This window comes from Cnephaeus nilssonii (assembly GCF_951640355.1).
Source record: "Cnephaeus nilssonii genome assembly, chromosome: 15".
Classification (NCBI taxonomy): Eukaryota; Metazoa; Chordata; class Mammalia; order Chiroptera; family Vespertilionidae; genus Cnephaeus; species Cnephaeus nilssonii.
The window spans coordinates 50,317,349-50,389,437 of NC_137086.1; positions in this window are offsets into that span (position 1 = coordinate 50,317,349).

A 72,089-nucleotide genomic window follows, 5' to 3' on the forward strand; every position below is an offset into this window, starting at 1 on the left:
CTCTGACCCTGGAGATTGAGGGTAAGTCTCTCCTGAATCTGAGCTAGATTCTGTTTGAGTTTTGAACTCTCTGGCTTTATTCAGAATCTGTTTCTGTGTTTTTACGAAGGCACCAACCTTCCTGGTAAGTACTCTTTTGTTTGTTGAAGCTTCTTAGTAAGTCACGCATCCTGTTAGAAGAGGAGAAAACACAATTTCTGGTGTTTTGTAACAGCTGTTGGAAAACAGGGCCCCTCATAGATAAGGCATTTCAAGGAATCCTAGTGCAAGATAGGTTCCACCTGGTCCATGGAACAGGGGCTCTTGGGCCTTTCTCCAAAACAGGGTAAAAACTTTTGGAGAATTTGGACTTGTAGTGGTCATTCTGGGGAAACTTTGTTTTAGATAAGTCCACCTCTTAATGGTCACTCTTAAAAGAGAGGAATCCAAATCTTTCAGAGTCAATGGAATGCATTCTTTGATTGGTGTGTAAGAGATGAAAAAAACAACAAAATGACTTCAAAAACATCTTTAAAGGGATCCTTACAGCATGCAAATATAAATCTTTAGGAGACAAACAAACAAAACACTGGCCTTCTGAGTGACTAACCTTAACTAATTCCAGCTTCCAGAAACACAGTTTGGATCTAACAATGCCTTTGAGTTATTTTTACTTGAGAAACAGCTAAAATTTTTTCAATAAAAGCTATAAGATTTCTATATCTAGCTGTACATATATGTATGTATGTATGTATGTATGTGATATTTTTCTACTTTCAAGCGGTATTGCCAAAGTAAATTTGTAAAGAGCTCTACATAAATGGTTTCAAGAATATTAAGTGTAAAGGTATACTCTCAGAAATATACAAACTAAAATAAACGTTTTTTTGAGTTCACATAATCTTAGATGAGATAATATTTATTAATGAAAGCTAGTTTAATAAAAAGCAGGCAATTTTTGAAACATGTCAATAAGAAAAAAATATCTTAAAGGATGGTTAAATGTTTCATGTTTAATTCTAGCATAATTGTTACAAAACAAGTAATTGAAATAAATATAAATGTCAAAAGTTTATACTGAGTTAAACCAAATAATTGATATTCATTGAATATCTAAGTCATTTCCAAATGAGATAAACATTAAATGGTAAAAAAAAAATAATTATCTACGTTTGGCTTTTTATTTTGTATAAAAATAGAAAAATAATTGGGTTTACTAATAAATACTTTGCATGGCACATTTAAAAATTTATTATGAGGAAGAATATGCTTCTAAAAATTTAGAAATGTATTTATAAGTTTGCTAATCTACTGCTGGATGCTAATATATGATAGACAGTTCACAATGGCTGCTTCCTATTTTCCACTGGAAGCCCAAGCTTGCAAATTGTTAAAGAGATTGGAAAAAGAGATGATAATACAAAATGAACCAAAGATAAAATGTCAAGACACTTAGACACTTAGAGTAATAAGCATAAATTAACTTTTTGCAAACTGTGTGCATTGATGCTGAGAGAATGCAGGCATTGCAGCAGGCACCGCTTTGGAAGATCAAAAGCAATGAAACACCCCTGAGAGCTTTTTCCCATTTTAAAAGCATTTGCTGTAACTTCTTGTTTTTTCAAACTGCAGTCACCGAGTATTGGTGAATTATGATTAACATTTATTTAAATAGAAAATATACATGGTATCTACATATTTCAATATAGAAAGATAATATAGACCTTTACTTTTATCTATAACTTATAGATGTTTATTATAAATTTATTATGTACCTATATAATTGAAAACAAGTAACTCTGTAAAATGCAAAATAGAATATATGCATGGCATAGACTAAAAATTAAGAAAAGGTTCATGTCTGCCATGGTTCTTGTTCCAGCATTAAGAAGGGTTCAGCAATCTGGAGAAAGGCTGTGTGTAACTTAAGTAAGAGTCCAGAGATGAAATATAATTTTGAAAGGCATATTGGAGGAGGCAGGGGAACTTGGGCTGAAGAAACCAAGTTCTCCTTGTCTCAGGACCCCTTGGTTTTTATTAGCACAAATTGTCCTAAGGCAAGGTGGAGATATACACTTCAAAGGGTATGGTTTTGTACAGAAGCATTATTAGATTTGGGAATTCCCTGTGGCTGTTCAGGTGTTTGGCCAGTAGGAGGCAATAACATGTAGATTAAGATGCCCTGAGCTGTCTGGCAGCAAACAATCAATTTAATGCATCTTTTTCAGATTTGGGAAAATGCCTTTAGCCATTCCTGCAGGCAATAACATATGGGACTCAGCCCTTGTTGAGTCCCCAAATTCCATCAACCTTTTGATGAAACTCTTGCAATTATGACATGCTGGAACTGGCTTCTGGCACACGTCAGCTTATTAAACTCTTATTCAGTTACTTATACAGTTTTATGTGTAGTTATGTGTGGGCTATAATATACACTGTATTCCTTGCTTTGAAATGATCCAACTTGTTTGAAAACCACTGCTCTTATACCACAATGGGCAACAAAATAGTCTAGACAGCCAACTGAAAGGACCAATACAAAAACAACCATCCTTCTGATTTATACATACACAGTGACACAGTGACAACTCTTCAAAGCCAGACTATATCAGAATAATACTCTCTTGCCTTATCTTTTCAGATTGAAGCCAGATAGCAATCTTTGTTTAAAAGAACTTCACCCATTTTTTATAATTACTTACAATGCTGGGAAGTAATAGCTTCCCAAATACTTATAGCTCTGCGTCAGTATAGTCGTTGTCCCATATACCAGTCTCTTTTATCATTCTCAATCTAGCAAAGCAATATCAGGACAAACCTGTAGACATGAGTGAATATCATATTGTAATTTCCAAAAGGCTTATTATTTATTTTAATTATATTAAGTAGAAGGGGTTTATATTCATTTAATGTGATGCACAGGCAATTATGTTATCCTTTAAGAGTAAATCTGTAATCATTCTTTAGCAACTGCCTTGTTTTCTTCATATAGTTTGTAAGTTTTTAAGATTGAAAAAATAATATTTGAACTAATAAAGTTCAAATTATCTGCAAAAAAGTTTTTTTTAACAAAACTACTACTATTACTAAAATGATAATAATAACATAATAATAAAAATAATTGTATATGAAAAGTAGACTATATATTTTTGGTAAAAGATAATAGGAGGAATGGTGATACATATTTTTTTTGTGGTTGTTGAGGAAAAATAAAATTATTTTGTCCTACAATAAAATAATAGACAGAATAAAAAGAAAAAAGGATAGGACAAGGCTGAATAATGATAATAAGTTACAAAAGGTTTAGGATAAAAAAGAATCTTTGAAAAGGAATTTTAATGTTTTGTTAAGCTCACTAAAAGTAAAATAAATTTACTTAAAATGAATTTTAATATTAAAAGTTCAATGGTACAAAATTAGAATTTCTTCTTTCTCTCTGTAAAAAGAATAAAGGTGTTTTTTTTTCTCCATACTTTAATATAATCTGCCTAAAAAACAAAGATTTTGTGTTTTCTCTTTATTAAGTATTTTATGCTGACTCTTCCAAATATTAAAAAAGAGTGAACTAAGTTTTCTTGCAGCTATGTAACTTTCTATATTTGCCTCCAGAATATCTCTTGTCACTTTGGCTAAATGGATAATTAAGCATTGTTTTATAATGATCTGTGATTCTGTTTAGTCAAGTGTCCAAACCTTTAAATATTTTGGACAAACTTTTCCATAATCAAATCCTAAATGAAGTTTTTCTGACCTTGTAAAAACTGAGATTTTGCCTGAAGACCCCTCTTTCTCTCTCCTTATAAAAAGGGATATATTAAACTAATTATGCTCATTTTATATATTAAATTACATGGAAAGTACTTTAAAAAGTAAGTAATACTAAGACTTACAGTTGGCTATTGTATTAAAATGTTAGCTGTCACAGAAATAACCCAATTCTCTTGTCAATTGCATTATAATGAACTCTCATCAAATCTTTAACCTTTGCTATTTTAAAGCTTTTATCATTTATTATTTTAAAGTTATTATTTTATTCTGATGCTTTACAGAAATGTTTCTATAAAAATGCTATATCTTCAAAGAGATTCATGGAAAGGATCCTGACAAATATTTAATTAATTAATTAATTAATTAACAATTATTTTAATGCTCAATCCATTGAGCCACACTGGCCGAGACTGACAAATCTTTTTAAAATTCAGGTTTCAGATACATTTAGGATAATAACACTGAATGAGGTAAAATTTTTAAAACTTTAATGGCAAACTGATTAATTCCTAAAACTCTTAATCCAAGATAATGATCAACAGTAATTAATCACAAGAGACTAAATGAACTAATGAGGATGATTATAATTTTTATGAATTCTTATGCTGGTTCTCTAATGTTTTAATTTTCCAGATTTAAGGAAACTTTATCTTTTAAGCATCTATGAGTTATAGCAATTTTATAAGATATACCTTTGTAAACATCAATAAATTATTTGTATTTTTCTGCCTACTTGATTCCTCCAGAATTTGGAAACTCTTATTAAATATTCTTATTTTTAATGACAATATATGCTTTTGTATAAGTTCAATACAAATAAATTCTCTGATTAAAGGATCCAAGATGGTGACATAGCAAGACCCTGACCTCACTTGTTCCATGGGACACCAAATGTGCACCTACATAGAGAGCAATTCTTCCTGAGGAACAACTGGGGGCTACTTGAACAGCGTCTGTGAAACAAACAAGAGAAGGACCACATAGAGAAATATAGAAGAGATAGATATGTGGTAACAATGGGGTGCCTCCCCCAATGAGAACACCTTCTGTTAGGAGTGATATCACTAAGGACCCATGCACAGCATTGTCTGCTCTGGGAAAAAGCAATAAAATAGTGGTTAAAAGGGCACCTACATTATATTTTTTTTAAAAATACACTTACTAACCCTAAGACACTTGTCAAATGGGTGGGGCCTGGCAAGATCTCTTCAGAATCTGAGGGAACTCTCTAGAATAAAAAATGCTGAAAGCACAATTGTTTATGTTCTTTCTCCATTAAGTTAGAATGGACAGGAGCATCCCAAGTATGCTGGCTGGCCTGAAAGGCAGCCACAGTATGTCCTGGACCACCTTGGGGAGCATCTGCCCCAGCCCTGGCCAGCCAGACCTCCAGGGTACTCCAGTAGTCACATGTCCTGTGACACTTCAGTTTTTCTGCACCACACCTTTGCTCTGCCAGCCTTCCAGAGTATCCCTGGTGCCACAAATGGCCATTTCAGCTCCAACTGAGTGTGCCAGGTCCACCAAAGCCACCTGTCACACTCAGGATATACAGAGGTTTCTCCTACCAAAGGATACCCCTTAAGATAAGGCAAGTCAGCTATTTCATCTAATTCATAGAAATAGAGATAGAAAGTCAAATAGAATGAGACCAAAGGAATATATTCCAAATGAAAGAAGGTAGAAAAACCCTAATGAAATAGAGATAAGTAATTTGCATGATAAAAGATTAAAAGTAATGATCATAAGGATGATCACTGAACTTGGAAGATGAATAGGGGAACACAGTGAAAACTTTATCAAAGTTTTAGAAAGTAATAAAACAATCAGATATACAGAATACAATATCTGAAATAAAAATACACTAGGGGAAATCAACAGCAGATTAGATAGTACAGAACAAATTAGTAGTGTGGAAGACAGAATATTGGAAATCATGCAATCAGGACAACAAAAGAAAAATAATTTTAAAAATCACTCACAAAGGCAAGGATAGCTTAAGGAACCTCTTGGTACAACATCAAACATACTAACATTCGCATTATAGGAGTCCCCAAAGGATAAGAGAGACAAAAAGAGGCAGAAAAGTTATTTGAGGAAATAATGGCTGACTTTTTTTTTTTTTTTAACCTAGGAAAGGAAAGAGACATCCAGCTCCAGGAAGCACAGAGAATCCTAAATAAGAAGAACTCAAAGAGATCCACACCAAAACATGTTATGATTAAAATGGCAGAAATTAAAGATAAAGAGAGATTTCTGAAGACAAAAACAAAAATAACTATTCAAATACAAGAGAAGCTCCATATGGTTACCAGCTGATTTCTCAGCAGAAACTTTGCAGGCCAGAAGGGTGTGGCGGTATATATTTAAAGGAAATAACCTACAACCAGCATTGTTATCTTCAAAAATGAAGAAGAGATAAGAGTTCCCCAGACAAGCAAAAACTAAAAAAAGTTCATATCACTAAACTTGTTTGTCCAGAATCGCAATATCTGCTATTCCAGAATAAAACCATTTTGCTGGTAACATAAGTGGCTGTTATATTTTTAAAGTCAACAAAGTCATAACTTAACATTATTTAATAGTCTTCACTTGAAGAAGTTGATTCTACCTTCCCTCTCCTTGATTCTCCTTCCCATGCCTTGTGACTGTTCCAATGTATAGAGCTCAGTGAACATAGTCTGTGTTCAAAAAGGCCATGTGGCTTCTGCTAATTTATCTTGGAATATTCACACCTGGAGCCTTCAACAACCACTTAAGAAGTCTGACTATACTGAGGAAATTATGGGAAAAGCCTAGAAGGTGAAGCAACAGAGAAACCGATAATATGACTCAGGTGATTGTGCCCCAGCTGTTAGACTACCCAGCCCAGGCTCTAGAACATGGAAAGATGATGTCAGCCACAGGTAACATCAAACTGCCCCAGTGCTTGAGAGTTTCAAAGTAAGACCTGGCTGCTGAGCTTAGTAAACTCCCAGGTCTTGAGGAAAATAATTGTGTTTTTATTTTACACCACAGTTCTAGAATAATTTGTTGCACAGCTATAGATAACTGAAACATAAGGTGTGCTGAGTACCAGTTCACAAGCCTGTCCTCAGATGAGATGGGGCCGAAGATGTGCATTCAGCACTTTTTTTTTTTTTCATTTGTTTCTCCCTTATTCTTGGAAACTTATTCTTTGAAACTCCAGGCCTAATATCCAAATATGACATTAATTTCCAGTAATTACCATTTTCCACACTTATAAAATAGGCATAATAATATCGACTCTATGTAGCTATTCTTTCCTAAAATATATTTTTTATTGATTTCATAGAGGAAAGGAGAGGGAGAGAGAGCTAGAAACATCAATGATGAGAGAATTATTGATTGGCTGCCTCCTGCACGCCCCCCACTGGGGATAGAGCCCGAAGTCTGGGCATGTGCCCTGATGGGGAATCGAATCATGATCTCTTGGTTCATAGGTCAATGCTCAACTACTGAGGCATACTAGTTGGGCTGTAGCTAATATTTTTGAAGGGGCTCAAATGAAATAAAATATTTGAATTTTTTATTTGTTCAACAAGAAAGCACTATGTAAACATATTATTATTAACAGTAATAACAATAGCTAACATATATTAAATACTGAATATATTACAGAGACTCTTATAAGTGCTTTATTCATTATAACAGTCAGCCTCTAAGATGACCCCTATAAACTCCAGGGACTGGTATTTATACCTTTGTATGATACCCTCTCCTTGAGTGTGGACTAGACTTACTGACTTGACTTCCAAAGTAAAACACATGGCTAAAGTCATGAGATATCACTTCAATTATTAGGTTATGGCTGTGACTTCAGTCTTGCTTGATGATTTTTTTCTCTTTCTGCCTTTGATGAAGCAAGCTGCTATGTGGAAGAGCCTCAAATGGCAAGGAATTGAGGTCAAACTCCAAGTAATATTCAGAAATGTACTGAGGACTTCAACCAAAAACCCAGGAGGAATTGAATTCTGCAACAACTACGTAAATAAAATTGGAAGCAGATTCTTCCCCAGTTGAAAATTTATTGCAACCTTTGAGAAATCATAAAGCTAAAGATCCAGTTTAAGCCATGCTCAGATTCCTGACCTATAGGAATGGAGATAATATGTGTTGGTCTAAGCCAGCAAGTTTTAGGGTAATTTTTAATGTAACAACAGAGAACTGATATGCCTGAACTGAGGAAACTGTGACACATACATGATTATTAACTTAGGGCCCCACAGGTAATAATCATCATATTTTAGTGCTAGGGAAATCATTTCATTAATCAAAAGTATTCCTTTCTGCTCAGCCATTGGGAGAAACTGAGGAAATTGTAACATTATAATGTAATTTAACAGGAACTTTAAATTGTCTAAGTTAGGAAAATAAATAAGGAATAAAAATGTAAAATTTAAAGTGAAGCTAGAGTCTAAGAGAATTAAAATATATTCTGTCCCTATACCAAGCACCAGGTTGATGTTTTACGCATTCAGTTCCTAAATCAGTGCTTTTGTTAAGTGAATGTTCCCAGCTAATTAATTTTATGGCTCATTTCTGGATAGCATAATCCTCCCTTTGTATCATCCTTAGAAATATCTGCAATATAGGCACTTTTACCACAAAGTTAAATTAAAACGTAATCAATAGTAAAATCCATACACCACGGTCCAGATCTTAATGTTGTGGTTTGTTACAGCAGAGAATTACTGAGATAGCGTGGTCAGAAAAATCTGCTCACATGAATGGCAGCTTGCACAGTCTATTCCTTTCCCTCAAATATTACAGTGTGCTTTCTCCTGGGTTCAATTCAGCAGATTCCCAGGAGCTTCACTGTCCACAGTTGCATTTACACCTTCAAAATTCTACAGTGGATGTTGCTTGCATGGGCTAAGTAACAGCGTCATTACTTCACAAAATCCAGCCCACGCTCAAAATATGCCTCAAATAAAGGGCTGGATCAGAAAAACCTCCCTATTCATTCTAAATTTCTCTCGTACCATCCTTTTTTTTTTTTTCTTAAATCCACGTGTTATGTAGCCAACACTGCCCAACTTCCTTACTCCCACTAGCTTTGTAGAAATGTAGGCTAATCCCACCAGGAAAATGGGCCTCAGAAAATTATGTTCCAGTTACTAATTTTTAGCTCAGTAAGCTTTCAGAAATCATGTCTATTGAGTGTTATTAACCTTATTATCAAAATCTTACTATGGTTGATATTTATAAGAAGAAAATAAAGTGTACCTTTTGGACTATGAGATTAACATTATCATGTGGATTTGAATAAATGAGCATTTTTGTTCATTATTTCCCCTAGATGAGTGAGATCATAAACTGATGAACAAAAACAGACCCGGAGACAGGGAAGCATTGATCAGACTGTCAAACTTCAGAGGGAAGGTGGGGGAGGGTGGGGGTAAGGGGGAGAGATCAACCAGGGGACTTGTGTGCATGCATATAGGCCTAACCAGTGGTCATGGACAGGGGGTGGTGGGGGCATGCGTGGAGAGGGGTTTGGGATGGGATTTGGGGGATGAGGACAAATATGTGATACCTTAATCGATAAAGAAATTTTTTAAAAAAGAAGGTATTATCAATGTGTGATGGTCTTCAGGGACCTAGAGGAACCTTAAAAGGACTAAGGCATATTTTGGGATCAATTGAAAACGAATTCATTAAATAAAGGTCCCTTATCACAGAAAAAAATGAGCATTTTTATTTGTCTAGAATAAAGACCTGACAAATTATCTATTGCACACTAGGAATAGGTGCTGAGCAACTATCATTACAGAAATGATTTCTCCAGATCAAAATAGAGTGCATGAAAGTAATTCAAGAAAACATTAGAAGAGTTGTGCTGTTCTTGGCAAATAACAGAGGACTGGAAGAGATCTTAAGTTAGTGAGAGGGATGCTATTTAATCTAGTAGGTGGGCTCTAGGCAAGGTAGTTCTGTGTTTAATTTCCAGCTCAACTGCATATTATCTGTGAGTCCTAATAGCTAATTTAAGCAGTCTAAATCTCAGTTTCCTTTTCTGAAATTAAAATGTATACACATTTTAATTATGTGAGATTAAAATGTATACACAAAGAAAATCAACTTCAGAATTACTCTGAGGGTTCAATATGACAACGGTGTAAAACATTTAGTGCATTATTACACACAAAGTGGTTAATAAATGACATAATTTTTTCTCAACCACCCAAAGTGAGTTTTCTCTGTATAATTCAATCTTCTGTACATAGGAAATTCCAGAAAAAAAAAAGTCAATTAATTATAGTCAATGACATCACCCTGGAAATAGATTGTTTCTAACATAACTAGCAAATACTTGATATCAATCATTTGCGACAATACACAAATGAACAAATAAGGGTTAGAATACTGAACTCATTTTTACTCCCTTGCATCTAAACACAAGTCATGAACCTTTACAAATATACATTGTCCCATCAAGGCATAAGAATTAAATATATGTCATATACATCATTAGTTGCACTACAAAAACACATGATTGACTTTCAATTATTAGAATCAACATATAGACAAAGCACAGAACATATAGTTAATTATGGAGTGAACTGTAAGTGCTATAACTTGGCAATAAAAATCACATGAAAGGGGTTCAGAGGTGATAGACATATTGAAAGTAATAATTGGTAGATTGCTCATCTTATAAAGTGAGTTATGTAGACACAGCTTGGTGGCTTGACAAAACAAGAGCTAAAGGAATAATGAAATGATAAGGTGACAAAACTAACAAATTGCAGAAATATAAAAAAAGTGATTTAATTGTTTGGAGAAGGGAAGGATATTCAGAAATAGAATAGTCAACTTTATCACGTTAGGAGGTAAATATGGATAACTAAAATTAATAATAAAAATAGATATACCAACATATATAGACAGATGTAATTAATAAACATAAGAAATGGATTTTTTGTATAATAATATACTACATAATTGTTTAAGTATGTAAATATTTACTTTGTACATACACATATACATGCAGATGTGCACACATATAACATGCATATAAGTATGTGTACTTATTGGTGGGTGTATATGTACATACATATATATCTACATACACACATATATATAAGGTTCGAAAAATAAAGGAAAAAATAAGGCTTAAAAATGGATAGAAAAAAGACTCAAATTTTTATATAATTCTTCTTAGGAGATAGAGAACCTGATATCAAAATATAATAATTTATAATAATACTGAGAATATTTATAATTATTTTAGTTTCAGAAATGCTTGTTATTTTTTTTAATTAACTGGTATTCATACTCTATATCCAAAAGTGAACTTATGATTATAAATTAATTTCCATGTAGGTCAGAAAACAGAGAGAAAATATGTGACTTATATTAAAAAATAAAAAAGCCCAGCCCATGTGACTCAGTGGTTGAGAGTCCAATGAAGCAAGGTAAGAGGGGAGATAACCAAGGAGCAGAATAATTACCTTTTTATGTTAAATAGCAAACATTCAAAATGATACAAGATTAGCATTAATATTGGATCCCATAGCCAAAATAACCAGATACAATTTGATTTGTTAATTACATTAAAATAAAAATGTTAATTGCTTCTTTAAATCTGAAAGGAAGATTTACAGTCTTGTAAATAAAACTCTTAGTGTGTCTGGATCTGGAAGCACATGCATTAAAGTTTTATAAAATAGTTGAGCACATAGTGGAGAAATGATGATTGAGCCTAGGTTTTGTCACAAGTGATATGAATTGTGGTTTTATTACCAGAGGAAGACCTGTCTGGAAATAGGTTCTCCCATGGTTGCAAGAAAGGAATTTCAGGGACACAAGTAGGAGGATTTTAAGCAATAGTGGCAAGATTTATTAGAGCACCCTTGAAAAAGCTGCTGCACTAAATGAGGTACTTTCCAAGGACCCAACGGGTAGATCATGTTCACGGGTGTATCACCCCAATGTCTCACCCACAACTAGGTGTTCAGCTCTGTCTTGCTGTGAAGCATCCATCTTATATAAAAACTGCTGTTTGAAATTTTAATCCTGCTATTTTGGCTTCTGTAAATGCTTGCTTGCTTAAATAATAAGGAAAATAAGACTACTCCAGAGAGGCCATAAACATTCCCCAGACAAAGTTATCAGTGCTGGCGCCAGGCCAAGACTTTGGTTGAGGTCTCAAAGCCCCAGCCTATAGGGATCTTTAAGAACTTGCAAAGGGGACCAGAAACACCCCATGTTTGGGAGACAAAGAAGGTAAAAACATATAAATAGGGAAAGTTCCTCCATGTTGGGGTCAGAATTTGAAATACAGTTTCTCCCGGTCCGCGCGTAATAATAAAGTGTAACTCCATCTCTCTAAGCATTGCTTGGTTCTTCTCCGGTCTTCTGTAACAGCTGCAGAAGAAGTATAGCTTCCAGGGCCACAGGCCCAGACTTGGATTCACTAGGCCCAGGAGGGTCAACAGGGCCCAGTGCTACATCACCGCACCACCTGAGGCTGGCCTTGGACCAGTTACTTAACATCCCTGTGCCTCATTCCTGTCAGAACATCCACTGCCAAGGTTCAGTGGTGTCTGGGCAATGATTGGCACTGGCCCATATGTCTGCTAAAGAGACCGGGGCCTTTGTTAAGCTTCCCTATATTTCCTTATGCTTGGGAGAGAGCAGGCTTTTTTTTTTTTTTTTTTCAAACTATCCAATCTCCAATCTCTTTCCTGGCTTTTCCCAGGTTTGGGTCCTTATCTTATCCTATCTTTTCCCCAGATTTTCTAGGTTTGTCTCCTCCTTTTTTATGCTCACCATGTTGGCATCTACTGTGCATACACCCAGTAAAGGGACTTCCCCTTGCACCATCTCTCCCTGACCCCCTTCGTGGGGTGGGCTTCCGTGAGTGACTGTAAGCATCTTTCCTGCATACTCAGTGAAACTGTTTTTTCCTAGTTAATCAGGCTGGTTCCATTTGCCCCCTTCCTTTTTGATATATCTCACTAACTAACTAACTAACTAACTAATTAACTAACTACCTACCTTAACAGTTTAAAACTGTGATTTAAATTGCTTTAGTTTAAATCAAATCCACCCTAGATCTTGCTGCTCATGCCTGCACACTTATATAATGGTTCTTGTAAAATAGGTAGAAATACCCAGCATTAGCAGTCGTAACTAGGGAACAGAGTGCTATAAATCAACCCCCACGATGAGAAGCAGAGTATTTCCCCAGTGACTATGAAAATGGATGTGTTGGTTGCAAGAATAATAAAATAGCAATATGAATATTTTATATATCTAAATGATGCCTTCAACCTAAAACCTCAGAAAACATGTGACCCAGCTTCCTCTCACAAACCACAGCTTGATTTTCAGGATGAGAGCCTGAACATTGTCCACTGTACTTGTTCTTTTTCCTTTTTTTTTTTTTTAACATTACTTCAACAAATTTGTATTGAAAAAATTACTTTAAAATGTTACTCAGGAATACCCAGCTTAATAAATGTGCTCAAGGAGGAGAAGAGACACATGTGCTGACATTTACTGCAAAGATAGGATCCTGTCTTTAGAATCAGGGAAGCACAGAACAGCACCTTGCCTGACCTGAGGTAGCCCAGGAAGCTTCCTAGAGAAGCTGGTAATTGAATTGAGGCTTTAAGATACATAAAAGTTAGACAGCTGAGAAGTCAGGGAAGTGTGTTCTTGGCAGAGGAAAGAGGAACAAATGTACAAATTTAAGACACAGATTAATGCATGGAAGCAATAATTTATTATTAGGGTCACCAGAGTATTGTGTAGCTTACAGGAAACAAGGTGGTAAAGGTCACAAAATAGCCTCATAGGTTATACCGAGGCATTATCTTAGACAAATGGAATCCAAACTTTTAGAAAATATTTTAATAACTTTATAGAGTTATAATTAACAAACTGTACATATTTGAATTGTCTAATTTCACAAGTTCTGACATATTGTATGCTCATTAAATAGTAATCACAACGAAGCTGATGAACATAGCCAATACCTACAACATTTCTTTCGTGTTCTTTAGTTAAATCTCTTTCCCACCTGCCCCTCCCACTCCCATCTTCAAGCAACTACTGATCTGTTTTCTTTGACTGTTAATTAAATTCCTATTTTCTGGAGTTCTATAGAAATGGAAGTATACAGTATGTACTACTCTTTGCCTGGCAACTTTTATTTAATGTAATTATTGAAATTCATCTGTGTTGTTATGGGTATTAAGCTCATTTTTTAAAAGATATATATATATATATATATATATCTTTTATATATATATATATATATATTGATTTTTGAGAGAACAGAAAGGAGAGGGAGAGATAAAAATATCGATGAGAGTGAAACATCAACATGGATCAGCCACCTCTTGCATGCCCCCTGCTGGGGTTACAGCACACAACTAGGTGCCCTGACTGGGAATCAAACTGGTGACATCTTAGCACATAGATTGACGTTCAACTACTGAGCAACACCGGCCGGTAAGCACATTCCTTTTTATTCCTGAAAAGTATTTCATTAAATGGATATACTAGATTACTTTGTCCATTTACTTGGTGATAGAAATTTGAGTGGTTTTCACTTTCTGGCTATTACAATTAAAGCTGCTATAAACACACATGGACATACATGTTCTCTTTTCTTGAGTGAATACCTAGGGAATGAATGCCTGGATCATGTGGTGAATTGTGTGTTTACCTGTTTATAGAGAACTGCCCTCCTGTTATCAAATCTTGTTGTACCATTTTTTTATACCCTTTAGCAACATGAGAAATCCAGTTCCTCAACTTCCTTACTGTGGGAGCTAAAAGTTATTAATTTTTGTCCTCACACTCTCTAAATTCTTCTGGCTGGGCTGATAATCACATTAACAGAGACAGATTAACAGAAGAAAACAAAATTTTAATAAATGCTTATGGAGAATTCACATAGTCAGGACATTTCTAAAGACAGTGAGGCTGTTGCAAGTAGAAATGGGGTCCTTTCATGGAGATGCAAGGAAAGCATTCGGGGAGACCCATGTATGGGAGGATGTGAATTCATGGTAAGATTCACTGTAGAAGCAAAATCTAAAGACTGCCCCTGAGTTCTCAGTATCTCATCTCCAACCATCCTGCCATAGAAAAAGTCTAATTTGTCTTCATCAAGCCCAGTACAAAGGCCAATTTCTGAAAGTTCTGTACCATTGTTTCAGTCCAGTCCAGGCTTTGTCACCATCCAGCTAGCTTGGTCTCTGTTCCTAGCTGCTCTTCAGCTGGCTGTGCACAGGCCCACACTTGGAGTGTGCAGGGCCGCTGGCCACGTGGCTGCTAGACCCGCATAGCTGCCAATGAAGAGAAAATGCATAAGCAAGCAGGGTGAGTGCGTTTACTGAGAGAGAGAGAGAGAGAGAGAGAGAGAGAGAGAGAGAGAGATTCTTTGTTAAGTTGGGATTTCATTACCTTGGGTTTGGGAAGGACTAGGTGCTTCTTCAAATTAACCAATCAATTTCTCAAGCTTAAGTGACTTCTAGTTCTAATCTATTTCCTGGATCTTCCAGAGTTCCTTGTCCCTTATCCAATCAGATTCTTTTTCCAGGCTAGACAGATGGGCCTTGATGTTGCTATTTTAGTTTCTACTGCATGCCTATAGAAGCATCTCCACCCTGTGCCATCTTGGCTTCTAATGGGCCTGTGCCCAGCAGAGGAATTCCCCTGTATTTTTCTTTTCTTTTTATTTTCTTAATCCTCACCCAAGGATATTTTTTCCATTGATTTTTACGGACAGTGGAAGAGAGATGGAAAGACAGAATTATTGATGTGAGAGAAACACATCGATTTGTTGCCTCCTGCACTAGCCCCAACCTGGGCCTGGGCCGGGGAGGAGCCTAACACCAAGGTATGTGCCCTTGACCTCTATCCACTGAGCCAAAACTGCGAGGGCCCCCTGTATTTTTCTATCCCTCCCAACAGTAATCTGCAGGGAATGACGGGTGGTTTCCTGGGGAATGCATGAAGCTTTAACTTTCTAGTGAAACGAGCAGGCTTATTGTCCTATTTAGCTCCCTGGCTTATCAAGATTGCTGTCTGATTCCCTTTGCTCCCTTCATTTATTAATATCTAGCTACCTACACTAAAAAGGCAACATTAGGTATAAAAGTCATTTTTAGACAAAGAAGAAAAGGGGGAGTACGGTATTAGATTTCAGATGTGAGAATGAACGGTTTATAGGTGATTGAGGAAGAGCTGAACATACATGTCAGAAAACTCTTTGCTAGGCAACTCAAAAACAATGGGACAAGGGGTTATTTAGCTAAGGCATTGCCCCAAGTTCTTTTATTTACCATACTTAATTCAAATTAGGCTAAGGGGAACAAACATCCTAAAATCTCCTTCTTTATGCAGGCTTCTCTGAAACTCTTGGGCAGGAAAGGGGTGATGGTCAAAGTTTCTTTTTGAGTATTTTGTCTCTTCATAAACTGCTTAAATTCACCATTCCAAAAAGGCATTTCATGGTGGCAAAATATTCGTTACCAAAGTCCATTGCCAACATTTGGTAAGGTCAGTCATTTTAATTTTAGCTATATTAATAGGTGTAAAGTGGTATCTTATTTTTTAAGTATATTTTAACAATACATTTTCAATGCAAACATTTATGTATAAATGATATTTTTGTATTATTGTACTAATATATTGAAAACACTACAAAGTATTCACACAAACAAAACATATTTTAAAAGGATGCAATAAATCTCAAATAAAAATTCTAATATTTTATTCCTACATATTAATAAATTACTAAGGGTATTCTGGGAGGGAGGGTGATGCATTCATTTTGGCAACCACTGCTCTACGCACTGAAGTAAGTGAAGGATATTTAGCAGAGAATAGACTTGTGCACTCTAGCAGCAAAATAGAGGTTAGAGGCAAGAAAGCCAAGGTCAGACAGGTGCAAGAATAATTATGAGGAGGAGGATAACAGTAATACTGGTGAAATAAAGGGTCAATAAATTTTGAGGGAAAAAATTAGCTGGATGCGTGAATTATCGTCTTCATATGACAACTCCTATATTAATAAGTTGGTGTTAAGTGATTGAGTTAGTTAATTCAGGAGGAAGGCCAAGGTGAGGTAGAAGTCTCCTTCTTCCATACATTTGTTCTCTAAATAATCAGGCAGAAATGTTAGCAACAAAATGGTTTCACGATATTGTGGATATTAAACAATTCACTCTACCAAAATAGGCCCCATTTAAGGGCTTCCATTTAGTTATTTCACTCACTGAGAAGAAACTAAATGGCTGTAAGGCAGAGTGACCCAATGTCTTTTCAGTGATTCATCCTCATAAAGTTTCTCAAAGTCACTAACCTGATATATAGTATATACCAAAATATAGAGTTTAAACATGGAGACTTAACAGAGACTGTTTGGGGACATTGGGACGTTTTAAAAATCTCTTCCTCTTTTAATTAAATCCCAGTGCTGAGAACTATAAGCGCTACCACCACCACCACCACAATAAAAGGGTCAGATTCCCTATCATTATAATAATCTAAAATTATTACATTGCCTAAGGCATTTGAAAAAGTCCATACACCCAATCATGAAAGCACTTTTGATCTAATAAACGTTTATAAGGCTTTTTCTTTTCAGAAGATCAAAGCCTTTTATAAATGTTTATTTCAATCTGACAACATCTCTGCAACAGAAAATGAGAAAGGTGGTAAAATGTAGACTATTAGCGTTGGAGCTGGAAAGTATCTCAGTGATTACTTTTGGTCTGAAAAATATTTTTTTTTTGTGAAGCTTCTTTAAGAATATAAAGGAGGTTATATTTGTAATGATACAAAATAGTAATAATTTATCATGTGACAAATTATGGAGAAAAGACAGAAATGGGATAGAATTAAAAGAGATAATGAATACCTTGCTGATCAAAATCTTAATTCTGACTTGACACCGTAAAATTACAGCACAGAGGTCGTGACTAGAGCTTCAGTTGGGCCAGCCACCTGCTGCACCCGTAGATAACAGTTACTCCTATTTACAGATGACAGGAATATAATTGAGCGAGGTGAGACTGGCTATAATAACTCGCTATTCAGGGAGTTATTAGTGACGGAAAAAGAAATTAGGCCTTCTTCATTTTGCAGTCAATCATGAGATCATTGTCAGAGACCATATTTGTTATGCATAGATTAATTATGTTTTACATACTATTTTTTTAAAATTTTAATTTGATAATGAAATCCTTTAACTGAATTGTAATATACAAATGTTTATGCATTTCTGTGAACCTCTATGTATCTGTCTATAACTTTAAAAGCCTTACTTTGGTCAATAACACAAATGGACTTAAATTTTATTTAGATTATATATTACAACTATTTTTGTACAAAATCACAGAATTTGATTATATAGTTTTAAATATATTAATTTTTAAAATACATTATTTAATGTATAGAAGATATATTGATATAGGCTATTTCTGGTGTTTTTCTCACAGAAAATGACCTATATTTTAAATCCTAGGTACAAAAAAATTTTAGTAAAAAGAGAAAAGGGAAGGGAGGTAGAATCCTCAGAGTCTGAATCATCACATTTGAGATTGATGAATTCTCTACAAACACTTTTGTGTAATGCATTGCCTAATCTAGCTCTCCAAGGCTTAGAAGAAAGGGTTGACATTGGAAAAGAAAAGTGGGTCTGATTCAAAAATCCGGGTCTAAGTGCATTTTTGGAGACAATAAATTTTGAGAACTATTTCTGAGGCTGACCAAGTTTTTGGATAAGAAAAACCTTTAGGATTTTTGTCATATTTCAGTATATATTGACATTTTGGGGGGCAGACTTTACAGAAAGTAAATAAGATTGATTTTTAAATGACCCTTTTCTGTGCCAAGAGCTACTAAGTATACACTTAGCTATTTTTTAATGGTGGGCTTATATTGTCAGTTGTATTGTAAATGAAGCCTTTTTTGGGGGGAGAAATTAGATTAAAAAAATCACTCTGTCAACTTGCTGTCACCCATCATTCATTGTAACACGCTCATCACTTGTTTTCTGCTTCAAACCTTTTAAATGATTTTTGGGATATTTGTTTTAAGCTGCTTATAAAGAAACAAAAGACTCAGGGGAAAAAATCATTGAACCTCCCCCCTTTCCTGCCCAAGAGATTCAGACAGAGAATCTGCTTCAGGAAAGAGATCTTAGGATGTTGCCTTAGTCTTATATTTAGTTAGTTATTTAATTAGCTAGTTAGCTAGCTAGTTAGTTAGTTAGTTAGTTTTCTTTGTTGCCTTAGCCTAATTTACATGAAGTATGGTAAACAAGAGGGCTGAAGGCAGGTGCCTGTTAGCTAGATGCCCCCTGTCTCCCATTGTTTCTGCCTCACCAGCAAGGATTTTCCTGCCCTGTGTTCAGCTCTTCCTCAGTCACCTGTAAATTGCCCATCCTCACTTCTAATACCCCATTACCCCCTTTGTCCAAAATGTCTTCTATACCCAAGATTGCCTCATTGTCTTTGGAATTTTCATTGATTTATCATGTTTATGTGAATTCCTAAAGCACAGGTATTAAACTTTAATTTTCTCCTGTTAATCTGTCTCTGTTAATTTGGTTATTAGCCCAGCCAGAAGAATTTAGAAATTAAGAGGGAAAGTATTAATGTTTTTTTTAGCCCCCACAAAATATACACATCCAAACTTTTATAAGGTATCATGGAAGAGAATAAGTCCTTCAGAGTGAGAATCAGATGAAAGAAGGAAAAATAAAGATAAGAGAATGAGGAGAATCTCTCTTAACAATTTTAGAATCTCTCTTAACAGTTATAAAAATAGGAAGTTCTAGCACATGTATTTGAAAATGAGACAGTTCCACACAAGGAGAGTTCTAAATAATAATACATCATTAACAAAAACACTGCTACCACAACTTTTTAACAAGTTACTTCTCTTTTTCATATTTATGAAGTTATCTTATTTGTCCATGTGATAAATTCATCAATAATTAAACTTTATCGTTATTATTATATATCTTCCTGTGGTTGTCAGTTAGACAGACAGGGGCAGAGTAAGGACCCTGGGCCACGCATAGGAGGTCACCAGGGCAGAGAGCCCCAAATGCCCAGCAATGGGCAAAACTAGAAAAACAAGGACCTTGCTCCCAGGGTGACCTTTTCTCCCCTAACATATCCCTGGTCATGTGGTTTAAACTCCATGACCTTTCATATTACTGGTCATTGCATTTTGACCCTCCCTGACCTTTCCTCCCCTGGCATATGGCTAGTCATGCTGTAGACCCCCTTCGAGGAGGAACAAGGGGCCAGAGAATAGCCTCACATGACTCCCATACAAGCCCTTCCGTGACCACTCCCTTAACCATTGGATCCTCAGGAAAATGAAGTACTGACCCGAATCAAGTACTCTTAGGAACAAAGATTCAGATCTGCTTACCATGGAGACAGAGTTTTTGTCAAAACAGAGATAATATTTAGGCCTCAGTTGTGTTTCAGCTCCAGGTTCAAAAAGCAGCAACATCAGAGGGAGTGACCCCATGGGGCTGACCTCAGGACCAGATGCAATGACTAAGGACACTATTGACCAATCAGTGGAAACCAACACCTGAAAGGACACACCTCGAAAGCTGATGAATCTTCTATTAAAATCCTCCCCTGAGGATTCCTTAAAATCCTCCCTTAAAATTCCCCACATTTAGAAAACCCATACAACCCCTGAAGATGAAGAAAGCCAGCACAGGCCCCCTCTGGAGCACACCCATGCCTTTCTTCTCCCTTTCTCAGGCGTGTATCTCTGCTCTCTTTCTCCTAAGCTGAAAGGGTCCCCAGGAGACTTGCAACCAGGGGAGCAAGAGGAAGAGGCAGCTCCTCCCAAGCTAACCTCCTGATCCTTCCTCCAAGGCCTCCTGTCCTCTGACTTTTCAGTGAGCTAACAGCAGCCCCGCCTTGGCTCACTTCTTTTCTATAACATTTCTAAAGAACCAACACAGCCCTAACCGGTTTGGCTCAGTGGATAGAGCCTTGGCCTGTGGACTCAGGGGTCCCAGGTTCAATTCTGGTCAAGCGCGTGTACCTTGGTTGCGGGCACATACCCAGTAGGGAGTGTGCAGGAGGCAGCTGATCGATGTTTCTCTCTCATCGATGTTTCTGACTCTCTGTCCCTCTGACTTCCTTTCTGTAAAAAAATCAATAAAATATATTTTTTTAAAAAAAACAACAAAAAGAACCAACGCAGAGCCCTGCCTAGACGCTCTCCTGATCCTTCTTCTATCCTAGACTTTGCGTTGAGCTAAAAGCAGCCCGCCTTGGCTCACTTCTGTCACTGTGACTTTTACTTCTCAGTGAGTCCATGCAGCCCCCCAGGGCTCACTTCTGTCCTTCAAAGTTTCTAGAGAGCCAAAGCAGCCCTGCCTAGGCTCTCTCCTGTTGCTTCTTCTATCCTAAGCTCTTCTTTTGTTTGACTGTCCCCGTTTTGAAAATGTGCTCTCAAAATCACCCGGACTCATGTTGTGAAATCTTTCCTGCATGAAATCAAGAACCCACACACTACAGGCTGGCTGAAGGCAGACACACTCCTGGCACAGTCTTTTCTGGGGACATTCCTATACATGCCACCTTTAGAACCGTGCACAGGTGTCTCTGGTTTCAATAACATTTAAAATTGAGTAAGGTATACATTTTCTAAAATTAAAAGGAGACATGATATATTCTATATTATCTTCTTACTTCAGATACAAAGTAAAACAAGCTATTTTCTAAATTAAAAAAAATCTGTCAAAATAGATTTATTAGTTATAAAATTTTAAAACTCGATTTAGTTCCAAAGCTTGTCATTTTCATCTGCTGGTTACCTGCCTGAATATCCATTTGCTTATCAATAAATGGAGTTCATGATTGTTATATTTTTCAAATGATGTTTTATAACAATGTTTTGAAAATGACATTATAAATACATATTATACAATTATAATACAGGTTATAGAGATCTAATTCATCAGAATGAAAAGCTTTCGCAGCAGAAGTACATTTGAAATGTCATAAATAAAAGAAAACATAGGCTAGCCTGGCCAGTGTAGCTCAGTGATTGAGTGTCGACCTAAGAATCAGGAGGTCAGGGCACATGCCCGGATCATCAGCTCGATCCCCAGTAAGGGCATGCAGGAGGCAACTGATCAGTGACTCTCTCTTATCATTGATGTTTCTATCTCTCTCTCCCTCCCCTTTCTTCTCTGAAAGCAATAAAAATATATTTAAAATAAAAAAGAACACATAGGATATACCCAATAAGTATCATTTTGATCAACTTGTTATCTTCATCAAGAGTTCTATCCATCTTCAAATTTCATAACAAAGCCCACCTTTTTCAAGAAGCCTTCCCCCATTTCTCCATACTTAATTATTCTCTCTCTATTATTCTTTTACAACTCTAAAATTATAGTACATATAAAAGTAAGATGCTCAAAGTCAGCTAATCATTAGGGAAATGAAAATCAAAACCAAAATGAGCTATCACCTCAAAAGAAGAAATGACAAGTGTTGGTGAGGATGTGGAGAAATTGAGGATCTTGTACCCTGCTGGTGAGAATGTTAAACCACGCAGCTACTATGAAAATCAGTCTGGAGATTCCTTCCTCAAAATATTAAAAACAGAACTATAATGTGATCCAGCAATTCCAATCCTGGATACTTATGCAAAAGAATTCAAATCAGGACTCCAAATACATATTAGAAGTATTCATAGTAGTTAAAATGTGGAAACAACTTAAATGACTATCTGTATATGAATGCATAAAACAAATGTAGAATACAAATAAAGTGAAATATTATTTATCCTTTAAAAAGAAGGAAATTCTCTCATATGCAACAACATAGGACATGAAGGACAAGATTCTAAGTGAAATAAGCCAGTCACAGAAGGACAAGTACTGCATGGTCTCAATTATATAAGGTTTCTAAAATAGTCAGACTCAGAATCAGGGAGTGAAATGATGGTTACCAGAGGTTGCGGGGAGAGAGAAATGGGGAGGTGTTAACCAATGGGTTACAAGTTTCAGTTACAGGAGAGGAATAGTTCTGGAGATCTGTTGGGCAACACTGTGCCTATAGTTAGCAATAGTGTATTGTATCCTTAAACTTTTGTGAAGTGGTCAGATCTCATGCTGTATCTTCATCAAAATAAAGTTTAAAAAATTAAAATAAAGTTTACCTTATCTAAGAAGTGAAATAGATTATTTTGTGTGTGTGTGTGTGTGTGTGTGTGTGTGTGTGTGTGTGTGTGTGTGGAATAGATGATTTTTTCTTAGATGGTGAGTCTTGAGGGTTGAGCCATAAATTCTTCAACTCTCTGTCCCCTCCTCCCACAATGCCTAGCACTGTATTTTATGTATGAAGTGGATATTTATTTATTTAATTGAATACAAAAAAAGGTAAACTTGTATTGTCTGTATGCATTCCAGTGGGAAATAAAGGCATGCTTTATATCAAGACTTTATAAAAGTTGGTAGGGAAGGTAATTTTATATACAGTTCCATATACATTGTGCTGTTGCTGTTCAATGTACAGATGACCACTGAGGCTCAAGTTAGCCTAGAAAGATGACACAAACTAAGTCTCAAAGGATTACTAGGATAAAGAGTGGAGGACATCTCAGACAAAGAGGACAACATGGACTCTTTCCTCCATGAAGGAAAGATGAAGGAACGTGGTACGTAAAGTAAACACCCCTGCCTCGATCCGCAGCACAGGAGCTTTAGAATTGCTATCTGAACTGTGCCCGTGTGACACTGCCTCTGCCCCGGCAGATGTCTGAGCAGTAACAGCACTTTGGAGAGTCGTGTCTTTAGTTGAAAAAAAAGGAGGGGGAAAAGCTACTGTCACTCATGGGTTTCTGTACCTTACAGCTTCTCCAAATCAGGGAACTGTTGGTTAGGTAGGCAGTTGGTTAGGTATGAACACAAAGGAAGGGAGCAGACATCTGATCCAGCCTGATTAACTAAGAAGGGGCAGTTTCACTCCAGGGAATAGCCCTCATCGATCTGTTCAACACATTAACATCTGAGGGACTGGCTTTCCAATCACCACAGGCAACAAGCAGCGCTGAAAGGAGGAGAAGAACGTGTTTTCACTAAGCACATGCACAGTAGAAGCCAAATGACAAAGCAGAACTATGGGTCCTACACAGTAAGAGACAAAAGGGCACCTATAAAGGGGAGGGGACTACCCGGGAGAAATCTGGGAAGGAGACTGGATAGGACAAGGGTACCAAACCCCAGAAGATCTAGGAAAGGGATTGAATGGGGGAGGCATTAGCATAACCTGGGAAAAGCCAGGAAAAAGACTGGATAATTTGAAAAAAAGTCTGCCCCTTTCCAAGCCCAATAAAATATAATTAAAATTTAACAAAGGCCATCACCAAGGGGCAGCATGCAGCCCGGCATCATCTCATCTTGGCAACTGATTTAAAGATGGAAAAAGTGAGGCACAGAGAAGTTAAGTAACTTTCTCAAGGTCACACAGCGAAGAATTTTGATGCCAGCCAGGAGCAGATACTGAGATAGATTACTGGAGCCTCTGTGCTGGGGTGATGCCACTGCACCTCTGGGTCCTGACCCTCCTGGGCCCGGTGGGCACAAATGCCAGCCTACTGCCCTGGAAGCTAGACTTCTTCCACAGCGAGATGGAGCTGAAGCATCTGGCTGTGGATGAGACATCAGGCGTGGTGTACCTGGGGGCAGACCGACAATGTCGACCAGCTGCTGCCGCTAGACCCTCTGGGAAAGGGCCTCATCAAGTGTGGCAGTATTTTCAAGGACATCTGTGCCCTGCCTGCCCTTTCTTCTCTCTGGCCATATATTTTGTGCTCTAATAAATCTTGCCAGTGTGGCTCAAAGCCTCCTTTGCAACTGGCCCTAAAATGCTTTTCCCCTAACATCACAAGAACCTGTTTCCAGACCCGTCCACCTCCAGCAACAGAACTAATGCTTTGCCAATTCTTATTTTTTAATTTTATGTTCTTCTTGGGTTTCATATTTTGCCATCTCCTCCATCAGCAACACTTACTGTTAGTACTTAAAATCTTAACTGCCTTCGTCTTTTTCTCTGGCTTTATCCCTACGTTTTATGGATATTTCTAGTCCTTTATGCCTATTCATGCATCCACTGGCAGATCAAAAGGAATGTGAAGAGGCCAGAGGCAGCCATCAGGAGGATCAATTAAGCACAATGAACTTGTACGTAAATGGTCTTTAATCTGGATGTGCATGCTCTTTCAAAACAACCCTGGTATCTAGTTTCTTTGGCAAAAGTAAAGCTGAGAATGGAAGTCATCACCCTGAACATTTTAGAAGTAGCTTCCTTGGTGGATACATTTGGCTGTGACAACTATCAGAAGAAAGCGGGAGAAATATACTGCAGGAGGAATAGGAGTAATCCTCGGTGAAGCTCAATGCACAGCTTCACAATCAAGGCAGCTTATGCCATTGGGAGAGTCGGTTCAGAATCTTGCAACCTGCAGTGCAAAGTTAAAGTTTGTTAGCAGGAATGTCTTCAGATGAGAGAGAGAGAGAGAGAGAGAGAGAGAGAGAGAGAGAGGAAGAGAGAGAGAGAGAGAGAGAGAGAGAGAGAGAGAGAGAGAGGAAGAGGATGAGAACAAGGTAAGGAAAGGGATGCAAAGGCAGGTGGGGATTAGGAATGTTGTGTTCAGAGCCCCTTCTTCCGAGCCTGGGGTCCCTCAGTTTTCATACTGCCAGGCAGTGAGTAAAGGGAGAAGGTATCCTGTCTTAGGCAGCTGGGGAATGCTTTAGAGTGGGTGGCTTAAATAACAGAAATTTATTCTCACACAGTTCTGAAAGCTGGGAAATCAAAGATTAACAAATAGGCTAATTTGGTTCCTGGTGTTACCGAACAGGAAACTTGGCCCTGAGTGGGACTGCCTAGGGCCAGCCTGTAGTGTGTGGGTTCTTGGCTTCATGCAGGAAAGATTTCACAACACGAGTCCAGGTGATGATAGGGGAACATTTATTAAAGCTGGGGAAAATAAAACAACAAAGGGCTTAGCATAGAAGAAGCAACAGGAGAGCCTAGGCTGGGCTGCTGTGAGCTCACTGGGAAGTCAGAGAAAAGGGGCCCTGGAGACAGGTTCAGGGGGCTAGCCTGGGACCAGCTGCTGCTGCCCACTGCTTACCTGGTTGCAAGACTAATGAGGTCCCTTAGATTGTGGGAAATGTGTGCCTGTGGGGGAAGAGAGGGGAAAGGAGTGAGGTGGGCATGCTTCCCAGAGGGAGAACATGGACTGGGTCCTTTTTCTTGAGGCTTTTATCTCTTTCTTGCAGGTAGGAATCTTAGGGAGGTCTCAGGGGAGGGTTTCAGCAGAATATCCATCCATTTTCCAGGTGTGTTTGTCAGGATCATGGTCTCCACTCACTGGTCAGAGCCAGGGCAGGGGTCATTACCCATTGCAGCTGGTCCTGGTGTCACCCACCTGGTTTTTCTGCTTTTCTGAGGCCTACATGATATCTCAGGGAGGTGACCTTCTGTAAATCACTCCGCCAGTTTGTTCAGCTAGCTATCTCAGTTTCTCTATGCACTTGCCCTGGCACACTGGCCTGTCTCACAGGTGTGGGCTCTTTTTGTGAGTTCTAGATGGCCATCTTGCTGTGTCAGAGCAAGCTCTTTGGTGTCCCCTCTTATAAAAGCACTAATTCCATCACAATAGCCATACCCTCAGAACCGCATGTATACCTAATTACCTACCCAAAACTCCATCTCTAAATACCCTCTCACTGTCATTATTTCTTCAACATAAAAAAGGAAAATTTGTTGTTGGTGGTGGTGGTAGGGGTGGGGGGATGGTACACATTTCACTGCATAGCAATCCTGAACTAAATAAAAGATGTGCATTTAGTGATGCTGCCACTGACTAATCATTTGATATCAGATCGATCACTATCAGTCTGAAATCCTGTTGGCTGCTCTGTGAAATGACAATGAAAATGCATGCTTGCCTGCTTGCTGCAGAGTGTCAAAGTACATTGACTTCCTCAATCTTTCTGCAGGGGACAATCAAAGTGGCTCTTAAATAAGAATTAGAAGTCTTAGGGATTAGAAATCTCCTTTCAGACTCTTACACATGATTGGCTTTTCTAAGAGCTGTTTGCATCTTTCATTCTTCTGTCACGATGGTGGGTTTAATGGCAAGCTGGATGTGACTACACGTGGCATCTGTTATCTGACTAGGAGCATCTATTACCATGCCCAACTACAAGTTGATTTTCTACTTGTAGTTGGGCATGGTAATAGATGACACCAGCAGCTCTTGCTTTTGTGACCTTCACAGAAGATTTATGGCATTTCATCAGTGATGGCAAGTTGCATGCCACCTAGCTGATTCCTGCCAAGGATGTTATTTTACATATATCCAAGCCAGACTGTCCCTCTAGGATTATGTCTAGGCTTTTTCCTGTTGGAGCTGTAGGCATATATAGATAAATCCTCAAATACCGGTGTGTGGGAAACAAGTTGGGAAGAGGCATGCATCACAGAACTGCAAATCATTTGTGAAAGAGACGATGCCTTCTTTCTTATGACTTTTCTTAGGATTTCACTCCTCTGACCATAAAATAGAAGCCCAGCATCATAGTGTTGAGACTAAGTTTGCAAAACAACTTCCATTTACTTGCTATGGAAATCACCTAGACTCTTTTTTTTTAAATATATTTTATTGATTTTTTACAGAGAGGAAGAGAGAGGGAGAGAGTTAGAAACATCGATGAGAGAGAAACATTAATCAGCTGCCTCCTGCACAACCCCTACTGGGGATGTGCCCGAAACCAAGGTACATGCCCTTGACCGGAATCGAACCTGGGACCCTTCAGTCCGCAGGCCGACGCTCTATCCACTGAGCCAAACCGGTTTCGGCCACCTAGACTCTTTGAGCTCATTTCTTGATTCATAAACTGAAACACTAATACCTACATTACAGATTGTCAATATGTGAAATGTTATAATAAAGTTTACACAGTATAATTTATGTGTTCAATAAATGGTATCTAATATTATTATTATTTAATCATTGATGTTCTATCATCATCATCATCATCATTATCCTCTCTGAAGGATTCATAAGATCACAAATCTCAGGACAGGTCTAAAACATTGTGGAACATTACAATGTGGGTATTTAATATTCAAATTTGTGTGAAAGTTAAAAGACTGGCATTTTCACCTCAGAGAAATCATTTAACTCTCTATGTTTAAACCTTTCTTTCTTTTTTAAAACTTTTTAAAATTTATTTATTTATTTAATTTTTTTGGTTAATCCTCACCCAAGGATATTTTTCTATTGATTTTTAGAAAGAGTGGAAGGAAGGGGGAGAGGCACAGCGAGAGATACACATCAATTGGTTGCCTGCATGCACTCCCACCAGGGTTGGGGATTGAGCCTGCCACCGAGGTACATACCCTTGACAAGAATCAAACCCAGGACCCTTCAGTTTGCAGGCCAACTCTCTATCTATTGAGCCAAACTGGTTAGGGCTAAACCTTTCTTTCTAGGTTTAAACCTTCCTAGGTATAAACCTTTATATATGGGAGTGGGGTGGGGTGGGGGGCAATGGTAAGATATGTACACATATAATACCTTAATAAAAAAATTGGAAAAAAAAAGAAAAAAAAAAGAAAAGAGCTACCTAAATAAGAAAACCCAATGCCTCACTTTTAGAGGGATGTTTTTATTTTCGTACAGAGAATTGTCTTAAAAGTGAAGTTAAATTATTGTATATCCTCATTTATTAATAGTAGACTATGATATGGTAGTCATATAGATGATATTAATTTATTTTGCCAATATTTGGACCAGAGGCAAAGATTTTTTTAGACTTTGAAAAAAAAAACACTGCATTTGAAGTAGCATAGGGTTAAGAATGGCTGCAGGGAATGAAAATAGAGAAATTTCCTTTAAGACCAGTTTAATAACCAAGAAATATGAAGTTATCAACCCACACTGTTTTAGAATATAGTGGATATTTACTAACTTTTTTCTTGTTTATTTTCTTTATCCACAGATAATGTTTCTTGAGTTAGCTAAAAGATTAGCCTCTACACAATTTCTAAGGTCAGTTCTGAGGCAGTTAAACCCTCAGAACCTAATTCTAAGGAATTCAACACATCACCTTTTACTCATTATTTGGTTCTTATCAATTCCCAAGTTGTGAATACCATGCCTTGCCTTGCTCCTGGAATTTGAAGTTTAGTTCAGGCTCTAGTTCTTTTTTTAAATTTTATTACTAGTGTCCCAGTACACAGATTAGTGCACATTGAAAGTAAATTAATTAGAAGAAATATTTTAATTCTGCTATTTGCCCTTTCTCTATAATAGAAGTGTCAACCAAATTCACAATCGACAACGACAGATCAAAACACATGCTCGTGATTGACACCACAGAGAGGTTTATGTGTATCTTGCATGCGCGAGTCAACTTAGCCATATATATATATATATATATATATATATATATATATATATATATTAAACTTGCTTAATTATACCTGCTTTCTGATATAGCTAAACTGTTTCCAGCTCAGTGAAGCACCCCAACTTCTCTTTCAGATAATTGTCAGCAGCAACACAGCAGTAAATATCAACATGAAGGAGATTATTATTGTAGATCACGCAGGGAGAACAAAGGTTAAATTAACTGTAGCAGTGTTTGACTATATTCTATGCAGTGAGAAAACCTGAAATCATTTTCAATTTCCACCATTTTTTACTTCTTTTCAATAAGGTCAAGTTTCTAAACTTTCTAAATCTCCATTTTCTGGCTAATGAAAAGAAAATAGGATTCTACCAAGTCTCCTATCTATCTACTCCAGGACTTCTGTGAGGAATAAAATAAGATGAGGCATGGGAAAATGCATCACAAGCATTTGGTTAAACTGTAAAATGTTTGCACCTGGCTATAAAGCAAGTTGGGTTCCTGGGCTGAAGAAACTCAGAGGATAGTTGCTAGGGAGAGGAAGCCGGGTGTTGCTATGTGACGCATTACCTGGTGTCCACAGCCACTGTTTCTGGGCTGGACTGTGTTGTGGGCCGCATTTTGCACCGTGGGGTCTTGGCAGCATCGGGTGTGATTTGCTGGGGTGTCACTCTGGGGTGGCTGTAGGGCCTGTGTCTCACTTGGGGGAAGCTGAGTGTTGGTTTGTTGGTGCCAGGTCCCTGGTGCCCATTTATTTTTAAATGGCCAGTGCGTGTCACGGCAGTTCCTGCATTGAGCATCTGCCCCCTGATGGTCAGTGTGTGTCATGGCTACCAGTCAGATGGTCACTTAGCCTTTTATATAGAGAGATTTTATTTTTAATTTTTTCATCAATTTTATAGAGAGAGTAGAAGGAAGGAGAGAAGGAAGGAAGGAGGGAAGGAAGGAAGGAGGGAGGGAGGGAGGGAGGGAGGGAGGGAAGGAGGGAGGGAGGGAAGGAGGGAGGGAGGAAAGGAGAAAGAGGTTTGTTCCTCCACCTATTCATGCACTCATTGGTTGACTGGTTGACTCCTGTATGTGCCCTGACTGAGGATCAAACCCAAAACCCTGGAAAATCAAGATGATGCTCCAACCAACTCTCTGGGCAGGGCCAGCCTCTAGTTCTTATACATGCTTTCCCCCCAACCCCAAATGCTTTAGATTCTGTCTTTAAAACTACACAACATACACAATTCTCTGAAGTATCCAGTTTCTGATGACTGCTGCCCTTTGACTAGCTTACAAATTCCACAATGCCAACTACTTTACCACTATCTTGAATGTTACAGATTTTTTGAGTTGATTAGATATCTCAACTTACTCATATCTTCTTGTAAGTAGATCTCTTAACTGAGTGTAAGTGCTTTTGATTCTTATCTTGCCTACTGTGCTGTGATTCATTTGACACTTGCAGCCTCCTCTAGCTCCCAGTTTTCCTTCATGTTTTTGTGATTCCAATTTTCAATTCCTGCCAATTCACTCCATCCTCTTGCATTTAACAAGACCTCCACTTAAAGAGCCATGCTCTGAGATATGTGTTTCATTTACATTTTATGCTGAGCATATTTTGAACAGAAATTTGGAATACGTAGCAGTGATAGTAGAAGGAAACTTGCATTCGATTTGTGATAGATTAAAGGAAAGGAAGTTAAGCTGTATCTTGGTTTGTAGAAATCCATAGCACAATTACTCTTTTCTAATTCCAGGTAAAAGAATCTCTGCATTCCTACTTCAATACTTGGATCTAGTTAACCAGGATACATTGTCGAGAACATGATTCTAAGTCCCTTTTGCTGAGAACATGGTTCTGAGTCCTCATGGCAGCCTGTGATTATATTAATCACCGAGAGTGTGTCTTAGTACTGTTTGGGATTTTAAACTCACGTTTCTGTTCCTATGGACAGGGTGGGCAATTAGTTGAGTCAAGATGACTCATTATTTGTAATCTAAAGCACTAGTTAGTGGATGATAGTGACCTTTTATTGATTTTTTTTTTTCTGAGACTTACTCTTAATCTTGTTCCTTTGATCTTCTCTCATTCCCATCTTAAGATGACAAAGTAATTGACAAGACCTCTTCTTCCCGAGACTGCCAAATTGAACTTAGCTTTGTCCTGGATGACTCCTCCAGAGAACTCTCAGAGCCAACAACTGAGTGTTTGACAAAGGAATAAAAATGCACAAAGACAATTGTTTAAAGGGAAATGGAGAAATGGAAGCTTATTTTTCCATTTACAAATCCTTTTTAGTTCTAAAAGTTTTATTTAGTATGGACTTGTCACTTTCTATTCCTGAGGATTTGTTCTGGCATTGATCATATCAGAACACCTCTTAACTTTGGGTATGTTTATATGATCATCATGCTGCACTTTAATATCATGATAGCTATTTTTTCCTTGGGAGGAGAAAATATAAATTAAAGAGTGTCTAACATCAAGTAGTTTACTTCAAGGGATTTACTTTGCCTTAGTACCTATTGAGATAATTTTGCTGGAGGTTCCTGCTGTATGACCAGCTGAAACTCAGGCATTTTCTCATTTTTCCAGTTCAGTGTACATAGAAAAATGATAAAAATAAAACTAAGAGCCCAGCTCTTGAGGTTATTTTCAATAATTTTGCTTTTGGGGAAGGAGGGCTTCTGGGCAGCAGCTCCATGTGGGGGTAACCAGTGCAGGTTTCACTTCAGGGTTTAGAGGGGAAGTTGGGTCTGTGGGGAGGGACCCGCTTGGCCCCAAATGTCACAGCTGAGATTCTTGGAAGAGGCCCAGCGAAGTTCCTTCCTGCTCTGACCCCAGGTCTATGGCTTAAAAATCAGGGCACCAGGGTGGGGCTGAGCACCCCAGGGGCCTTTGTAACCATGGCAGGTACAGGCAGAGGGAGCTTGGGGGAACTGTAGCCAGGTGGCACATCCAAATACTGCAAGACTGAGAACGAAAGGGCTGACTATGCGCATGCGCAATAGCAGACTCACGTTCTAGCCACAGGCGCCCAGGCATCCTCCACAATCCCACAAGCCTCTGGTCGCATACTTCCGGTTTTTCTAGCTCCTCCTTAAATGGTGTTTCCTTCCGTCCGGTTGCAAGTCCAGGCCCTGTAGTTGGAGAGGATTTTTCTGTTTTGGCGTTGGTAGCTGTTTACTATTTGGAATCAGTGAAGTTTTGGGAGGACTGCCGCTGCCATGAACATGTCAGTCCCCAGTGCGCTCATGAAATAACCGCCCATTCAGTCCTTGGCTGGAGCCGTCCTGGTTCGCAATGAGAAAGGTACTGTGCTGAGCCTTTTCTAATCGGATCTTACTCTTCCTTCCCCAGCAGACTCCAAGCCTATTCCGGGCCGACCACCCCAAACCCGCAGACCCTTAAGACCTTCCCCCCTATTTCTTCGACTTCCCCCCATCAAACTTGCATCCTACCGAATTGCCTAGGGGGGCACCTAACTGCTCCCTGGGGGGTGGGACCAGACTGGGCAAAGGGGCCTTCTGGTCTCTGGTTGTTCTGGTAGCTGGCTTTTTATATAGTATAGATATCACTTGCTTTGACCAACATAAAATTAATGGACATGATAACAGTAAACTCTTGAAATGTACTTGTATGGTTGACTTTGTGCTATTATGCTATTTTTTTCCTCTTGTCTTTTGCCATCAGAGAACCACCTTGCATTGCTCCTAATCCAAGGGTAATCAGTGATACCTGGAGCAGCCCTGGAGTAGAATCAGAGCTCAGGGTCTACCTAGTTAAGCCTGGCCTAGTCATTTGAACCTGAGATCTGCAGACAAATGTGATAGAGAAATAAAAGCTTGTCATTGTATATCACTGAGATTTTCTTGTGTTTATTTTGTAGCTTTATATTTCTCTCTCTTTTTAAAATTTATTATTTTAATCCTCACCTGAGGACATGTTTATTGATTTTTTTTAAAAATGTATGATTTTATTTTATTTTTTCCATCACCACTTTTCTTTTTCTTTCTTTTAAATATGTTTTTATTGATTTTAGAAAGAGAGGAAGGGAGAGGGAGAGAGAGAGAGAGAGAAACGTTGATGTCAGAGAGACACATCCGTAGGCTGCCTCCCATATGTCCTCTACCGGGGATCTAGCCTGCAACCTGGGCATATGCCCTGTCTGGGAATCAAACCAGGGACCTTGCAGTGCATGGGAAGACACTCAACCAACTGAACCACGTAAGATGGGGCATCAATTTTCCTTTTTTTTTTTTTTTTTTTAATAATCTGTATTGATTTCCAGAGAGAGAAGAAGAGAAAGGGAAAGAGAGTGAAACATCCATTTGAGAGTGAAATATCGATCAGCTGCCCCTTGCACACCCTCGACTCAGATCAAGCCCACAACCCGGGCAAGGTGCCCTGACAGGGAATCAAACCTGCAACCCCTCAGTGCACAGGATGATGCCCAAACAACTGAGCTACACAGGCCAGGGGTGTAGCATTATATTTGACTAGATATTTATTACAATGTTTAAAACATAGTAGGTATTTCAGTGTCTTTTGAACATGAACACACTGAGTTTAATTTAAATCAAGCCATTAAACAAACAAACAAACACACATACTTTGGGTAGATAATACTGACCTCAATTACTATCACCAAACCTGAAAGTTTTTAAGAACCCCAATGAATTAATTCAGTAAAATTGCAGGATACAAAATCTGTTGTATATATAAATCTGTTGTGTTTCTATATACCAGTAATGAATGTTCAGAAGAAATTCCATTTGCAGTTGCATAAAAAAAAATAAAATACCAGGAATAAATTTAACCAAAGATGTGAAAAACATGTACAATGAAACCTATAACACAATGAAGAAATTAAAGAAGATACAAATAAACTGAAGGATATACCATGCTCATAGATTAAAAGGATTTATATTGCTAAAATTCCCTTATTACTTAAAGAAATATATAGCTTAAATGTGATCCCTATTAAAATACCAATGACATTTTTCTCTGAACTAGAACAACTAATTCTAAAATTAATATAAAACTGCAAATGACCCAAAATAGCTAAAGAAACTTTGAGAAAGAACAGTGGGAAGTATTACTCTCCTCACTTTAAAACTATATTACAAAGCTACAATAATTAAAATAACATTGTATTGGCATAAAAAAATAGACACATAGATCAATGGAATAGAATAGAGAGCCCAGGGGAAAAACAACACTTATATGATCAACTAATCTACAACAAAGATATACAAGATAAAGACAATTTCTTCAATAAAGTGTTGTTGGCACCCTATTGTCTGACCTGGGGCTTGGGGGAAGGGGGTTGGAAGAGGTCAATGGGGGAAAAAGGGGGACATATGTAATACTTTCAACAATAAAGAATAATTTTTAAAAAGTGGTGGTGGAAAACTGGACATATATATGCAAAAAATAAAATTGAATTACTTTCTTACATCGTATACGAAAATAAACTCAAAATGAATTAAAGACATAAATGTAAGACCTAAAAACCATAAACTCCTGAAAGAAAACAAAGGGAGTAAACTCTTTGACATTGTTCTCAGCATTATCTTCTTGGATATATCTCCTCAGGTAAGGGCAACAAAAGAAAACTAAACAAAACAAATGGGACTATATCAAACTAAAATTTTTTGTACAGCAAAGGAAACTTAACAAAAACAAACAACCTACTAAATGGGAGAAGATATTTGCAAAAAACACATTCAATAAGGGGTTAATATCCAAAATAAGGAACTCACAACATAAAAACAAACAAAAAATCAAATTAAAAAAATGGACAGAAAACCTGCATTTCTTCAAAGAGGACATACTAATGCCTAACACACATATAAACAAATGATGCTCAATATCACTAATCATCAAGGAAATAGAAATCAAACCACAAGAAGATATCATAAAAATCAACAAAAAACAAATATTGACTAAGATGTAGAAACTCTCGTACACTGTTGGTAGGATTATAAATTGGTACAGTCACTATAGAAAACAATATGATGATACCTCAAAAAATTATAAATAGAGCTGCCATTTGACTCAGCAATTTCATTTAAGGGCATTTATTTAAAGAAAACAGAAACAGTAATTTTTTATTTTTTTTTTTACTTTTACCCTCACCCCCTTCTCTTTGGTTAACAAAGAGAAGGGGGTGAGGGTAAAGGTGAAAAATATATTTTTCCACTTTCATAGTGCTTCAACAGGCCAGGCATTCTTCTAAATACTTTACACATATTATCTTATGGCAATTCTATGTATTATGAACAACTTTACCTCGATTTAGAGATGAGAAATTTGAAATACAGTGGCCTTAAGGGGGAAAATTTTACCTTAGAGAAATAATTATGTGCACAAAATATTTAGCTATGAGAATATTTATCATAATATTATCTAATAGAAAAAACAAGAAATCATTTAAAGACCTAAAAATGCAATGTAAAACAAAAAAACAAAAAAGACATCTTCTAGTGACTCCCTCCAACCACCACATACTACATATAAAATAAAATACTAGTCCCTAAATACGACATACAACTTTACCTGTGTAATAAGACCTGGCTGAACACTCCAAACTTAATTATACCTAAACAAACAAAAGACCCCCAGAAAAACCAATAAATGCATTATAAGGTGTCCCCATCACTTGGCCAAATACTGACTGAAATTGTTGAATAAAAAAGATGACCTATTTCCTACTGTTGCAGAGAAAAACAACATAGTTGAAAATACAGAGCTAAAGTGGTGAAACAAATGGAAGAGTTAAGCCTAAATACATTTATTAGACATTCAGTAGAATTCCTAAGAAGATGAGTATCAGTGTGGAACAGAGAAGAGATCATAGAAAAGTGGGATCTCAAGCAGCACTTCTTAAACCTGTAGATTTTACATAGGAGGAGGGAGGAGAAATCACTCTAGGCTTAAGGGAGAGCTCAGAGAAATGTATAGGCAGTAGAGAATGGCCTGTGTTGATAGAACAGGAGTTGTACCCCAAATCAAAATAAGGTAAATATACATCATTTAAGTAGGATCAGGTTCTGAGGGACATTGACAGCCAACAGGATTATGAAAACGGTCTGATGTAGTAAAAGAAAACTTGCTCTAGCAAGGAATTTCTAGAGTTGTTTGAAGAGGGATAAAATGACAGTTATAGAGCAAAGGTGATAAATGGTGACCCACTGGAAAGCTTGGCCTCATACCTGGGATTTCATTCTATTTCAGTAAAAAAAAAAAAAAAATGTGTGTATTCTCCAAGTTTTCATTTCTCTATTATGTAAATTTTAAAGTGAACTTAGAAAGTCAAGCAGCAGGACATTGAATTATTAGAAAAGAACCATTCTTTGGTACATCTTGACTTTCAGCCAGATTCTTTTCTCTGAACTATATTCATTATTTGAATCACTGATTTTAAAGACTACATTGCCCAACAGATGCGCAAAGGAAAGAGTACAATTAAGTTATTCTTCAAGGAAATTAGCAGAAAAGCTTTTATTGCCATGCAGTAGGAGTAGGTTGCTGCTTCAGTGTTTTCTTCACTTCTTCAGGATGAAGGGCAGCTAGGATTCTCAAGGTTATAGCCCAAATATAAAACGTAAATCCTACAAAGTTATTCATGCTGAGTAACATAAAAGTGATGCACTTGTTGCCAGCAAGTGAGGGGTCATCAAATTGTTGAAAGGGACATAAGAACAAGAATTGATTTCATTTCCTCATATTTAGGATTATTTTATGTAAGTGCATGCTTATAAATATTATGTTAACCTTGACAAAGGGACATTTTCCAACCTAGAGCCAATGCCTATGTCTATATATTCATTATATTTCTGGTAAATTGTCCCAGTTACTTTTAATTTCAAATATATTTTTATAATATTATGGAATTCTAGAGCTTGAAGGGACCTCAGAGGAACCTCATCTCATCTTGTCATTTCCAGAAGTAGAAACAGTTGTCATAGTAGTGATTGCCATTGGTGGAGGTGGCTGGAGAGATTTCAGTGTTTCTTATTAACCATTTCATTTTCCATGCATCACCTAAAGGCTTAAAGGCTCACAATCATCCCTAGCTTCTCCCTCTCTCTCATTCTCACCTGCTCTTAATTCTGAATCTGTAATACCCATTATTTCTGACTCCTCCTTCAAACTCCTTTTATAACACTCTAATGTAAACCTCCAATGCTTCTCACATGGGCAATTTTACTAACCTCACGATTTTTGTACCTATTTTCTCCTTTTCCATCTATCATATACATTTTACCTCCTGAAATTCACCCTTTATTATACAACTCATGATTTAAAATATAAACTGCTAATGTTGCCACATCCTATCTAATAAAGAGTGAATATGCAAATTGACTGTCATGCTGTCGCAAAGATGGTGGTGCCCATAGCCACAAGATGGTGGCGCCCAGTCCCCTCAGCCCCACCGGAGTCCCCAAGTCCTTTCAGCCCCGCCGAGGGAGGGTGGTGGTGGTAGGTGCGTGGTGCACCCTCAGGTGGGTCTGGCCGCTCCTTGCGCCTGCCGCCAGAGTCCCACAGTCCTTTCAGCTCAGCCAGGGGGGGGCAGTAGGTGCACGGTGTGGCTGGACCCGCCCCCAGCTGCCAAGGGCTGGCCTGAGGCACAGGCAAGCCTCAGAAAGGTGGCTGCACAGCCAATGCCCGGGGCACAGGAAAGCCTCGGATGGCAGCTGCCTAGCCACCTAGGGCCAGCCTGAGGCACAGGGAGGCCTCGGATGGTGGCTGCCCAGCCATCGAGGGCTGCCCAAGGCTCAGGCAAGCCTCGGAAGGCAGCTGTCCAGCTGGTGGCTGCCCAGCCGCCTAGGGCCAGCCCAAGGCTCAGGTAACCAGGGCTGGCTGAGGCTTGTGCTGCCGGCAGTGGCAGCAGCAGAGGTGTGATGGGGGCATTGCCTTCCCCTGATTGCTGGGTCGCCTCCTGCCCCTGAGGGCTCCCAAACTGTGAGAGGGGGCAGGCCGGGCTGAGGGATTCCTCTTCCAGTGAATGAATTTTCATACACAAGGTCTCTAGTGTTAAATAAAATTCAAAGTTCAATATTTAAAACAACACTCTTTGATATGACCCCGGTCCACTTCTCCAATCTTATGCCTAATGTATATGAAGAACTATGAAGGAAATATAGTTTATTACTAGGCAAATACACCTCACATTGGCCAACATTTGTAACACCTTACAGAACAAGAACAAATATTTATAATGTCAACTCTGAACAATAAAAAGTCTAATTTATATTTAATATCTTCTGGGATAAAAAAACTATATTTTTATGTGTGTGTATGTGTGTGTGTATAACCTGATTGAAACAGATTCCCATTACAAATTGTTTCAATTTATAACATTTTGATATTTTGAAAATTGCATAGAGTGCTTCAAAATTTTAAAAGACTAATTATTGTAATCACACTATTTCAAATTACAGTGTATTTTTGTCTTTTTTTACATTAAAATGTATCTCCTTTTAATACTAATTTTGATAGATAATTACAAAATTTCTCAAATTTCAACTGATATAGTCCTTTGCCTAATTATGTCATAAGGATGTTTTTCCTTTGAGAAGCAAATTTCTTTCTATAATCTAGGTAGTATTTATCAAGTGACCCCACAGAATTGTTAATGGTGAGCTCTTGCTCAAACATAGCAAGTAGATCATTGTCATGGTTACGAGCTTGGGCTCTGCAGGCAAATTTCCCAAGCTCTAAACATTGCTCTCCCACTAGTAGTTTTATGAATTCAAGCAAACTATGTAATTTCTGTATGCCTCAGTTTTATCATATAAAAATGGAGATAAATTTTCCCTATAAAGATTTTGTATAGATTCACTGAGATTATGCATAACATGGTACTCCAAAGAGAATCTGACTTACAGCCATTACTCAGTAAGTACTAGCTATTATTATTATTCACCACTACCTGACCTAAAACTTTACATTAACAGTTAAATATCCCATTGAGGTGCTTATTAAGTTCTATTTGGAAAATCATAACGTTTATCAGAAACTTTCTCAAGACCTTTTGCATTATGTTTTAGTTAAATCAACTGAGAGTTAATAGCAAAAAAATAGTATACTATTTTAATAATAGTAAGCCAAGTAGGTAACTGTTGTAAAAATAAAATGATTATTTTGGTCTGAAAAGTAGGAGTTAATGACTCTAGGAGCAGAATTTTTAATATTAGAATCTGATCAAGAATGTTGGTGCTGTAATCATCAAGGCTGTTCTGCTACTGAGCAGGGATTTTGAATGGTTTCAAGGAGAAATAAGAGGTTTTGGACAATTCATTGTCTGGATATTATTTTTATACTAGAGGCCTGGTGTATGAAATTCATGCACGGGTGTGTGTGTCCCTCAGACAAGCCTGCACCCTCTCCAATCTGGGATCCCTCTCACAATCCAAGACTGCTGGCTCACAACTGCTCACCTGCCTGCCTGCCTGATTGCCCCTAACCACTTGTGCCTGCCAGCCTGATCACCCCCTAACCACTCCCTTGGCACCCTGATCGATGCCTAACTGCTCCCCAGCCAGCCTGGTCACCCCCAACTGCCCTCCCCTGCCAGCCATCTTGTGGTGGCCTTATGTGCACATGGGGGCAGCCATCTTTGACCACATGGGGGCGGCCATCTTGTGTGTTGGAGTGATGGTCAATTTGCATATTACCTCTTTATTATATAGGAATCTGTAAACTTTGTAGTTGATATTGGAAATCCACCCTTTGTTGACATTTTTTCCCCAGCTGGTCTGATTGATGGAAAAAGGAAAATGCCTTTACAAACTCTACTTCAGTGGTTATTAAATATCACTACTCATCACAATCACTGGAGGACTTTTAAAATAATGAATGATTCTGATTGAGTATTTTTTGAGTGAAGCTGGATAATTCTTAGTTCTAATAAATTCCTAGGTGATGCTGATACTATTATTTTTGAACAACACTTTAAGAACAACTCTTCTACTTTATTTGAAATTGTCTTCTTATCTTCACATCACTGCCTTCTCTTATAGTTATTCATTATTCTTTTTTTAATTTTTAAATATATTTTTATTGATTTCAGAGCGGAAGGTAGAGGGAGAGAGATATAGAAACATCAATGATGAGAGAGAATCATTGATCGGCTGCCTCCTGGAGGCCCCTTATTGGAGACCGAGCCCACAATCCGGGCATGTGCCCTTGACTGGAATCAAACCTGGGACCTTTCAGTCTGTAGGCCAATGCTCTATCCACTGAGCAAAACCAGCTAGGGCTCATTATTCTTTTCTTTATGGCTACATTTTTATTGCTTTCTTTGTTTGGGAACAGTCTGGACTTCCATTGCACACATTCAACAACAGATATTAAAATTTACTGAAATCTACCATGCTTCAGACATGAAGGAATCAGATGCAATTTAGAATAATCCTCTTCCCAGTCAGGATCACTTTCCAGCTATTCATCCTCTCCAGGCCCTTGGTTACCTCTTCTCTGCCTTGTTGATACTGTTTTGATTTTCCTCCCTACTTAACCCACAATTTAGTACTTGCTAGCTCATTTATTATTCTTTTATTATTCACTGTTACCTCCTCTGGATTATTTTTGTCTGAATGACAAGATTATAAACTTTTTAGAAATGGAGGACCTTACCTTATATATCTTCTATTTCAGCACAGTACTTCCCAAGTAAATACTGCTTTTTAATATGTTCTGATATTGTCAAAATTATTCTGAGTTTTCATGATATCTACTGATATGTAGGCAAAATGTATGATAATATATATGGCTCATTGGTAGCACTGACAGATTTAGTAAATAAAAAGACAGGACTCCAAGTTAAGTTTTAAATTTGGATAAACAGAAAATATTTTTAGTGTATGTCTCTGCAATACTTGGGACATACATATAGTAACAGATTATTTCATATTTCTGAAATTTAAATTTAATTGTGCCAACTATATTTATCTGGCAACCATTATCATAGATGTTCAGAATTTCATATTTCAAAACATAATTAAAAGGTCATCTGAACATATCTTGCTCCCAGAAATGATTTTGTGCAAGATATGTAATTTCTCAGAGCTTTAGTTGACTCATCTGATGAATAGCAATAATGATTATAATTTCCCAAGCAAGTAAATCATAGTTTCTGCAGGGTTCTTTATTTTAATGCAAATAGCTATTAATGGAATATACACATATGGCAGGCCACCTAGTAATGATCCAAAGCATTATATTTTAAACTAGAAGCCCAATGCATGAAATTTGTGCAAGAGTAAGCCTTCTTTCCCCGGGCTGGCGGCACTGGCTTCCCTCTGGCACCCAGGACCCAGGCTTCCCTCGCAACCCTGGCTTTGTCCAGAAGGACATCCAGAAGAATGTTGGTCTAATTAGCATATTACACTTTTATTATTATGTATATGTCCATACCACATATTATATTTCAGGCTCATGGTAGATAATATTAAAGCATATTTTTTGCCCTAAAGAAGCTTTCAAATGGATAAGTTCTAGTCTAAGAAATAAGTCATTCATAATTTTAGGGCTCCTGGATTTGATGCTGGATGTGGACTGGGACTAAGGGAGGTCTGCTGGACCCATCTGGAAATAGGATTCTTCTACAGAGTCATGCTTTTACCACCATGATCCACAACTATGGTTACTGAAATTTGAATCTGGTGTCAATTACCTACACAGGTCTATTGGCAATGAACCAGGACTCTGGCCATAAGGCCTGAGAATTTTGGTTTCTCTAAAAATAATAAGTATATTAAAATAACTAAGTAATGTTCTGATGCTAAAACCTTACATATTAGTTAACAGGTATCTTGGAGCAAGTCCTCATAAAATTGGAGTTTAGAAATAATATTTTTGGAAGAAAACTAGGGGCACAGGTAAAATTAATGCATGGGCACCCGAGACAAAATTTGCTAGCCATCAGTTTTCTCAAAGAGGTCTCTGTCCCATAAATATGGGCAATTGTTTGCTTTAATCTTTAGGAGAAATGGAAAGATAGAAATTTATCAACTCTGGCCTGTTGTGTTTGACCTGATATTCACGTAATGACCTGAATTTGCTTGCCATCTCTGAATCTCATAGCTTTGTCTGCTAATTGGAACTCTATGGTTCTACTGTAATTGATCCCTCTTTAAAGGAGAGACGGAGCCTACTTTGTGCATTATTTATACTGAAAAGAGGCCTGTGAATGTTTAAGGGTCTAAAAAGTATCCTGTGTTCAAACTGTAATCCTTTAGTAAACAAAAGTACTTGAGGATTTCTTAGCTATTTGCAATAATTTCTCAGCTTAGAGAAAAGTTTTGGCTGACTTATTAGGGTTTGCACGTTCCTTCATATTGTTTTTAATCATGTATTTATTCTCTTTTGGAGAACTAAACATTATTTGATTCTTTTTTTGTTTGTTTCTGATGTTGTATGTGCTTCTCAACTGTACTTATCAACTCCCTTTCATGTTTCTATTACAGACTTTTCCAAATGTGTTCATTTGTTAAAGCTGTTTTCCCCCCAAATGTGTTCTGCTTTCTGCTTTCTCTCATTGTATTTTTGTCTTGTTAAGTTGTAAAATTATACCAAGTCAAACAATAGGTATGTTCCATGCTCTCTCATTTATGAATTGGTTACATGTAAGCGCTTATATTGTATAATTACATTTTGTGACATGCATATTTGTTCACAGCAAAAACTTAGTAATTTTTTTCAGCCATTCCTTAAATTGAACATAGCTCCAAAATTGGTGTTTTGAAAAATAAAGGAATATAAAAACAAAACAAAAGATTTTTACCTCTTAGCAATTAAAGAAGTATGAAATAAAACGGAATGATCATATCCTTTTAGTAGAAATTATAAAGAAACTAGAGGCCCGGTGCATGAAAATTCATGCACTGGAGGGGGGGTCCCTCAGCCTGGCCTGCCCCCCTCACAGTCCGGGAGCCCTCAGAGGCAGGAGGCGACCCAGCAATCAGGGGAAGGCGACGCCCCATCATACCTCTGCTGCTGCCACTGTTGGCAGCGCAAGCCTCGGCCGGCCCTGGGCAGCTGATCAGCCACCATCCAAGGCTTGCCTGTGCCTCAGGCCGGCCCTGGGTATCTGGGGAGTTTAGGGAACTGGGGGACTTTGGAGGCAGGTATGCAGAGCAGATGGGCCTACCTAAGGGGTGGGCCCGGCCTTTCCACGCACCTGCCGCCCTGGTGGGGCTGAGGGGACTGGGCCCCACCATTTGTGGCTGTGGGTGCCACCATCTTTGAGGGTATGACAGTCAATTAGCATATTCCCTCCTTATTGGCTGTGGGCGCTGCCATTTTGAGGGCAGGGCAGTCAATTAGCATATTCCCTCCTTATTGGCTGTGGGCGCTGCCATCTTTGCGATGGCATGAGGGTCAATTAGCATATTCCCTCTTTATTAGATAGGATGTTAGTCCAGCTCCCCTTTTGTGTGCAGTATCACTCAACCAACTGTAGCAGTATAATTGTGAATTTTCAACTTAAATATCTATAGAAATCAAGATTTTATAAATGCTCTTCATGAGGATTGTGGACCAGGACAATGGAAGTTTGTCCTTCAGTACAATGTGTTTTAATTTTTGACAGAGCTATGTATTCAGGTCAATGTAGATTTTGACTGATTTCACTTCTATTAAAGCAATTGACACCTGTGTAATGCATAATTGCCAAAGGTTCATTTCCTAATTACAAAATATTTGAAATTGAGATAATTTTTTTCAATGTATACTCCTGGAATTTCATACATAGAGGAGTAAGAGTAGCAGTAATACTTTATCTTCATTTCCCTTTGAAATTGTGAAAGCCTCTTCTCTAATATGGTGCTCTATACCCACACATCTACCTCCTTAAAGCCTATTTCTTTCCACAAGTAAAGTGGTAAATCTTGTAATGACTTTGAAATCAAAATGAGTGGCTTCCATGGCTAGAAATTATGGCAATAGATATACTGCAAGCAAAGATAAGTTGAGAAGAGAAATGACCAGTTAGTGATTCTCCACGTGTGAGGTGAAAATCAATCAATCAGTCAATCAATCAAGAAACAAGTGCAAGCAAATCCAACAGAAGATAACTAGCACCATGTTCTGTGGGGTACTGCTGGAGGTGTGGATGTGAGGTTGTTAATCCTAGAACCCCCTACAGCCTTCACAAAGGCCAGCAAATTTTAATCCATTCTAAGCAGTTGTGCCACTGTAGTGTTTGTTGCTTTCCCAAGTACAGATGGCATGCTAAGTATAGTGAGATAATTATCACTGTCTTGGGCAATTGTTCGAGAGTAAAGGGTATATTGCCAACAAAGGAGAGGGATTTAACTTGACATTTCTCAATAGCCCTGAGTGACAAAGGCCAAATAAACATCTACTAGTGTATGATTTTAAAAATTAATTTTAAAAATAATTGATATACAATGAAACACCCATTTTAAATGTAAAGTTAGATAAGTTTTGAAAATAAAATGTGTACATAATCAGGTAAGCATAATCAAGATATAGACTGTTTCTATCACCCCCAAAATATCCCTTTGTGGTCAGTTCTCTCCCCATCACTCTGAATCCAAGCAACAATTGATCTGCTTTCTTGAATTGTGTGTTTTTTTAGCACTTGTCTGATTACAAATCTTTTTATGCATGCATTTATGATTGACATATTTTCTTTGGTAAATATGTTTTCAAATTATTTGCTCATTTAAAAATGGTTGTATAATTATAATAACTATGAGAACTTTTTCTAAAAAATATATTTTGGATATGAATTATTTGAATAATATATATGTTACAAGTATTTTCCCCTATGACTTGACTTTACATTCTCATAACAGTATCTTTCTGAGTAAAAAAACAAAATCAAACTGTAAAGAAATCTGATTTAAGATTTTTCTTGCATATTTTTTGCATGCTTTCTAAATAATTTTGTCAAATATAATGTCATGATTTTTCCCCCTAAAACATATATTGTTATCCACTTATATATAAGCCTATGGCTCATTTTAAGTTAATTTTTGTACATCATGTGAAGTGTCACTTGAGATTAATTCCCTCCTCAATATACATAGCCACTTTTCCAGCATCATTTGTTGAAAACAATATATTTTTTTTTTCTTGAGTTACCGCACTTTGGTTAAAATAAATTGTTCATACAGCGTGGATATATTTCTATTTCACTTTATGCCAATGTCATGGTGTCTTGTTTATTGTAGCTTTATAGTAAATTTTGAAATCAGGAAGGCAAACTTTATTCTTCTTTAAAAAAAAATCAATGTGACTAATTTAGGTATTTATTTTTTCATATACATTTAATATTCACCTCAATTTTTTAAAAAATGATGCTAGAGTATTATATTACATCATAGTTTGTACATTAATTCAAGGAGAATTGCCATTTTCACATATAAATTGGCCTTTTAAAACTTTTTTGAGCAAAGTTTTATTTTGTTTTTATTTAAATTTTTATGTATTTTATGTTTTTTATACAAACATAAAGGATATTTTGAAATTTTAATTTATAATTTCTTTGCTAGTGTATAGAAACAGTATTACATATTAATCTTGAATCTTGCAAGTATGCTAAGATCTTATTAGTTCTGGTAGCATTGTTATAAATTTTTTATAATTTTCTATTTGTTTTTGCAATTAAAAAAGGTTTTACTTCCTATTCATTTTGTACTATTAATTTCTTCATTTTCCCCCTCTATGCATTGAATAAAACTTGTGACCAATCTTGATTAAAGAAATGGTGCCCTAGCCAGGTTGGCTCATTGGATAGGATATCAACTCATGGACTAAAGAGTCCCAGGTTCGATTTTGGTTAAGGACATGTACCTTGGTTGCAGGTTCTCTGGCCCTGGTTGGGGTGGGTGCAGGAAGCAACCAGTCAATGTGTCTCTCTCACATCGATGTTTCTCTCTATCTCTCCCTCTCCTTTCCACTCTCTTTAAAAATCAAGGGGAAAATATCCTAGGGTAAGGATTAACAAACAAACAAACAAGAAAAAGAAATGATGAGAGTAAAACTATGTAATAAAATCTTCTATTTCAGTCCCAATATCAACAATTCATGTTTTTCTTTCTTTTGTGTTTAATATAAACTTACTAGAGATTTTAAAACTTTTATTGATCTTTGCAATAACTGGCCATTGATTTCATAAATATCCTACATTGTTGTTCTATTCCTTATTTGATTTCTACTTTTAATCTTTTAATATTTCCTTTTTCTTTCCTTTGGATTGAATTTATCATTCTTTTTCTAGATTAAGTTAAAATTTTAGATAATTGATTTTAAACTTTTATTTTTTTCTAATGTAAATACTTTGGGTATACACTTTTTTCCTAAGAATCACTTAAGTTGCATTCTACACATTTTCATATATTGAGTTTTCATTTGATTTTTTAAATTCAAATTATTTTTAGATTTTTCTCATGAATTTGTTTTTGACCTATAGATTACTTAGAACAGTGGTCGGCACACCATGGCTTGCCAGCCACATGTGGCTCTTTGGCCCCTTGAGTGTTCTAATGCCACTTCTTCAAAATAGACTCGCCCAGGCCGAAAACCAACTTCTGCGCATGGCCATGAAGTTTCAATCGCACTGTAAGTGCGCGCCCGCACATGGTATTTTGTAGAAGAGCCACACTCAAGGGGTCAAAGAGCCGCATGTGCCTCGCAAGCTGCGGTTTGTCGACCACTGACTTAGAAGAATGGTGCTTAATTTCTACATATTGTTAATTTCTCATTTCCTTCTGATGTTGAACTCTTAACATATGGTTTATTGTGGATCAAGTACCATGTAAACCTATTTTGTCTGATATTAGTATAGCCACCCTAGTTTTCTTCTTGTTATAGTTTACATGGTGTGTCTCTTTCCATCCTTTACTTTCAAGTTATTTGAATATTTAAATAAGAAGTGTATTACTTGTAAATAACATATAGTTGAAACATTTTTAAAAATCCATTTTGCCAATTTCTGCCTTTTAAGTAGAGAGTTTTTAATCTTTGAAATTTAGTGTGAATACTGTGAAGATAGGACTTGCATATGTCATTTTGCTGTCTTATGCCTTTTTTTTGTTCATTAGTTACCACATTCTTTTGTGTTAAATAAATACTTGTTAGTATCTCATTTTAATTCTCTTGTAATTTATTTTGCTATACATTTTCACTTATTTTATTAGTGATTGTTCTGAATATTATTATTAATATGTTAATATATAACAACCTAGTCCAGATTAATAACAATCTATTTTCAATATTACATTAAAAATTATTTTCTATAGCTCCTTTACCTCTGCCCTCCTTTCTGCTGTTATTTTTATGTTTCCTCTTTATACATTGTGTGCCCAACAACTTAGTGCTAGTTTTATTGCATTATTCAGATGTCTTTTTAATAAAAAATTAAAAATATAAGCCAAAAAGTAAATTTATTCTGTCTTGTATATTTACGTAGGCAGTTGGCTTTGCTGGCACTCTTTATTTTCTTACATGGATTTGAGTTACTCCCTAGTTTCATTTTATTTCAGCTTAAAGTTCTCCTTTGTGTATATCTTGTATGACTCGTGTCTGAGGAACAAATTCTCTCATCTTTTGTTTATTACAAATATTTACATTCTCTTGCTGCTTTCAAGATTTTGTCTTTTAACCATTTGATTCTGACATATATGTATATTGATCATTTTTATTTTATACCACTAATAAATCATTAAGTTTCTTGGATATGTAGGTCAATATTTTTCATCACATTTGGGAGGCTTTCAGCCAGTATTTCTTCAATGTTCTTTTTGACACTTTGTGTCTCTCCTTCCCCTGGGGTTTCCCATTATCTGTAAGTGGGTATATTTAATGGTGTCCTAAAAGTTTCTGAATCTCTGCCATTTTCCTCCCAGCCATTTTGTTTCCTAATCCTCAAACTGAATACTCTCAACTGACCCTTTTTTAATTTTTCTGAATCTTTCTAATGCCAGATCAAATGTGCTGTACAAACTTCTACTACATTGTTATTTCAGTAATTATACTTCTGAACTCAGAATTTCTATTGGGTTAATTGGTATAACTTCTATCTTAATTTTATATTCTTATTTTATGAGACATTACAGTTATATTTTCCTTTAGTCTTCAGACATGGTTTTCTTTATCTCTTTTAACATACATAAAATAGCAATTTTATTTTTTACTTTTCTCTACTAAATACAATAACTTGCCTTCCTAAAGGTCACTTTCTACTTTTTCTCATTGTATGAGCCATACTTTGTTGGTCTTTGAATGTCTCAAAATTTTGTGGTTGAAAATTGGACATCCTATCTAATAAAGAGGGAATATGCAAATTGACCATAACTCCATGACAAAGATAATGGCACCCACAGCCAATAAGGAGGGGATATGCAAATTGAGGGTCACTCCACGACAAAGGTGGCAGCGGCCGGGCCGAGATGCTTGTGTCATCGCCACAGCAATGACGCAGGCGTTCTGCCCCGCCCCTGCCTGTGGGCAGTGCACAGGTGCGGAGGTGCGGAGCAGCCAGGGCGGGGCGGGACGCCTGGCTTCATCACCAAGGCGACAAAGACAGGTGTCCTGCCCCACCCCGGCCGCTCCGGGCCGGTGGACAGCATGCCTCGGGCCAGTGGGCAGCACACGTAGGTGTCCTGCCCCGCCCAGGCCTCTCCAGGCCTGTGGGCAGCACACGCGGAAAGTCTCTGGACAAGGGAGGCAGGCCGGTGGAGGGCGGCCTGTACTCCCCACATGGCAGCGGTGGCAGCCATGAGCACGCCAAGCAGAGCCTGTGGGCTGAGCTGAAGTAGCGCCTTCAGGTCATCAGTGCCAAGGAGTGGCTGAGCATGTCCTACCTCCTGGCCCAGAAGGTGCGCGATTGCAGGGACAGCCACCGTGGCAGGCCAGATTGACGTCCTCCTGGCCGCGCCATGAGGGTTTGCGGATCTGCACAGCCACAGGCCTCTGGTGCACGCATCCTCTCTTCCCCCCCCTGGCATGCGAACGTCCCCCAGCATGCTGTCACCCATGCATACCTGCAACAGTCCCGGACCATGGCACACACAAGTTCCCCCCAGCCCCTCCGCTGCACTTCCATCAACCCCAGCAGGCCTACATCCCCCACAGGACGTGCACACATCCCCTTAGGCAAGCTCATGTCCTTTGGAGAGTGTCTGGGTGTTCTGGGTACTTAGGGTGGGCGCCTGTGAGATGACAGTGAGAGGGCGGAGTGGTGATGCCCTGTTTCCGCAGAGGCCAGTGCAACAACAAGATCACCTCCATGGAGCTAATGCAGGTGCTGAGATGGGAACGAGCAGGTACAGACAGACACACCTGGTGAGTATGGGTGGCACTCACCGAGGTGCCTTCAGTCAGCATTCAAGATAGGGAACCCAGAAGAGGCGAGGAGTTCCGTCCGCTCAGTGAAATGGTGGGATAGTTGGAGCGACTGCAAAGGAGGAATGTGCACTTTGGGTGTCGGCACCATGAGAGAAGGCTACCCTGACTAAGCCTCACTTGCTTGGGGCCTAGTGCACTCCTGCTGGGCATCGGGTGACAGGATGTGCTTTGCTGAGTTAATGAGAGAAAACGTTCATTCTCCTGCTGCCCATGAAGGTGGAAAGTGCAGTGGGGAGTGAGCGACATTCCCTATCTGGGGGTTCCAAATCCGCTGTTAGTTCCTTTCAACGCTGACTAGAGATTTACAGGGTGTCCCCCCAAAATGTATACACACTTTGAATATCTACTAATTCCAATGGGTTTAAGCATGAAAAGAAAGAAACAACAATGGAGCTGTCATCTGTTAAAAGTGTGGGCACAAACCGGCAGTCGGACATTCCCCGAGGGGTCTCATAATCGAGAGGGTGCAGGCTAGACTGAGGGGCTCCCCCCACCCCCACCGTGCATGAATTTCGTGGACCGTGCCTCTAGTTCTCGCTAATAAAATGGTAATATGCAAATTAACCATCACTCCGCTACATAAGCCACACCCACCAGCCAAGCCACGCCCACCAGCCAATCAGGGCGAGTATGCAAATTAACCCCAATCCAAGATGGCTACAGCCACAGAGAGCAAGGTTTCCCAGGTAACAGAGCAAGCCAAGCTTTCCATAGCCGTTGCAGGCCTAAGCCTCCACTCAAGCTACAAAGTTTCAATTATAGAAGGTAAACAAAGTCAAACAAATGGCGGCAGAATGGAGCTTGAGAGAGCAGGCCAGGGTTGCCGGCGGCAACAGGGGAAGCAAAGCTTTCCACACACCCTGGCCGGGCTCACCCGCTTAAGGCTACAAAGTTTCAATTGTAGAAGGTTAATTAACTGCCCCAGAAATGGCTGCCGCCCCTGTAGCTTGGCTCCGCTCTAGGCTACAAAGTTTCAATTGTAGAAGGAAAATAAATTCCAGATACCAGGGCCTCCCCTTGGGTCGCCAGGATGCGTGGCCGGCCTGCAAACCACCACAGGCCCCTCGCTCAGGCTGCCCCACACCCCAAGGGAACCCCCACCCTTATCTGTTACACCCTTCAGGGCAAACCAGCTGGCCCCCACCCGTGCACCAGGCCTCTATCCTATCTAATAAAAGAGTAATATACAGATTGATCATCACTGCAACACACAATATAGCTGCCCCCATGTGGTCAAAGATCCTGCCCCCATGTGGACACAAGATGGCCACTACAAGATGGCCAGCAGGAGAGGGCAGTTGGGAGGCACCCGGCCTGCAAGGGAGGGCAGTTGTGAGGGACCAGGCCTGCAAGGGAGGGCAGTTGAGAGGGACCAGGCTTGCAAGGGAGGGCAGTTGGAGGTGATCAATCCTGCAGGAGAGGGCAGTTAGGGGTGACCAGGCTGGCAGAGGAGGGAAGTTGGGGGCAAACAGGCTGGCAGGGGAGCAGTTAAGCATCAACCAGGCTGGCAGCGGAGTGGTTAGGGGGTGATCAGGCTGGCAGGCAGAAGCGGTTAGGGGCAATCAGGAAGGCAGGCAGGCAAGCAGTTGGGAGCCAGCAGTCCTGGATTGTGAGAGGGATGTCCGACTGCCCGTTTAGGCCCGATCCCACCATGAGATCGGGCATAAATGGGCAGTCGCACATCCCTCCAGGAGTCCCAGATTGGAGAGGGTACAGGCTGGGCTGAGGGACAACCCCCCGCCGTGCACGAATTTCGTGCACTGGGCTTCTAGTGTTAAATAATATAATATGGCAAGTCTGGAATTCAGATTACTCCACCTCACTAGTGCTTTTTGTTAGTATTGTAGGCTACAGTTCTTTTTATTTGTTTATTTTGTGACTATTCTGAACTAATTGTTTAAAGTCTGTCTTCTTTTTTTAAAATATATTTTTATTGATTTCAGAGAGGAAGGAAAATAGAGTTAAAAACATCAATGATGAGAGAGAATCACTGATGGGCCACCTCCTGGGTGTCCTACCCTGGGGATGGAGCCCGCAACATGGGCATCAAGCCTGCAACATGGGCATATGTCCTGACCGGGTATCGAACCATAACCTCCTGGTCCATAGGCCAACACTCAACCACTGAACCATACTGGCTGGATAAAGTCTGTATTCTTTACAGTGTATGGCCCTTGAAGTCTCTGGTCACTACTTCTGGTGTCCTTCTCACTACTTCCATGGCCACCTTTCAAGGACTTTGCTGACTCACCGAGGCTGCAGTCCTCCCTGAGGATTCACAGAGAATATTACTTCATTTATGACCACTTGCAATTCAAATATTCAATAGAAAAAAAATCTGGGATCAAATTGTTTCAAATGTTCATAGTTCAGTTCTTTCTGCTTTCACACTTGCAGTCTTTTCCCCAAAGAGTTCAGCTGAGCAAAGCAATACCAGGTTATTTCTCACAGAAGAAGCTCCTCTTATTTTTTCTGTTAAATTGGCCTTTTTGGTCCTTTAAACATAGTTAATGGAGTTGAACTTCACAAGGAAGACTTCAGGATTCTCAATTCAGCCTTTACCCAAGAGGCCACTCTTACATCTCAATATATTGTTATATTAAATTACTAAATTAGGGAGAGAAATTAGTCTGTTCTTCCCAGAAGTGCACATTGCACTAAAACCTTAAATAGATATATAGCAGTGGGAGGCTGGCCTGCAATTCTTCCAGCTAAAGCTCCAAGTTCTTCAGCAGCCCCCAAATTCTGTTACATAGCGTATCCATTGAAGACAACATTATGAGATTAAGGTTAATGTGCGGTCCATAGTTATACTAAATCATAAAGAAAATGATCATAGATGTGATGGCTGTGTATTTTTTGAAGGTTTTGGTATTAATAGGTCAAGTAAGTGATTTAATGTGTGTGTGTGGTTTACATGTTTTATTTTGTTTTATGTGGATTTTTTTTTGTATTTCCTTTTCTTTCAATAAATCTATGTTACTTTTGCAGGTGAAGTCTTAAAATTAAATATATATCCACCTATAAACATATTCTTCATGGTGAGTGTTTATTCCAGTTATATCCTCTTATGTTTGAGTAGTGGAAGTAATGACATGTGATTTCTGAAACTAGGGCATAGAAGTACTATTCATTTCTCCTTGGTTCATTTGGCATGTTTGCTCTTGGAATCAAGCTATTATTCATAAATTAGCTCTAGAAGCCCATGGAGAGCCCTACAGAGAGAAGAACAAATGCCCTGACCCACAGCCCTATCTGAGCTCCCAGCTGACAGCCAGCACTGCCATGCCCATCAGGTGAGGCAGCTATCTCAAAAATGGACACTCTAGGCCCAGTTGACTAGCAAAAGTTCAATTTCATAAAGCCCTGGTCAAACTGATGACTTGTTAGTACAATAATTATTGTTATTTTAAGAAACCTAGTTTTGGTTTGTTACACAGCAATCATTAACCAAGAGATTTTGGTATCTGGGATTTCTATGAAAAAAAAAAAAAAAAAAGCCAAGGTATGTTGCATTATCTTTGGGACACAACCTGGGATAGAAACATCAATGATGAGAGAGAATCTTTGATTGTCTGCCTCTTGCACGCTCCCTCCTGGGGATCAAGCCCACAACCTGAGCCTGTGCCCTTGACCAGAATTGAACCTGGGACCCTTCAGTCTGCAGGCTGATGCTCTATCAATTGAGCCAAACTGGCCAGGGCTAGAGGACACTGTTAATCCTCAAGTGTCAGTGAGGACCTAAGAAAAAGTAAGGAAAATGTGTTTTGAAGCTGGAGGAAAAGAGACCTTTGTTATCTATAATAATAAAATTGTAATATGCTAATTAGATCAGACAGCCAAATGACCTGGCAAACTGCGGCTCTCCAGCTACATGCGGCTCTTTGGCCCCTTGAGTGTGGCTCTTCCACAAAATACCACGGCCTGTACGAGTCTATTTTGAAGAAGTGGCATTAGAAGAAGTTTAAGTTTAAAAAATTTGGCTCTCAAAAGAAATTTCAATCGTTGTACTGTTGATATTTGGCTCTGTTGACTAATGAGTTTGCCGACCACTGCCCTATTCCTTTCTCTCCACTGTATGTTGCATATGTAGGGAAGATAATTAGTCTCATTAGATCTTCAGACTGAGAGGAATAAAATGAGAGGTTTCATTACACCTGTACCTGATTCTGATGATTAGATTCTAGACTGGACCAGATGCCATAATGCCATGAGACTTGAGAGTACCAATGTTGAGATTAATGTAATTTCTATGTGGGAGAGATGTAAATTGCTGTAATCAATGGACTCTGGCACATTGAATTTTCCCAATATGGTCACCCATGTTCTTGGTGGGTATTTTTGACTTGCACAACCTCTATAATATGGAAGAAGGGAGGCTACGTGAATTCTGAGGTTAGATTATAAAGGCACCACAAACTTTTGTCTTGTGCTTTGGGGATGCTTGTGCTTAAAAACCAACCAGCATTCTAAGAAGAAGCCCAAATACCCACTGGGAGAACTGTTCTCTTTCAATGTAGAAACTTTGAGAGGTGTCACTTAGAAGTGCTGCCCATCAACTTAGCTGAGTCTCAGTTGACATTAGCAACCACTTCAGCCATGTGAGTGAAGGTATCTCCAGATGATTCTAATAACGGCTGAGTCACTACCAGCCTTTGTGTTTTCCCAGATGAGGTCCCAGACATTGTGGAATAGAAGGAAGCCAAATATACTCTTCTCTCTCTGTCTCTCTCTCTCTCTCTCTCTCTCTCTCTCTCTCTCTCTCAGAATTTCTGACCCACAGGTTTGAGGAAAGTAATAAAATTATAGTTTTACACTTGAAAATTTATTGTTGATTGTTATATAGCAATAGTATCTTGACCATCTCACCTTATTTGTGCCTTTGCAATTATTATTAGTACACCCCTTTCCAAAGGAAAAAATATTTTATGCTTGCACAGAGATAATCCCTTCAGAGCCAGCAATTTAAGTGTCAAACAAATCACAAGAGTAAAAAATCACTGGTAAAATTCTTATATTTTAAAAGTAAAGGAGGGATGAAATAATAGGGTATCATGAAACAAGCTAGAACTAAATAAGAAAGCTGAGGATTTAACTTCTGGGGGATTCCAGCTTCCTCAGCAATCTCTAAACATTTTAAAAGTCTTCAGCATTCATTGGAATGGTATGAATAACAACCCATTGTTTAGATTTACATATGTATATTATAGTACAATTTCTATCTGGCTGAGCTCTTGTATTTCACATTTATATGTACACACATATTCTCTGCTTTTTTACTCCATCATACTGACCACTACCTCTACCACACTCACTACATTCTGCTCAAAAAAGACAAAGAAAACAGAACTGCAGATGATGTTGAGCCATTCCTCTAAATGCTAGCAATCTGCTTGAGGAACTAGTATAGTGACACCATGGATGGAAAGATGACTTCATGAAAAAAATGTGGTGGGAAGAAAAGGGCAGGAAATTGGACTGGTTGCATTTTGGGGGGAAAAATTATAGCATAACTTTTAAAAAGTCAATAGAAATGCAGACTATAAATAAAAAATATCTGAGACATCTTGACTAAAGTGCAGATGGACATGTTTAAAACTGCAGGCAGCTCCTCTGGACATTACCTGGCTTCCCAGGGATGTACATATCTAAGAGGAACACAGTTTAAAAACCAAGACCACTAAGTTAAACAATCTAGACAGCCATGTCCTTCTCCAGTAATTACTTTATGGTTAATGAGTGATTACTAATACATAGAGGAATGTTTTTCAATGCACTTGAACTTGGGTGAAATTTTACAAATGAGCAGAATAGTCATCAGTATGCTTAATATGCTTTAAATAAGTGAAAAGAAGAGACTTCTAAGTTCCCAAATACATGCCCATCTGCTCCATGACATCTGTCAGTGGTGAATATTGCACATTAGAAATGGCACAATTGACATAAAACCCAGCAGGGATCACAAAGGACAAGTCATTTTTAACCAATCTCAATTTCTTCTCTGACAGACTTCATATACTGCCATGACAAAGATTCAATAGACAGAGCTGAATTCCAGTGAAGTCAGTTGTCAGTCCCTGTGATAGTCCAGTCTGTAACAGGGGGTAGGTGGATGGGCATTTAGGTAGAATAGAAAACAATCCCATAACCACTCAAATGGTATTGATTAACAGAGCTGTCAATCTGAGTGATATTCCTGAACATGTGTGTCAGGGCTGCCACCACGTCCATCCTGCCCTGGCCTACCAATGATTCAGATCATCAAATATAAATGTGTCAAAAGGATAGAGAAATTTGCTAGAGGACAGATTGAGGATCTGAAAGTCCCCACAGGCTGGGACAAGAGATAATTCTAATCATATGCAATTGAACAAAAATAAATACATTGGGTCTGTTGAAGCCCGTCATTATAAAGACTAGAGCAGATAATCTTAGCAGCAACATATGTAAAAATCACTATAGAGTTTTAGAAACAATAAATTCAATCTGAATTAGCACAGTGCCAGGCCATCTCAAAACCATGTGTAGTGTTCATATCCAGTTTGGAATAATTCTTAAAGATGCAGCAAAGGGTAAATGGGAGACTGGAGTTTTGTAACAAAGGTTGTATAATGGTATTTAGATAACAAACATATAGTATTTATAAAAGTATATCACATTAAGCACTGAAAATTTAGTAAACAAAGATACGTGCAACAGCATTAATGAAAATTTAATGTATTTTGTAAAAAATTCAAATTATAGAAAAATTGAATATAATTCACTTTCCACAAGTTCTCAAAATTGTCACAAGTGTAATATATTATTTAAAAGTGTAGGTATTTACCTATTAAAAAACACAAGAGAATGATAATCACATAATAAAGAGCTGTAGGTGCTTCTGAGAGAAGAGGAAGTGGATACTATTGCAGAAGGAAGCACATCCTAAATGTGAAAATGTATTTTTTTTTAAACTGTGTCTTTGATAAATGAGGTGTTACTTTATATTTTGTGGATTTTCTGTAAGAAGGAGATGGACAGGGGCCCTAACTGACTCTGATACTCTTTCTTGCTAACACTTTAAGATTACATTTATAGTGAGAAAGTTAATCGTCTACAAAACAAAAGGATAAAGATACTCTTAGCTCCAGAAAGGAAGACTAATTACATACCGGCTTGGGTATGCCAAGTCTATGCATTATAAAGCCCCAAGGACAGAGAGAGAAACAGAGTCCCTGACAAGGAAACATGGAACAAGCCACTTATTAACTGTCACTAGTTCAAGTCCTTTCTCTGATGTCAACGTTATGGCCGAGGAAGATACTTGTAGCCAGCCTTTATTTTTGAGGTGTTTCTTCTTTATAACCAAGGTCTGGGGGACCCTTTCCACCCCATTGAAGGTACCAATAAATGAAAACAATAATATTAGCAATATTCCAGATAAATTGGCTTCATTAAATTAAGCAAACAACAAAAAGTGTTCTATTACGTTACAAAACAGGGAAGGTTAAAGAAGGGCATTAAAAAGGTAGAACAAAAATATAAAGCTTCTTGATTGCCAAATGAAATAAAAAAATGTAAAAAGACTAAAGAAACAGCAACAATCCCATAAGCACATAATTCTAAAATAAATTAAGTAGAATGAAAATAAATAAAAGTACTTTTATCAATGTATGTAAATGGGCTTAACTCATCTATTAAGAAGAAAAAAGTAGTCCCTGTCTGGGTAGCTCAGTTAGTTAGAACATCATCCCGATATAATAAGGTTGAGAGTTCAATCTCTGGTCAGGGAACATACCAGAAGTAACCAGCGAAAACATAAATAAGTGGAACAACAAATTGATGATTCTCTCTCTCTCAAAAATCCATAAATAAAATTTAAAAATATACTGTAAAAAATACACTAAGTGGTGTATATGAAACATATCTATATCAATCACTTAAAATGCTAAAAACAAAGGGATGTTAAGTTGAAATAATAAGCAAGCAACCATGGACACTGATAGTGATGTTAACCAAAGTAAAATTTGAGCCACAAACGATTAAATGTTATAAAAACTAAACTTCTATTGATAAAGTTTACATTTTACAATGGAGAAATAATGAATATGAATATCTATATATTAAATAACAGAGCAACCACTTTTAAAAGCAGAGAAAGATAAATACCACATGATATCACTCATTTATGGAATATAATGAACAACATAAACTGATGAACAAAAACAGATCCAGAGACAGAGAAACATCGATCAGACCATCAAACTTCAGAGGGAAGTTAGGGGAGGAGGGGGTAAGGGGTATAGATCAACCAAAGGACTTGTATGCATGTGTATAGGCCTAACCAATGGACACAGACAACAGGGGGGTGAGGGCATCAGTGGGGGGGATGATGGGGTAATGGGGAGGGTAAGGACACATATGTAATAACTTAATCAATAAAGAAATTTTTTTAAAAAAGCAAAACTTACCAGAGATGCAAGAAGACATAAAAACACTAAGAAGACATTAAGACTTCATTCTCAGTACAAAATTGATTGAATAAGGTTATCTATATATATAAAAGCCTAAGTGACCGAATGGCCGAATGACCAAATGACTGGTCAACTGGTTTCTATGATGTGCACTGACCACCAGGGAACAGACGCTCAATGCACAGGATCAGGCTCCCTCCTGTCTGGATTGTACCTGCAAGGATCAGGCCGAAACTGGCTATCTGATATCCCCCAAGGGGTCCCAGGTTGCAAGAGGGCACTGACCAGGCCGAGGGACCTCACTGGTGCACAAATCCATGCACCGGGCCTCTAGTGATTATATATTGAACAGTATACACTATTTATGGAGAACACACCTCTTCTCAAGTGTGCATGAATCAGCCTCAGAAATTGACCATACATCATGTCACAAAAACAACAGAAATATTTACAAAGTAAAAATAAAACACTCTTAGATCACAATGCAATAAAACTATAAATTTAAACAAAATTTAAAAATCCATTTAAACTAGAAATTAAATAATTTTCTTTTAAACAGTTCTTAGTTGAAAGAGAAAATTGATATTTAAAAATATAGTGTTTTAAAGTTTTTTTAAACTTTTTTGTTGCTATATTAATTGGAGTAGGGTAAACTCTATTATATCCCTAACTGATTATGTGTGTATATGAAGGTTATTGATTTACACATGCTAACTTTATAATTTGCCACTTTATTGAATTTTTGTCTCATTTGGGTTAGGTTTATTATTGATTCTCTGGTTCTTTTTAAGTACATCATAATATAATCTGACAGTAGAAACAAGTTTAAGTTATTTTCCTCAATTTGTATACCTGTGATTTCTAGCTATTGCCTAATCACATTGTCTAATACAATGTTGTTGGTAGAAGTATCTTATCTTTGCTCCTAACCTTAGAGGTGTTGGAATAGAATTGGAAATATCAATGTGAACTCATAAAATAGATATAAAAATGAGTGAAAATGTCTCTGAGAGTGTATACACTGAGTGGCCAGATTATTATGATCTCTGAACACATAATAATCTGGCCATTCAGTGTATATCCTATATAATAAAAGGCTAATATGCAAATTGTCCCCTCGACCAAGAGTTCGACCAGCAGGCAGGCCGGCCAACTGCCCATGTCCCCTCCCCCTGGCCAGGCTGGCCGGACCCCCACCCATGCACGAATTCATGCACTGGGATATATATATATATATATATATATATATATATATATATATACACACACACACACACACACACACACACACACACACACACACACCACACTGGGATATATATATATATATATATATATATATATATATACACACACACACACACACCACACACACTGAGTGGCCAGATTATTATGCATTCAGAGATCATAATAATCTGGCCACTCAGTGTATATGTATGTGTGTATGCAAAAACACATGGGTGTTTATTTTTAATCTATACTTAAGCACCTAGAAGACATAAAATCCATATGGAAATGAGCATACCTACAACTTTAATCTTGGTTTCCAAACCTATATCAAGTAAAAGTAGTCAGAGATCTTCAGAGAAATGACAAATTAGAAGCCTGGGGCATTAATCTAGAAAGAAAAAAGTGCTCAAAGAATTATGGGGACTTTTTAAAAGATATAAGGAGCCAGTTTGAAGGGGCTCCCACTGACCAAATACATACATCCATATACACAGACACATATTCTAAGATTTCTATATGTACCTAAATACATATACATATATATGTTGTATATATGTGTATGTATGTACATATATATAATCTTAAAATAGTATATCTAAGAATATATGTGTATGTGTATATATATGTATTTATGTGTATATGTATATAGAGAGAGAAAAAGAGAGAAAAGAAAGCTGCTCTTTGTCATTTTTAAAGATCAAGAACACATGTAGAAGAAATGATGAAATTAGAAAATCAATACTCGACAAGCATTATGATAGTAATTCAAGCAAGAGTTGTGGATGGATATGGAAACTATTGAGTGAAAGTATAGGGAATAACATGATATTTCCATAGTCTCAAAATACTTCATGATGTATATATTATCAAGAGAAAAATACTAACTTCACAGTGGAGAAAACTGGCAGATACCACGTTAACCAAGTGATCAAAGTTAACATTGCCAAGCCATAACAATTAGCAACATGTGCCTCTTAAACGTGAAGCACTGAGAATTCAGCATCATGCTGTATTTTCACAGCCAAATGTGCAAAACCTGAGTCCACCCATGGGACAATATCTGACAAGCCAAAATTAAGAGGTATTCTGCAAAATAACGGTCCTGCTCTGTTAAAAATATCAGTCATGAAATAAAAAGATGGATTTAGGAACTATTACAGATTAAAGCAGACTATAAAGGATGTTATTACAATAAATGCTGACATCAAAAGGGTCTGCAGGTGCATTGATCTTAATTTCTTGATTTTGAGAAAGGTTTCATAGTTAATTCAGGTACAATTTTTTTAGTCCTTACCTAAGGATATTTCTCCATTGATTTTTAGAGAGTGTGGAAGAGAGAGGGAAAGACAAAGAGAAATATCGATGTGAGAGAAACACATGGATTGGTTGCCTCTTGCATGCTCCCTGACCAGGGCCTTGGGTTGGGGAGGAGCCTGCAACCTGAATCAAACTTGGGACCCTTTGGTCCGCAGGTCAACGCTCTATCCACTGAGCCAAATTAGCTAGGGCTCAGGTAATTTGTTTGTTTTAAGGGAATACATACTGAATTATTTAGGATCAATGTGGAAGCCCCTTTCACGTCCGGCATGATTCAGGGTACCGGTTCAGGGTTCGAGTTCTGGAGAAGGTCACACACAAATGAAAAGAGACTTAGAAAACATTTAATCTGGGAAATGGGGGCCAGGCTGTAGTCCAACTCTAGTGGGAGGACTACTCCTTGCTCTGGCTTTTCCATCCCTTTTATTAAGATTAAAATTATAGGATATACCCATATCTCCTAGTCAGGAAACTCCGATAAAAGTGAATCAGTGAACTTAGGACTAACAGGTGGGGGCTTCTTCAACTACCAATATCTAGTAATTAGCTCTGACCCTTTAAAGCAATTAAGGTTGACCAGGCCTCCGAATTCCCTGTCCACAACTCTCTATTATTAAAACAATGATCGGCTTCCGGCAGATCAACTGTCATTATGTCTGCAACTTAAAAGGCTCAGAGATGAAACAATGAGAGATAGAGTGGGGAGGGGAGGGAAGAGAGGGCAAATATAGTGAAATGTAAGCATTTGGTGGAATGTGGACGAAAGGATTTTACAAAATTTGTACTATTCTTGTGATTTTTCTGTAAGTCTGAAATTATATCAAGATAATTAAAAAATGAAACATTCACATTTGGTGGTAATTATGAGTCTGGGTTTCTTCTCCTCTTGATTCTGCTTCTGCTAGTGTTTTTGGGTAAGGTCTATTTCTAAAGCTGCTTTGCCGACTACGTATGTTCATTCAGACTCTAGTTAGTATCTTTCCTCAGTGTTTCCAACTCAATGCTTCTAAATGTCTGTACTACAAAAGCATATATCCATGCTTGCTAGAACTGTGAGATGAAAGCAAAAGGATTATGATCTGAAAACATTTTGCAGGCTATTTTTGGCACAAACAATTTTTGGGATCTATCTGAAGTAGTTGAGGCTGCCTGATATACAATTGTAGTTTTAAGAAAGTGAAACAAAAAATTGATATTTATGCATAATGCACAATTCTCTACTGTTGATGTGTGTGTGTAATTCTGAACCATTTCTCTATATGTCACAATCACCTAGTTAAAATATGTGAAAATTTGGGGTTATTCCATTTTATTTGGAGGGAAATACACATATAATTAATTCTCCATGGTGTGAGGGAGATATTCAAGTGTAATGATTTAATCAAGAAATACCATGTCTGGTGCTGGCTAAGTAATATTAATTGTTAAATATTACCAATTAATACTCTAATCCTCACTTTCTTCATCTTTCAATTGAAGATAATACCTACTTATTTTCACCATAAATGAGCATTCTACATGAAAAGGAAAGTGTCTGAACATGAAATGTTGTTAGAAAGAAACCTGGTGTATTTGTTCACCATCCTTTCAATCACCCAACAAAGAACTATTGTGCTGCAATTAGTATTGGACAATGTGCTGGACTTTGGTGTTATACAAAACAGATGCAGATACAAGTCCTCAGTGAGCTTACTCTCTTACGGACCAGTGAGAGAAAATAATAACAACAACAATAAGTAAAATTCAGAGAAATGGATATGTTGTCTAAAATGATGAAGATGATAATGCCAGGAAGCAAAGAGCACTTGCCCAGCTGGTGTGGCTCACTGGATGAGCATCAACCTATGAACTGGGAGGCCATGGTTTGATTCCAGATCAGGTCACTTGCCGGGGTTGTAGGCTCAATTACTGGTGTAGGAGGCAGCCAATCAATGATTCTTTCTCAACACTGATGTTTCTGTCTCTCTCTTTCTCTCTCTTCCTCTCTGAACTTAATAAAAATATATTTGAAAAAAGAAAGAAAGAAAAAAGCACTTAGTGGGAACAAAGGCAATATTGTCCGGATAACATGGTGTACCCCAGAGTGTTTTCCATGTCAGATAGAGAACTTTATATTTGATGGACTTGTCCTCAGGTTCCTTTTAGATTCCTCAGTAAGACCAAGTTTTATGGACTTCAGTGTCATCTGTAAAATGAGATTTGAGGTGATTTCTGGAAGTGTCTTCAACTCTGACATCCTATGGTTATAACACAAATAACCATATATGAAAAACTTTGGCTGGAGGCAGAGGTGGACATGGATCAGATGTGGATTCTGTTTACAGGTGATCATGGCAGTGACAAAGGAGCACATGCCAGAATACTGGGAAATCAGTTGTCTCTGAGCAGGATGCTGGGAGACTGACTGAATTAGTGATTTCTGATGATCAAAGAAGACCACATATGTAGGAGTTCTTTGAAAACATAATGGCCTATACAACTGTGATATTATTCACAAGGCTGACCCTCTTGTAGTGGACATATGTACATGAGCTTCTTAGAGCTTTTTGACTAGAAAGACCTTTATAAATCTGAAGAGTTATTTTTAAGGAGAACAAAAATAGTTCATGCTAGTGTTTGAAGTCAGCAAGCTAAGTAGCTATAAGTAGGCTTAGTCCTCTAGACTGAAATTCTCAAGTGCCAGAGGCATATCTGAATCTCCAGCAAAGTAGAAAGGCACAGTTTTAAAACCATACTCTACTTATTATTTTTAGTAAATTTTATTTATTTTATTTATAGGGGTTATTTTACTGAATATTATTTTTTAAAAATATTTTTATTGATGTTTTACAGAGAGGAAGGGGAAGGGAAAGAGAGTTAGAAACATCGATGAGAGAGAAACATTAATCACCTGCCTCCTGCACAACTCCCACTGGGGGTGTGCCCGCAACCAAGGTACATGCCCTTGACCGAAATCGAACCTGGGACTTTCCATTCTGCAGGCCGACGCTCTATCCACTGAGCCAAACTGGCCAGGGCCTGAATATTATTTTATTAATACAATTTAATATAGAATTTGATGAGCTTTAAAAATAGCATCATTATGGTAAAATTAACATAAAAATTGCACATACTTAGAGTGTACAATTTTGCCCAACTGGCATGGCTCAGTGGTTGAGCATAGATCTATGAACCAGGAGGTCATGGTTCAGTTCTTGGTCAGGGCACATGCCTGGGTTGCAGTCTTGATTCCCAGTGGGAGGTGTTCAGGATGCAGCCAATCAATGATTCTCTCGTCATTGATGTTTCTATCTCTACTTCTCCTTCCTCTCTGAAATCAATATATATATATATATATATATACACACACATATATATATATTAAAAATAAAGTACAATGTTATACATTTTAATATATTTGTGTATATATGCATATATGTTCATAAAACCATCTCTACAAGCAAGATAACAAACATTATTATTTTCAAAAGTGTCCTAGTCCTAGTGCCTCTTTTATAATCTCCTTATTACTTTTCCTCCTCTCATCCCCAGACCATCACTGGGGTGCTTCCTGTCAATACATATTAGTTTGCATCTTTCAGATTTTATAGAGATGAAATCATACAGCATGACTTCTTATCTTGTCTGGCTTATTTCCTCACAGTATAATTATTTTGAGATAGATTTTTCTGTGTTGTTTTAAATATTAATAGTTTATCTTTTTTATATCAGTAAGTAGTACTCCATTGTATGGATATATCACAATTTGTTTATCTATTTATCTGTTGATGGAGAATGTCAGTTGTTCAGTGATTTAGCTATTACAAATAAAACTTGTGGATAAGCTATTTTGAGTACATATGCTTTCTTTTCTTTTAGGAGTATAAAAGCCAGATTATATGGTAGATCTATGTTTATTTTTTTAAAGAAACTGACAATTTATATGCCAAAGTAATTGTGCCAGTTTACATTTCCCTCCAGAAATATATGACTTCTATCTCCACACCAGCACTTGGTATGGTCAGTTTTTCTGTGTTTGTTTTTAAATTTCGGCAATTTTTGTATATATGAACTTATACATCATTGTGGTTTTGGTTGTTGGATTTCATTTTCCTAATGACTAATAATGTTGACCACCATTTTTTAAAATTAAATTTTATGTGGTGATTTGGTTAATAAGATTATATTGATTTTAAGGGTACAATTCTATGATACATTGTATTCCTGTCCCCAGAGTCAAATCTCCTTCTGTCATTATAGTATTTGACTCCCTTCACCTTTTACTATCACCCCAACCCCCCTGCTCTCTGGTAACCACCATATTATTGTCTGTGTCTATGAGGTGTTTGTTTGTTTGTTTGTTTTGCTTGCTTGTTCATTTGTTGCTTTCAGTTTTATATCCCACATATGGGTGAATTCATATAGTTCTTAACTTTTTCTGCCTGACAACAAAATGGCAATATTTAACAAAAAATTTGAAAACATTTATCCTCAAATATATATGCACCCCATGTTCATTGTAGGATTATTCTTAGTGGCCAAGACATGGAAAAAACTAATGTGTCCTTTGATAGATGATTGGATAAAAAGATGTGAGAGATATATATCACTCAGCCATAAAAAATATAAAATACAACCACTTTCCACAGTGCTTATCATTTAAACAACATTTTTGGTGAAGCATCTATTCAAATCTTTTGCCCATTTTTTATTGGTTTACTTATTTCTTATTATTGAATTTGATGCTTCTTTATATACATATTGTGGATATGACTTTTTAAAATATTCTATGTGATTTTCAAATGATTTCTCCCAGTCCATGCATTGTATTTTTATTTTCTTAGCTGTGACTTTCAAATAGTAAATGTTTTAAATTTTTATTAAAACCATTTATCTATGTGGGGTTTTTTTGGGGGGGGGGGGATCATATGCTTTGTGTCTAAGAAATCTTTAATTTTTTGAAGACTTTCTCTATATTTTCTTCTAGAAATTGGTATTTTTGTTCATTTTTTTTTTTTTTTTATGGGCAAAGTAGGAGTCAATGTTCTTTTTTAAATATAGATGTAAAAAATTTCCAACTCCATTTGTTGATAATTATTTTGAAAACTTAACTAACATTAATGAAAGCCATTGCCTTTGTTTAGTGAAAATAAGGATAGGGTATAAAGTATTAATATAGACTAGTCTGGTTTATAAAAGTAATTTTCAGGGACATATCACTGCTTACTAACATTCACAACTAAATGAAAATGTGACCACTTTTATTTATTTTAATTATTCCATTTTTTTCCTCAGTCCATAACAAAAATGGTCTATTTGTTTAAAAACTGACTTTTCTAAATATGCCTAGATCTAACATATGACTAATTGCGTAAATATTACATTTATTTTGGTTTGATAACCCTTAATAGTAAAGTTATAATTATTCTATTTGTGAGATCCTTTTGTTAATTTGTTTATTTAACCAAGAAACAAACACTTCATAATATGCCTAGGAGGCACAGGGTTAGAAAGAGAGATGGTTTCAAATAGCACAACTGCCAGGAATACATTAGGAGCCTCAATATTGCAAGGTAAAGAAGAGTAAATCTTTATTTTAATAATTCTGTTTTCAAAGTAGCACTTAAGGAATGGAAGTCTCCTTTCAGTCTAACACACTTTGAAAAAATTCAAAATTTAATGATGTGTTTAATTGCTTTTTAAAAAGTTCACATTTTCTTAAGTTTGATTAAAAATAATTTGTATATAAATTGTAATATCTCTTCTTTGAACTAATATATATGTATACCAGATCTGTCATTGTAAATAAGAGAAGAAATGTTTATTGCTTGTACTCATTCATCTATTTTCAACATTAATTGTTGGGGAGCACACGAGACTTGGTTGGAAAGTTTGGAAGGAGGACATTCTGATACAGGGGAAGTGTGTGGAAGGCCGCCTGCCCTGTTTATCGGAATTCCAACTTAGGGGAGTGTCAAAGGCGGCGGCCCTAATTATTCCTTGACTTTTCCAAACAAGTCTGTGCACGAGCAGACGCCCGGGTGTTTACTGGAATCCTTATGCTTAATCCCTGGATGCCCTTACCCAGAGGATAATTAAACACATGTGTCCTCCCAAGATTAGTCACCCTACTGATTGTATCTAAAGATAAAAATTCCAGTAAAGGCCTAAGGAGGCAGGCAATTGAGGCTTCCTGGCTGCTACAGCTGGGCTGTCCCTTAACCTCTCTCTCACAGTGAAACTGTGTCAGAGTAATCTGTTCACCCGGAGCTCAGGGGCTGCTGGACAGCCCTGGCAATAGTGTCACGGACAATAATGTTGGGGCAACCGTTGCTATTGGTACTAGAAATCCCCCATTTTAGATAAAGTATTTCTGGATTCATCAGGCTAATAATAATAATAGAGAACTTTAAATGCATTTGTATTTTGACTCACAAGAATTCTCTTAGGTAGTTATTAATGATGCCCCATGAGAAGAAACTCAAAATCAGATACTTTAATTAACTTACTTAAAGATCATAAAGTAACCAAACTAGTAATCAGATGCACGAAGTGTGATTACAGAACATTTAGTTTTAATCACCTTGCTTGCTGGTCTTATCATTTAGGGACTCTATCAAGCTTGAGTAATGATTAACTAGAGACAAAATAAAAGCAGACCAGGGGGGCATTTATACTAAACATGGTATATGGTATGGTGTATGTGGCATACTTTCTGTTTGAAAATCACTAATTTATAATACCTCCATTATAGGTGTGGTTGATCTCCATGATGTAAACTTGAGACTATTTACAATCATTCTGAGTTCTCAGAGTTAGAAAAACTACTAAGAATCAGAATAATAATTTAAAAAAAAATCACAATAGTAATTTGTGACTATTTCCCTCTTCTCAGCATTGGCATTTTAAACTATTACTAGAGAGGCCCTAGCCAGTTTGGTTCTGAGGATAGAGCATCAGCCTGTGGACTAAAAGTTTCCAGGTTCAATTCCTGTCAAGGGCAAATGTCCTGGTTGCAGGCTAGACCCCAGTAGGGGGTGTGCAGGAGGCAGCTGATCAGTGATTCTCCCTCATCATGGATGTTTCTATCTCTTTCTCCTTCTCCTTTCCTCTCTGAAATCAATAAAAAATATATTTAAAAAATATTACTAGAAAGGAAAACGGATGTGGGGGGGGGGGGGGCGGGCTCTGATTTCAGTAAGTCCCCAGATGTTTTTAACTTTCCCTCAGTGCTTTCTCCTCCCCCAAACACACCATCTGATATTGTGGAAGCATATGCTGGTACACTTGTGGCTTAGCCAGAAACACACCTTTCTACCAATAGACTGGCCATGCTGAAAGTTCTAGAAGTGAAAACAGTGTTCCAGCTTAAAAGTCACTAGCAGCTCTTAGCACCTTTCAGATCAGTTCTTCACCAGGTCTTCTTTTGGCTGCTGTTTGCCCAGGGTCTACAGCATCCTTCGGCATTTACCTCCCAAGCTTCATTCTTGGCAATTTATTTGACTCCATTCCAAACTGTAAAATCCTCTATAATTTATATGATTCCTTGGCCTCCAACACGTCATTATGACACCTATGTGGATACTGTAAATTTGGCCTGTGTGATACATGGGAAGACGACTCACTTCCAAGCTTTATGAATCATATTATGTAAGAGCCCGATGCTGTCAACATTAACACATAGTACCTTGGTGTGATGGGCCGATAGGGACCTCTTCTTCTCAAAGCTAGATAATAAATGAAAATTTATCCTTAATGTTTGCAATTCAAATAGCCCATTCACCACCATCTGGACAACACTCTGTAATGTTCTCTGAGGCAAAATATTCTTACAAAATTATTTCTGCAAAATAGCACAACCCAACTTTTCTATTATGAAAAGGCTTTCTTAGTAGTAATGTGATTCTCCAAATAAAAAGTAAATAGAAGCAGGTAAAAGCATTTTTGTTCTCTCTCTCTCCCTCTCTCTCTGTATTCTTTATCTTTGGGAAGCATATATAGAGCCTGAAGGTACAACTGTCGTTTTAACCATACAGAGAATTAAGTTATCCATTACTATTTACTCCCAATATCCTACTCCCGCTATCACTGGTGGATGCCAAACTATACTCATTAGTCCTTATATTGAATTTGTTCAATGATATATAAATGGAAATGTCACTTCCAGGCTGAGGCAGTGAAAAACCTTTGTGCCACTCTCTGTTCTCTTTCTTCCTTTGCAGTGGGGACCAAGGAAGCAATGTGCTGAGATGCCTGAACCAATAGATCCAAGTGGTTTGAATTGCTTTGCCATTGCATGGAGGAGAGCTGCCACGGAGATTCACTTGGATGCACAGTGGACTTTGGGTGAGCAAAATGCATGTTGATTGTGCTGAGCCTCTGAGTTATAGGCATTCTTAAACATCACAGCATTTTCCAGCTTTTCTTATGTAATGAAAGTGGCAAGCATAAGGATGAGGGTTTATGCACTAAAGATAGTGTAGTGAAAATATTGATGTAGCTCTGCTCCCAAAAGCATTACTGAGCTTCAGTAGCAGCTTTGGATGTCGACTGCCTGCTTCCAGACTTCTTATTGAGTGGAAGAACAAGCAAAACAAAACAAAATAAAAATCATTAGTTAAGTGACTTAGTTGCTTGGTTTTGATTTGTTTCATTTTGTCGTTTTAACTGAAAGTACTGCAAACTCATTATATATGTATTATACCTTTCATGTTACTACGGAACAAAATATAATGCATACACTTTATCTCATTATTCACTTGCTCTTGGACTTCTGAAAGCAGCTCTTTTCACCCCAGTGATGACCCACACAAATATCTGGAGTCTGCATTACCATTAGAGGATACACTGGGCTAGATGACCCTGACCACATTACTGAAACCCAAGAAGTTTTTCTTATCTTTACAGTGTAATCTTTCCTGTTTGAAAATAGCCTAGCTTTATTTTTTTCACTGTGCTGAAAGCATGGAGAACAATTGCTCAACATCTGAAAACTCTGTACCTATTTGAATAATAGACGACTGTGTGCTATAGAAAAAAAAAATCTACATTTGTCTCTCTGTTATGGCAGACTGATGTGTGTTGTTATTTTCACTGGATAAATGTAAGAACTATCAAAGCACAAATTTGCAAAACAAAATCAACTTTTTTTTCTTTCTAGTCTCAGATCCAACAGCTTTTCAGATTTAGTTTCCATTTATAAGAACAGATTGAAATTACTTATTGGAATTTCTTAATATTCTTTTATAAGCCCAATGAACAGGTGTAATTGTGTTTGATAGATCAATTCTTCCATTGCACCATGCCCTGTAAATATGCTAGGATTACCAAATAACAGCAAATAGCTTGGTTGTTTAATTTTATCAAATAAGCTTATGCTTTTTGATATATGGAATCAATTCAAAATGAAATAATAAATCTTACCAGTTGGACAATCTATCCTATTAGATTTTCTTTTCCTAAACTCACATTTCAAATTAATGGACATAAATTTACCACATATACATCCTACTGATAAAATCTTATCCACAAAATGCATGTTAACGTCTACATTATTAAAAATATGCCAAAACTTAAAATAGAGGACAGGCATGAATAAGCACTTAACATTAATTCTAATCACAAATTTTCCATTGCAATAGAAAAATTCTATTATTTTATTTTACTTCTACAATCAAGAAACATCTTTATGTATTCTAATCTATCATGTGTACATCAGTGTGATACTTCAACATGTCTTCATTATTGACATGCAAGATTGTACATTTATCTTTCTACCATTTATAGTGAAAAAGCACTGCACAAAATATGAAACATTCCATTCAATTCAACAAATATGTAAAGAAAATTGATTAGTGACCAGTACTGAAGTTTTTAATGCTCCCCAGGTAATCCTGATATTGCCATTGCATTGAATTGGGGAGGACTTTATGGTTGGGTGATTTTCTTTTAGCTACACAAGAATGGGAAAAGGCAACTATTTATATTGGTCCAAGTGTGCAGTTTAGTTCAGGGAGAACTATGGAATTGCAAGTGGGCAAGGGGATTGAGACTGCTTATAAATGTGAATTCAAAATGATGGACTAAGAATTCTACACTGAATAAACAAAGATATTAAGTAGGAGGGGTTGCTAAATTGAAAGCAAAGGAAATTAGGCACTATAAACATGGTAGGGTAAAGGCAGTAAGAATGATGAAATAGAAGGATACAGTCAGAAAATGTGTTATTATGGGAGGCAAAGAACAAGCTTGAGCTTGAAAGAATACAGCCAGAATGTGATGTTAGATAATATAGAAGCACAGGGATTCAGGTGAAACAAGACCAGGGAATTATATGTTTATAGAATGAAGGTCACAAGAATGGAACATAATAAAGAACAAAGGTACAACTGATAAATAAATATGAAAATTTGTGTGTTGTGTAATAGAGCTCCAGAGATCAAGGGACCAGCAGGCCATTGGGACATGAGGAAAGGAAGCTCTGCATTGTCTGAGAATGAGAGTCCTAAGGAAACATGACTATAATAACTTGAACTTGAGTGATAGCAAGTTTGATAGGTCTGTGATAGACAGCTGGGTTAACTGGCTTTACAAACTTCGAATAGAATCCTGGTATGATATTTATTTAATGTTGGCATAAGTTAAGGTCCATAGTATCAGGGTAATGGTGACACTAACACCCACCAAATCTTACATAATAAAAAGGTAATATTTAAATTACCATCACTCCACTACGCCCATGATTGGGCCAGCGGGTGACACAGGGGGCGGGACTCGGGGTGGCTGGGGTGGTGATTGGGCCAGCAGGACGCTGAGCTCGCGTTGCCAGCGGCAACGCGAGCTCAGCGTCTGCGCCATGGCTGTGCTGCGGCACAGACAGGCCTCTGGGGCAGCGAGCCGAGCCGGCGTTTTGGAGGTTTGGAGGTGGCGGCGGGAGGTGGGCGGGCGGCGCGGCTCCCCGGGGAGGAGTCTGGCGGCAGTTGGGCCGCAGGAGCACGTGGCGGCGGCCCCAGCCTTCCTGGGCGGGAGGCAAAGGCAAGACCCTGGCCTGGGCTCCGGCCGCAGGAGGACCACGCCCCCGCCCTGCCTCGCCCTAGGGGCCCAGGGACTTCGGAGCTGCCGACCAGCGGACAGACAGCTTACACGTGCATGATTAAATCATGCACTGGGCTTCTAGTATCTAATATTTGTTTAATTAAATTTGTTGTATTTATAAAATGATAACATAGTAATCTAATCATCACGGAGCTTAACATTAGGATAAAAGAGGGTAACAGACATCAATCACTTTAGTTGTTTGACACATTTCTCTATTATCTATCTGTCCATCTATATTATCTACTTAAGGTGGTTCTATTTTAAGCAGACCATCTTTATAACTTAAATCAGTTAATTTGTCTACAATATAGTGACATATATTCAGGTTTAAATCTGAAATTTTACTTCTGTTTTTGTGTTTATGTCCATGTTCTATATTCACAAATCTCTTCTTTCTTGTCTTGAGTAAGTTAATTAT